This window comes from Suricata suricatta, chromosome 3 (genome assembly GCF_006229205.1).
Source record: "Suricata suricatta isolate VVHF042 chromosome 3, meerkat_22Aug2017_6uvM2_HiC, whole genome shotgun sequence".
NCBI lineage: Eukaryota > Metazoa > Chordata > Mammalia > Carnivora > Herpestidae > Suricata > Suricata suricatta.
The window spans coordinates 8,547,255-8,619,343 of record NC_043702.1 but is presented as its reverse complement, the minus strand read 5'-3'; the positions used below and the strand labels follow the sequence as shown (position 1 = coordinate 8,619,343).

Sequence of the window (72,089 nt, the reverse complement as noted above, 5' to 3'; positions counted from 1 at the left end):
GAGCCAGAAAGTCAAGTATATTAATCTTATTTTTAAAGACACATTCTGAGGGGATCTTTGATAATCAACCCTCTTAGAAATATTCTAGTTTTTAAATTATAGCGTGTAATAGTTGTTTATTTTAGACAGAGAGTACATTTGGTTTGGTTTTGTTTCTTTAAACCTTTGAAAGTCTTGATTGATTGCAAGTGGGGGAGGGGCAGAAAGAGAGGGAGACACAAAATCTGAAGCAGGCTCCAGGCTCTGAGCTGTCAGCACAGAGTCCAACTCAGGGCTGGAACCCACAAGAAGACAGTTCATGACTTGAGCCAAAGTCAGACGCTCAACCGACTGAGCCACCCAGGCGCTGCTCTCAAGATCTTTACTCACACCTGCAAAGACCCTTTTGCCATGTAAGGTCATGTATTCACAGCTTCTGGAGATTAGGATACAGGGCATCTTTGGCAGGACCATTATGCTGCCTACCATAGTGATATGTGTCATAATCTAAACTGCAAAATAAAAAACATTGCTGAATTCTCCCTTGCCCCAGATTTACATTTATTTTTTATTTTTTTAAGTAGCCTCTATATCCAACAGGGGGATGGAACTCATTACCCCAAGATCGAGAGTCGGTGTTCCACCAACTGAGCCAACTTGGGACTCCTAGATTTCCATCTTTAGAAGACAAAATTCACAAATTTACTCTTTAAAAAGTCATTCGTGGATGCGCCTGGGTAATTCACTTGGTTGAGCATCCAACTCTTGATTTCAGCTCAGGTCATGATCCCAGGGTCCAGCCGCTCATCTAGCTCCATGTTGAGCTTGGAGTTTGCTTAAGATTTTCTCTCTTCCTCTCCCCTGCCCGTTCCTCATTCAGGAGCCCCTGATTTCCTCTCTTTGGTTATCAGTTTCCTCAATTGTTGATAATGGAAATAATAAAAGCATTTTTTTTGCACATAGGATCCTTATGAGGAGTAATTGAATGAAGTGCTTAGAATTTGCCTAACACATACCAGATACCTATTACAGTTTTTAAAATTTGGAAAGTGAAAATTCCTTCTCTCTTCCTCCAAGCTCTGTTCCCCAGAGATAACTATTGTAAATAACTTCTTTTGCATTTGAATACTTTCTGCTTGGGATTGTGTGTGTGTTTGTTAACAGAAATAGAGTCATTCATTGTTTAATTTGTTTTTGCTCTTACTATATTGTGAACATTTTTCCATTAGCATACGTAAAGAAGTACCTTGCTCTTTTCCAAGACTGTATAGTATTTCACTGTAGAAATATACAATCTTCAATTGATGGGCATTTTCAAAAGCCTTTGGGCACATTCTGAGACATATTTATTTTTGCACACTTATGTGAGAATTCCTGGAATTACTAGAACCAAAGAAAAGTACATTGTAATTTTGATAGAGTATTTTGAGTATTTTTTAAAAAAAAATTTAATGTTTATTTTTGAGAGAGAAAGAGACAGATGGTGAATGGAGGAGGGGCAGAGAGAGAGAGGGAGACACAGAATTGGAAGCAGGTTCCAGGCTCCAAGCTGACAGCAGAGAGCCTGATGCAGGGCTCGAGCCCACGAACCCTGAGATCATGACCTGAGCTGAAGTTGGACGCTTAACCAACTGAGCCACCCAGGCGCCCCAGAGTTTTTTGGTTTTTTTTTTTTTTTTAATTATTGAATCTTGAGTTCAAGGCTAACTTGACCAAGGATGGTACTTCTGTTAGCTGGCTTGAGTCGTTCTGTCATGGCATACAGCACAGATGCCATCAATAATTTATTTGACCTTTATAATTATGCTAGTTCAGAAAGCATTTTAAATTGCGTGATTTGCATTATTTCAACTTTATTCACAAAATGAGACTTCATTAATATTTTGATGTCACCATATTTTAATTTTGAGTAATTCAAAGCCTGAGTAATTCAAATGCCAATTACTTCACTGTTCTCACAGAAAAAACCCTGTTCTCCAAAAAACTGCTGCATTAATTATATTTCATCCAGCAGGATATGGATTTCTTGCACCTTTGCTGTCGCTAATTAGATATTACTATTCTTTTTCATCTTTAGCAGTCAGATGGTGAAAATAGTGTCATATTTAATTAGCATTTTCCTGATAACTAGCGAGTTGAGCATCCTGTCATATTTAATTACCATTTATATCCTTTCTGTAATTTGCCTATCTGTAGTCTTTGTCCACTTGTCTAGGAAGTTAGAATTTTTTTTTTTTGCCCGAGACCTTAAAAAATCTTAAAAAACATCTATGGATTTTTCCCCCCTTAATTACATAAATAGGAAAAACCAGAAAATTAGCCATTGGAAATATTTTTAAAAATTGAGTTTAAGGCAAAAATCTGTCCATATAAACTCTGCTTAAAGTGCTGATTCACGGGTTGGGTTGAAATCCAAACTAAAAATAAGTTGTTTTCAAACCTATGTCCCTTTTAAAGTTGGTCGCTTTGATCTTCGAATGAGTTAGAAGTAGTGGTTAAGTATTTAGGCCAATCCACAAAAATCCCTGTGATAAAACCAAATGGCTTCAACAACCATATCTTCCGAACCAGGTGACAGAGGTTTCTGTTTCTGCGGTTGCTGGTGAAAACGTGGGTGAGATAGTGTAAATGCCAAAGAATGGAAATTCTCTTGGACATTTAGATGATTTATGAGGAAAACAGGACAGCACACTTGAAATGGGGACTCTAATGGGAAACTGATAATTCTAACAAAATACTAATAATCCTGAAATATCGGCCTGAGCTCTTGCTTCCAGGAATATTGGCATGCTGGGAATAAGAGAGTGGGAAACGATTGTCCTAACCTGATTCCCAGACCTGGGCCAGCCCCACACCGTGGATCCATGATCCATCTGCTCTGGGTTCCTTCTTCATTTAGCCTGTGTCTCAGACTTGGACTTGGGATTTTCTGAGGCCTACCCATCACCTCTTAGTCCACCCGCCTCCTTCTCTATGGCCTCTTCAGTCTGTTGCTCCTTGTCTTCAGCCTGGATTTCCAGTTTCTGCTCACCTGGGGTAGGGGGTCTGTGGGTGGAGATGGGGTAGGAGAGTGTTAGAGGCAAAGGCACTTTGAGGAAGTGTGGGAGCCTGGCTCTAGGCTATAGAGAGGGAAGGCAGATCTAAGTAAGACTGCTTGTATTTTGTTACTTTTTTATTAACTAATTTTTTTGAGATTACATACATATAGTAAAGCAAAAATTAAATCAGTTTAAAAAGATATTTAGAATAGGGGCTTCTGGGTGACTCAGTTGGTTGAGTGTCCAACTCTTGATTTCAGTTCAGGTCATGGACCTCACTGTTCATGCGTTCGAGCCCCGTGTTGCCTTCCACTCTGACTGTGCAAAACCTACTTGGGATTTCTCTCTCTCTCTCTCTCTCTCTCTCTCTCTCTCATCCAATAACATAAATAAACTTGGAAAAAAAGGATTTTAGAATAAAAAGTGAGTCTCCCTCTGACCTTATGTTCCCAGTTCCTGTGACAACCATCATTAACAGTTTCTTGACTATCCTTCCAGACATGGTCTATGCATATATACAAAACATGTTAACACAGAAAGAAGAATCTTATACATTGTGTTCTATACCTTGCCCTTTGAAAGCTTTAAAATTCAGAAGTATCTTAAACCTACAAAATGGAAGATAATATTATACCCAACACCACTAAAAAAAAAGTTAGTATTTGTCACATTTACTTCATTTTATCCAAATTATCAAATATATTGATGTATCTCGCTCATAACCTCCTCTTCTTCCAATGGCTGTAGTGTCTGTAGTGCTGTTCTGTTTTTATCCCTTGATAATAATAATTTGTGCTTTCTCCCTTTTTCTGGTGGCCCCCTTTTAGGGGTTTGTTTTATTATTGTTTTCAATGACCTTTTAGCTCTGTCAATTTTCTCTGTATTTATTTATTATTGATTTCTCTTCTTACCTTCTGAGAAGTGCTCATTAACTTTTTTGCTTATTTCTTCTTTTTGGTTGTTTATCTCTTTTTGTATTGATTGTAGGAATTTTATTATATGTATATTTTGAACATACCAAGTCTTCAGTTTGGTTAAATGTGCTACAGAGATTTCATCAAGGTTTTGGTTTATCTTATCACCTTGTTTATGTGTTTTTATCCATAATAGAAGTTTGCAGTTTTAATGTAGTTCAAATCGGTCAATCTTATTTTAGAAATGTTTTTGAAGAGTCTTTATTTATTTAAAAAAAGTTTATTTATTTTGAGAGAGAGTGAGAGAGCAGGGGAGGGGCAGAGAGATACCCAGAGAGAGAATTCCAAGCAGGTTCCACATGTCAGTGCAGAGCCCTACTCAGGGCTTGGTCTGACCAATCATGAGATCATGACCTGAGCTGAAATTAAGAGTCAGATGCTTAACTGACAGGGCCACCCAGGCCCCCTTGTCAATCTTTTAAAATATGGCTTATACTTTGGTGTTTTGTTTAAGATATCTTTCTCTTCTCTGATTTCATGAGGCTACACTCCTTTTTTTAACTGAAATATCTTACAACTTGTTTCTCATATTTTCATCTTATCTCAAGTTTATTTTTGGCTATGATGAAATGAAAAGTTGTAACTTTTTATCTGTACTTATAGGACAGGATCCTTAGTTTGTTTCACACCAATGCTACACTGCTTTAGTTATAATCTTTATAGTATGTTTCTTACCTGTTAAAATGAATTCATCTTCCTCCTCCTCCTTTTCTTTACAAAGAAAGAACTGTTCACCTGTTCTTGACTTTCTACTCTATATATGAGTTTTAAGACCAGCTGGCAAAGCTCTGCAAGGATCCCTGTTGAGATTTGAATTGGAATTGGATTGAATTTCTAGATTTTTGTGGAGAGAATTGTCATCCTTTGGTCTTCTCAAAATGAACATGGTATATCTCTCCATTGATTTAAGTCTTCTTTTATGTGTTTCAGTAGAGTTTTAATGTTTTCTTCATATAGGTCTTATTTGACTTTTAAACATCGTTTGCTCAAATTTTTTCAAGGTAGTTGATGATTTTTTTGTAGCTAAGAATAGAATCACACAGGGGCACCTGGGTGCCTCAATCAGTTAAGCTTATGACTCTTGTTTTTGGCTCAGGTCATGATCTTGCAGTTTTGTGGGTTTGGGCCCTGCATCTGGCTCTGCTCTGGTTGGCGGTGGCACAAAATCCGCTTGGGATTCTCTCTCTTTCTCTGCACCCCCTCTCCCTACTCATGCTGTCTCTGCCTGTCTCTCTCAAAATGAACAAATAAACTTAAAAAAAGAGAATAAAATCACTTTCATTCTAAGTTTTAGGTTTTAAGAATTAAAATTTGAAACGATTAAAATTCTGTTTTAAGATTATGTAAAACTTGGATGTGTTTCCAAAGTCAAAACTGTAAAACAGTGTACATTCAGGGGCTTGGTTTCATCCCTATCTGCTACGCCTTTTCCTTCCCTTGCACTTGGCTAACTACTTGTATTTGTTACAGACCCTTTCAGCGATTCTTTGTGCCAATATAAACAAATTCATATACATATGTGTTTGTATCCCCTTAATGATTATACAAATGGCAGCATGCTACTCCTACTGTCTCCACCAGTTTATCCAGATCACTTCATGCCTTTAGAGATCTTCCTCCCCCCTCCCCTTCCTCCTCTTCTCTCCTTCCTCTTCTTCTTTCTCTCCTTCCGGGTCCTCCTCCTCCTTTTCTTTCATAGCTGTGTAGTATTTCTTTGTGTTAATGCACCAGAATCCTGGTGATGAAATTTTAGGTTCTTTTGAATCTTGTGATAATACAAGGAGTGCCACAATGAATAACCTTGTGCTTGGGTTATTTCATAGTTAGTCAACATGTTTGTGAGATTGCTGAGTCAAAAGACAAATTATTAAGTCATCGCCTTGAATTAATTGTTGCTGGTATACAGAGAAGTGATGCTGACCATTTTTCAGTAGAATTTCTTTTTTTTTTTTAATGTTTATTTATTTTGAGAGAGAGCGGACACAGAAGGGGAGAGAAAGAGAGAGGGGGAGGGAGAATTCATGTAAGAGAGGGGCAGAGAGAGAGGGAGAAAGAGAACCCCAAGCAGGCTCCGTGCTGTCAGCACAGAGCACATTGTGAAGCTTGCTCTCATGAACTGTGAGATCATGACCTGAGCTGAAATAAAGAATTGGATGCTTAGCTGACTGAGCCGCCCAATTTCCAGGAGTTTTTATTCATAAATAAGGGTTAGAATTAATGAAACAATTTTTCTATATTTCTGAGAGGATAATTTTTCTTCCTATTTTTTTATATGGTGAATTATGTTAAATAGTCTTCCAAAGTTATTCCAACCTTGGATTATCCTGGGATTAACTATACTGGTCACAATTTATCTATTTATTTCATATGTTTGTACATTGAATTTCCTAACATTTTATTTAGAATTTTTGCCACATGTGCTCCTAAGTGATTTTCTAGATGCAAATTTTCTTCTTGCCTACCATCATTGCTAGTTTAAGCAGCCTCATAATGTGGGTTGAGGGTTTCCTTCTATTTCTATTCTTTGGGACAAATTACCTAAGATATGGGTTGTCTGTTCTCTAAGAGTTTATTAAGGTCTTGCCTGTAAAGCAGTGTAGATCTGAAGCTTTGCTTGACAGTTTTCCTGTTTAATCCAATCAGTGGATTTAATATATATATTGGTTATAGTCTCTCCGGTTTTCTTTTTCTTCTTGAGTCAGAACTGATGAATTATATATTTCTGAGGGATTACCCAGTAGGTCTTATTTTAAGTTAGTTAGTTTAACAATATTTCTAAGTCGCTGTTGTAGCCAATTCTTCATGGCTCTTGGGCTTTACCTCTTGGGCTCATGGTTCCATCCTCTGAGTCATCATCCTTGTCCACAAAAGGTTACCCATATTTGCAGGTTTTGTTTCCTCAGCCTGCTTCCTGCTGGTAGAAATTTGAGAGTCCAAAGTCTTTTTCCTTTTGCACTGTCTCTGACCCTTTCAGTTCAAACTGGCAGGAAGTGTTTCTACGGGTAAATTCTCTTAAACTTCATGTGTTGTCCATTGCTGTTACTGTGGTTTACTCCATTAAACAAAACCACACCTACATACTTTTTTTTTTTTAAAGAAAATCCTTTCTTTAACTTGGTTTTTGCTCTTGCCTCCTGAATGACAATACCCTTCAGCTTTTTGGAAGCTCTAAAATTTGACTGAATGGTTCTTAACAAAGCATTTTCCAGCCACGCCCTCAGCTTTATCTTCAGACCATAGTTTCCTGAGATTGTTCCAGATTTGATTTTTGCCTTGGAGCCATTCCTTAATTTGGGCATTGTTGGCCATCTGAAGAGGCAGGGAATATTCTAGACCAGCAAATCCTGGCAGCTTTATAAGAAATCTTCTTTAGCCTCTCTCTTTGTTCTCACATTTTACTTTAAGCAGCAAGAAGAAATCAGATAGTATGTTCAACACCTGGCTTGGAAACCTACACAGCTGAATCACATCCCCTTAAGTCTATCTCCTACCTTGCATATTTCAGTAGGCAATAATGTAACCCAACTTTCTGCCACTACATGAAAAGGATATCCTGTCCTCCAGTTTTTAATAATATTTTCTTCACTTTCCTTTAAACTCTTGCCTTTAAAGCTTCCTCAGAGTCCATCAAGTCTCTACGAATAGTTATTAATTAATTAATTAATTAATTGTACTATTTATTGAAAGCTCTTCATCCTTGCACTTAACACCCTCCTCAAACTCACTCAGGTTTTCTGTACACTTTCCAATTTCAAAGCTACTCCCACATCTTGGGTTTCCATTATGACACCACAACACTTGGAGGCACCCAACTTTTTTTTTTTACTTTATTTTTTTTGGAGACATTCAAATTTTTATTGTCTATTGTTGTGTAACAAATTACCCCAAAACTTAATTGGTCATATTTATTAACTCATACGGTTTCTGTGGGTCAGGAATTTGAGAGCAGCTTAGCTCTGTTGTTCGATTCAGGGTCTTGGATGGTGTTGCGCAGAGCCTCCGTCATCTGAAGGCTCGACTGGGGCTTGAGGCTCTAATTCCACGATGACTCACATACTTGGCTGACAAATAAGTGGTGGTTGTCGCTGCGAAGTTTCCATTTCCTTCCCCACGGAGCTCTCCAGAGCACTGCGGAGCATTGTTAGCAGTTGGCTTCTCCCAAGAGGCGGCAGCAAGGCAGAATTCCTCCTGTCTTTTTTGACCAAGATGTGGAATGTCATTCATGCACTATCCTATTGTTTACACGGCCCGCCTCCAATTCGGTGTGGGAGGGAGACACAGAGAAATGAACCTCGGGGAGGAGCTTCTGTGGCGCCATCTTGGAGGCTGATTGCCTCCCACATAGTCCAACATGAAGGCAGTGATTTTACTTTTCAAAATGGATTTTGTTTTAACTTTTTATTTTCTTAGTTCAGAAGAAATAAATGTTGGTTACATAAAAAAATGCAACCAGGCAAACATATTTTTCTAAATGCCCCAATATCCATACACTCTGAATCTGTCACATTACACCCCTAAGTGTATATATCCTTTAAAAATTTTACATTTTAAGGACTTTACTGGTAGAGAATTCCTAAGGTACATCTGAGTCTGCATTGAACATGTTTTCCTGGCATTGGAAATAGAAAAACACCTCCAGTTATATTAAGGGATGGTTTATTATACTAAGGGCTTTTCTTCTCCCTCCACAAAGTAAGCACTGCTTTTTCTTCTTATTCTGCTGGTGGGCCAGGAGTTCTCCAAAATACCTATTCTTTAGAGTTGACAAGGTTGTTTTTTCCTCAGGAAAGCCCTTGGCCTTTAGAAATGCTTTGAATTGGAAGCACTTGGAATTCAGAAGCAACTAAAACCCTTAATGCCCTAGAATGCTAGACTGACCAGTTTGGGAGAGGAATTTATATGCTTGGCTCTTCCAGTTGCGCAGTTAGAGTTTTACATAAATATGGCCCACACCGTCCATACATTCTGAAGTCAGAGACCCATCATCCAGTTGAATCAGTTCTGCCCAGTGTTCCTGAGAGCTCCATCCTGCTTGCTCCAGAAGGAATGTTCCAGACTAAGGAAGGAAGGTGGTCCCCAAATCTTGGGTATTTAGTTTCCTGTAGAGAGCTCTCTTTCTTCTAAGAACAGTTCTCTAGGAAGGCTAGCTGTAGTGGTGCTTTCAGAGTCAGAATGGAAAAAATGAGCCTCAAGAAACCAAAAAGGTCCCCAGTTTTGGGATCACTGGAATCCACATGCTTAATCCATCATAACTGCTTTCCTCTCTTGTGTAATGAGGCGGCATGCTTTCCTTCCTTCTTTTTTTCCTTCCTACCTAGATTTTTAAAAATTACACGGTAATACAGGTTTATTGTAAAAATATTAGAAAACACAGATCAACAAAAGGAAGAAAATGAAAGTCACCATCCAGATTAAACCATGTTAAAACTTGAATATGGGGGCGCCTGGGTGGCTCAGTCGCTTAAGCGTCCAACTTCAGCTCAGGTCATGATCTCACAGTTCTTGGGTTCGAGCCCTGCATCAGGCTCTGTGCTGACAGCTCAGAGCCTGGAGCCTGCTTCGAATTCTGTGTCTCCCTCTTTCTCTGACCCTCCCCTGCTCGTGCTTTGTTTCTCTCTGTCTCAATAATAAATAAACATAATTTTTTAAAAATTAAGAAAAACTTGAATATGTATCCTTCCAAACATGTTTTCCTATTTATTAGGTTTTTCAGGGTTAAAAAAAAGAAACAAGCTATTACTTTCTTGCACTGAACATGCTTAGGTAGACCATTATATTGGTTGCTTCTTTGTGAACTGTCTTCTAATTTGGAAATAACTGAAAAAGTACCCAAAATATTGGGCAAAAGTTAACACAATTTTCGTGAAATATCCACTGATTTTCTTCTTTCTATTCCGCCCCCCCCCCCATTATGTAAAGATGGGGATGAAAGAAGGTAAAGAGGAAAGAAGAAAGTTTGGTGGAGAAACAACATATAACAATAAGAAGAAAAATCCACTCAAATTAAGAGCTAGTAACATGTTCCGGGCCAGTCTGGGGAATGGGAGGGTGCAGAAAACCCAGGTGAACCAGCATCTTTGCCCAGGCGGGGATGAGGGCGAGGACGGCACTGAGACTCGTTAAGCTGGTTGTCTGGACCGGAAGCTGGTGCTGCTGTGATCAAGGGGACGCAGCTCATCACTGCGTTCAACAGTGAGTGTCCCTCACAGGTTCTGGTCTCAGGGCAGGTACAGCGCTTGAAACAAATGTGTGTCACGGGTCCCAAACGCAGCTCGGTGACAGTAGGAATGACTTGGTCTAATCCAACATTCCCCCCTGAGGGGAAGAATGCCCTAAAGCACATCTTACCAATACGGGTCATGGTTTTTACCTGACTGCCCATGATAACCTTGTTGGTTTGTTGGTTTCTTTGAATTACAGTTCAAATTGCCTTAATATTTGGTGCAAGAATATTAGACTATGTCTTCAGTTTATGTGAAGGTAAATTTGACTTCCTTGAACGGCTCCCAGACAATTTGCTCCTGAGTATCATTTCTTATCTGGATCTTGAAGATATTGCCAAGCTTTCCCAAACATCACACAGATTTGCAAAGGTAACAGATAATTATTTTGTGTCTATAAAGGTTTTTCCTTGTGCTTCCTCAAAATTTTAATTTTTTTCTTTCTTTCCTCTTTATCCTTCTTTTCTTTCCTTCCTTTCTTTTTTTCTTTTTAAACAGCAGTGATTTATTGTTTGCATTATTTTAGCAAGCATTTGTTGAATACTTAATCACAAGCACTGTTTTAGGCACAGAAGCAGCAGAGATGAAAAGATATTATTCCTGCCCTCAAGAAATTTACAGTCTAATAAGAAACAACCAAACAAATACAAATTATTACAATATAATGTGAGCAGTTCGACAAGGGATGTGTGTATGAGGTACGGAGACAGTGCAAAGTGGTTTCCTCCGCCCGGCGTCACAGAAGGTGTTAGTTTATCTGGGTTTTCACCAGGAAAAAAGGAGTTCACCAGGTGGTTGAAGACTAGAGGCATTTCAGGTCAAGGAGCATTCCAAGTTCAGGCAGAGGCATGGCCACGTGAAAGAATAAGGCAAGAAGTGCATCTCCATTTCTTCCTCTAGCAGTCCTTTGCAGAATTATCTATTCACACACAACGTGGATGGTATTGGAGAATTCTTCATCATAATGCCCTGTCCTGCTCTATGCCCTGAGATGACCAAACGGACTCTCTCTCACTACTCTGAATCCTCAGCAGAATGACGAGAGATTGGAAGACACCCTTGGTGCAAGGTCAGAGCCTTGATGCAAACATTATTGGTCCCTCTCCCTGGATCCTGGAAGGTACCTTGGTTTCTGCCCCTTTAGCTATTCCTAAACACACAAACCGTTCTTCCGTTAAATCCTTCTCTGGCTTAAAGTAAACAGAGTTGGAGTTTGTTTGTCATGGAAGAAACCTGACTTGGTATGTAGTTACAATATACCGAGGCAATGTCTGTTTATAAAAGAGCATGCAACCTTTCCCAAGATGATTGAAATCATAATCTTTTTTTTTGAGACAGTATTCACCCATTTTTATTTTGTTTTATTTTATTGTATTTTTTATTTTATTAACTAGGCTCTGCATCCAATGTGGGGCTTGAACCCAGGGCCCCGAGATCAAGAGAGAGTCGCATGCTCTACCAAGCGAGCCAGCCAGGCACCCCTACATCATAATCTTACTATCTAGAAAGTCAACATTTTTTCCCCACAATCATGCCATAATATCTCTTGATTTATATATATTAGTTTTAAATAGTGTATTTGTTATTATTTGATGTATCCCCCTTTGAGAATAAAAGCATATATTTTTACTTGGTTTCCCCCCTAAAAATGGAGAGCCAGAAGCAAGTACTACGAGTAATGCCTGTATATATTTTTTTTGCCGTTAAAGACATGTATTACAGTGAAGATTGGCTGCTAAGAAGCTGATTATTCATACTTTCGATGAAGAAGAATTTAAAATACATAAACTACACTAGTGGGGATCAATGGAAAGCTTCTGCTAGGGCCTGTGATTGTTCCTGAAACGAAATGGAAGAATTTGACAAAATGGCAGCAACTGCAGTGTCTCGGGGAATTTATTCCCTGTGCTGAGCAACTGTCTTCCCTCCAGGCTTTGCTCGCTTCCCCTCTGGATTACTCTCCCTCTCGTGTCCTGCTATTATTCAGCGCAGTCTTGGAAATACCTCCGTAATTCACCTGCTGCTCTAAAGTAAGCTTTTCTAGGTTGCCGATTTCAGCTCTCAGTGTCCTTGCGGAGCAGGATTATTAGAAGACAGAGCCGGGTCCACGGCTGCTGCTAGTTTTCTTTCCAAGCAATATTAACCGCTCATTTTTGTCTTCAATCTACATTTTATCTGTATACCATTTACTTACTTTTCAACTACATTTAGAAATGCTTTTTATTGACCAGTTTTATCCTATCATTTACTACCTTATTAATGAAAAGAAAAAAGCTACCATTTCAGATTCCTGCGGACAAATTTATTAGCAAATGATGTGTGACTGCGTCCAAGCCTTTCCTCTGATCTCGGGAGGGAGGTGTTCCTCTCCAGGGCGAGGCCAGCGCCACCTGCCCCCTGGTGCCAAGGTCCAACATGAGGAGTTTTAGTCTGCCGCTCACCTCCTTTCTCTTCTGTGCTGTCGTTGCTATTTTTAAAAACCGTTTTTGTTTATAAATAATTTTAGATCTGTAAAGGTTGCAAAGATAATACAGAGTTTGCATATTCCCTTCACCAGTTTTCCCTAATGCTAACATCTTACATGACCGGGGCCAATTATCAAAACTAAGCAATTAGTATTGATATAATACTATTATAGTATAGCCATAGACTTCATTTGCATTTCGTTGTCTTTCCACTAACATCCATTTGCTGTTCCAGGATCCAGTCTGAGATACTATGTTGCATTTAGTTCCTATTTTTAAATCTTTCGTTCAATGGTTTTTTCCTCTTGGTGCATTAATTTTCTCAAATCAGGCTTCATCCTTTCTGATGAGGCCTTCACCAAAAACTCTTGACTCTATTGGTAGCCAATCTCTTTCCTCTACTCCTTGGGAAAACAAAACAGAACAAAACGGTTTACAGAGCAGTTCCCTCTCAGCAAACTAGCGTCATCAATGGAAGTGAGGTTGCAGAATCCACAATGAGATGAGAACAGTAAGTAAATGAGGTCTGGAGAGTTGGTTATCATGCTAAATTTATTCCACTGATATGATCGTCCTTTATTAGAGGTTAAGCCTTCCTATCTTGGGGAGAGTTAAAATGCCCCTTCTTTTATTAACTAGTGGCCTTACTTTTTAAAACATTTTTTTTAATGTTTATTTGTTTTTGAGAATGAGAGTGCAAGTGGGGGAGGGGCAGAGAGAACTAGGGAGACACGGAATCCGAAGCAGGCTGCAGGCTCTGAGCTGTCAGCCCAGAGCCCGATGCAGGGCTTGAACCCACAAACTGTGAGATCATGACCTGAGCTGAAGCTGCTGCTTAACCGACTGAGCCACCCAGGCGCCCCAACTAGTGGCCTTAAAACGTGATCATTTTAACAAATTATCCTTAGTGGAAAAATAAAAAAGTTATCTACCTTATTTTGGTTCTTAATTTGTGTTTTGTTTGATTTCTAAACATTTCGCTGGTCACACAACAGCCTAACTATCCCAAATGCCGCTGGTGCCGTCAGCCTGCCTCATCTCCCGTTCCCTCCTCTATCCACGCCTCCTAAATATCCCTAAATATCCCCGGCCTCGTTCCCAGCAACCCTTCCTCGTCACATCTAAAGGACTGTTTCAGGCCATCTTCTTCCTGACCCATCTTTGCTTCCAGGATTCTCTGCTGGGTTTTCTTGTGGCCATCCCTTCACTGGCCTCTCTTGCACGCAGGGCCATGAAATGCACTCTAGTCATGTCTCTGTCTTGCTTAGTGACCCTTAGTGACTTCCTGTCATTTCCTGAATGAGATCCGCAGTCCTAGCTCTTGCATCAGACAAGGGTCCCTGGCCCCACCTCCTGCCTACGGCCCGGCCGGGTAAATGATTTGCAGCTCTCTTGCATGCTGCTTTCTTTTCCAGACAAGTCTTCCTTCTGACCCCCACTCTTAACCCCCATCTGCTCTTGCTTCTGCCTGCATGTGGACCCAACCACACAGCCTCTGTGGGTAAGCACCTGAAAGTCTGGTTATAGGATGATTCTGTTTTTCGGGGTAAACCCACCAAGAGGCATCCTCTGGGGGCTTGGCTAATATGAGGACACCCGATGCCATGGTATACTGGAAGGTCAGCCTGAGGGCCAGCCCTAGGATTGCTGTGAGCTCCTTCAAGGTCATGCTGCCCTAAGGGACCTGCCTGGGGGCCTGCTGGCTTGCCCCAGATGGCACCAGGCCTTGACAGGATCCCTTTTCTGCAGACTGCAACATATTAGATCCAAAGAACCTCCCCCTCAGCTAGATGAGAGACTGAAGCCCAGACAGGGCAGGGACAATGGTGACCAGTATATGAATATATTCATCTTGGTCATGACTCAGGGACAACTACAGGCTCCCTATGACCATGATTCTCACGTCTGCCAAGTAGGCCAGGCACCTAGGAAGCAGGTGAAAATAGAGGCGCTAGGCCCGCACCTGGGGGGTACGTAGGTCTGAAATGGACTCAGTATCTGTGCTCTCGATGTGTCCGCTTGTATTTACAACAACCGGATTCTGAATTCAGTCCAAGAATGTAACCAGATGATATTAAAGTGGTACAGACAGGGGCGCCCCAGTGGCTCAGGTGGTTGAGCCTCCAACATCAGCTCAGGTTATGATCTCAGTTTGTGAGTTTGAGCCCACAGGGGGGCTTGCTGCTGTCAGCACAGAGCCCATTTCAGATCCTCTGTCCGCTTCTCTTTCTACCCTTCCCCACCTCGACCTTCCCCCCCAAAAGAGAAATAGAACATTAAAAAATAATAAAATATACAGGTAAAACGTCTCAAGAGATTCTAAAAGGCTGGAAGTTTGGGTGGGGGTTTTGGGGGTGTTTTCCTATCTTCTCTGTGTACAGGTGTTGTGGGGTGTTTAAATCAGAAGAGGACAGAGACCTGCGTTCTGTTCTTCGATCCACCATTTCCCACTATGAGCCTTGGGCAGCACCTTTATCATTTGAGAGCCTTAATTTCCCCCTTTGTAAAAGGGGAGGTCTTAACCAGATAAGCCCTGGGATCCCTTTCCATTTTTAGATAGCATCGTATGTTAAGTTCATACACCACCGCCAGGGGGAGCTAAATCCACGATTAGCCGGGTCCTGGATCAAAGCCTCTGGAACCGCAGTCAGGGTGCAGACCTTGTGTTCTTCATCCTGGCATCTACCAAGCTAAGAGCCCAGGGTTTGGGAGTCTTAGATGAGGGTATTTTGTAGACCAATATGTAATAGAAAACAAATTATAAATATTTCCAGTGTAAAATATGAGTCATAAATGGAGTTACACTGGTGGAAATTTCAGCTCTCTTTTGAGAATTCTTTTCTTCCCTCCAAACCTCATAGTTTCCTTCCATAGTCTTCATTATATGAGACACACTGATATCCTGAAATGTATCGCGCTGGGAATGGGGTAGTCATCTGTCCTCGTGTTAGAGTTCAAATCCTTTAAAGGAGCATCAGAGGATTCGTTTTATTTTTTAATATTAAGACATTTTCTAAGAGTTCCCTTTGTTGTTTGTATTTAGAATATGTTGTCTGAGTAGGGAAATCAGACCTCGAAGGACTACTGAAGATGGGATAACAAATGACAAACAACAAAATGTTTGGGGGACTGTCAGTATCATTTGGGAATGTGTAATCGTTTTTGCTTCAATATTGCTGGAAGGATCTTAAGTGACTATGGCTCATTATACTATTCATTTCTATTTGCAATTCATTCTTTCTCCTTATTGGAGTACTTTTAGAGTACTATAAGAGTATAGGGGAGCATAAAAGTAAAAACTCCTGGCTCAAAACCAGGTGTGATGGTGTCCTGATGTGGAGGTAACGCTGACATGTTCTCCCCTCCCCAGAAGGAAGTTAAGAAGCATTAGCACGAAGCAGGACAGAGCCAGGGGTGGTGCTAGCGGGATGCCTGGCTGTCTGGGGCTGGGGGCAGGGTGGGGAGCGCGTGGCTGCGTATGCGCCCTGTGGACTGAAAGCGCTCTGGTGGCCGCTGGTAGGCGGGCAGAAATCAGGTGCACACATGATTCCCCTTCGGGCGGTTGTGGGGAGGGCCCCAGTCCTGGCTTTCAGGGTGGTTTGCAGCTCGCGCACGCGGGGCAGGTACAGATGGTGGTGGTGACAGGCAGAGCAGCGGTGCGTCCAGGGCAGGGGCGGACCCAGAGCCTACCTTGTGTGTGTGTGTGTGTGTGTGTGTGTGTGTGTGTGTGTATGTGTGTGTGTGTGTTGCACGGTAATTGCTCAGGCCTTCCCCCAGAGACAAGGGAGGCAGCTGGGCTTCCCCACCCACCATGTTCTCTGCAATGTTTGCTGCTTCAGTATGGTGCTAATCATTCCATCTCCAAGCCCACAGATTAGGGGCTGAGGGCTATTGCTCTCCTGACCTCCTGCTCGCCAGGGCTGGTGGCTCAGGGGACCAGCTGGGATGACAGTGCTATCCCCTCTGAGAGTACGTGTACTCTCAGAGTACGTTCTCTTTCAGTTTGGTCTGGATGATCTGGAGGAATAGAATATTCTAGAACTTGCTCTGAAAGGATGGTCAGAATAGCAACTGATACAAGTTTTTGTTTAAATTCCAATTTAAGTTTGGCCTTGGTAGTTTCATTCCAACATTAGCACAGGACATATTGTAATGATTTAATTGTGAACCTGTTTTCTGTAGTCTTCTCTCAGTGCTCCCCACGCCTGGCGAATAGAGATTCTGAATCAATGTCTGCATAGATGGATGGAGGGTAGTAGATACTTGGTTCTACAGATCCTTACATTTATCAAGTGACTAATTGGAAGAGAAAGAACATTTTTCTCTGGTCTTAACTTCTGTGAACAGGAATTAATTAATCACATTATTGTCCATAAATATGTGGTTCCTTGATATCTCTGTATTCATGGTTGACTCCTCATTTTTCCATTCTGTGAACCGATGATCTTTCTTAGTCTTCCCCAGACTCTCTCTCTTTTATTTTTTAGAAGTGAAACCTTTTACTTATTTTTTAAATTTTATTATTTTTTAATAGTTTATTGTCAAATTGGTTTCCATACAACACCCCGTGCTCTTCCCCACCAGTGCCCTCCTCCATCACCACCACCTCTTCCCCCCCTTCCCCTTTCCCTTCAACCCTCAGTTCATTTTCAGTATTCAATAGTCTCTCAAGTTTTGCATCTTTCTCTCTCCCCAACTCTCTTTCCCTCTTCCCCTCCCCCTGGTCCTCCATTAGGTTTCTCCTGTTCTCCTGTTAGACCTATGAGTGCAAACATATGGTATCTGTCCTTCTCTGCCTGACGTATTTCGTTTAGCATGACACCCTCGAGGTCCATCCACTTTCCTACAAATGGCCATATGTCATTCTTTCTCATTGCCATGTAGTACTCCATTGTGTATATATACCACATCTTCTTGACCCACTCATCAGGTGATGGACATTTAGGCTCTTTCCATGTTTTGCCTATTGTTGACAGTGCTGCTATGAACATTGTTCCCCAGACTCTCAACCATGACAATTGAACTGTCCACCCAGTGGTAGCTAAATGCTTACAGGGCCTCTTTGTAGTGTTTTTTTTTTTAAACATTTATTTTTTGAGAGAGAGAGAGAGAGAGAGAGCTCAAGTGTGGGAGGGGCAGAGAGAGGGAGAGAATCCCAAGCAAGCTCTGCACCATCAGTGCACTGTCAGTGCAGAGCCTGACACAGGGCTCTAACTCATGAACCATGAGATTATGGCCTGATCCAGAGTCAGACACTTAACTGAGCCACCCAGATGTCCCTCTTAGTGTCTTCTGAGAAATGAGTGAGGTAGAAATCCATTCTGTCTCCCTTTCCTGCTTGTTAATTATATATATTTCATGTGCTTTACATATATTATTCCTTTAAAACATTTTTAATGTTTATTTATTTTTGAGAGAGAAAGAGAAAGAGAGAGAAAGAGAGAAGGGGAGGTGCAGAGAGAGAGAGAGAGGGAGACACAGAATCTGAAGACAGGCTCCAGGCTCTGTGCTGACAGCTCAGCACTTGGGGCTTGAACTCACAAACCGTGAGATCATGCCCTTAGGTCAAGTCAGATACTTAATTGACTGAGCCACCCGGGTGCCACATACATGTTATTCCTAATCTGCACTAAAAGTTTAGTATCATTTCTACATAATCATAACTACCATTTACTGAGTGTGTACTATGTGCTAAGCACTGAATATGTAATCCAGTGTAATCTTCAAGCAGCCCTGCGAGATGATGAGCAGAGACTATCTTGTCCTGACTTTATAGAGAAGGAAACAAAGGTGCAGATAAAGCCCACAGCTGCTGAGCAGTGGAGCCAGGTACTGTGCCTGGAAAGTCTTACTCCAAAGCTGTTGTGCTTAAATCATTTCATTCTGCTTCTTAGATGACCAAACACAAGGCTGGAGGTGGAGACAGGCTCAGAGCAATGAAGTTTAGTTAATTATTCAGTGGCAGGGCCAGGATTCAAATCAACTACATTCGCTAGTTGTCTGCATCAGGACCTGAAGAACACAAAGAAGAAGAGTCTCTCTTTCATAACATTAGAGCGAAATACGGGAGTGTGTTTTTCCCCTCTGTAGGCAGCAACTAGAGTGAGCAGGTACCGTAATGACTGACCATCGTTTTGAAAGTGTTTTCTTCCTCTGGCCTCACGGAAGCATCCCTGGGCAGCAAGGCGTAAATAGGATTCCTCCCCATCTTAAGATATGTGTCTGATTTTTCGGTCCAATCTATTTCAAAGTCTTCATTATCCTTTATGCTGTGTTATCTCTATGATTACGGTCACTCAGCTTTCTTTTCGATGTAGCTTTATATATTTGTCTGTGAGCCCTTCCCCAATGTTCATGTTCACAGTCATGGGATTTAAACTAACGGAAGGGAAAATGTCAGAAGCGAGCTTGAGCCCACATCAGTTTATCATTTAACTGATGGGATTACATGAAGCGATTCTGTTTTGGGTGAGTTTCTCTATAAAAAGAGACCCATCATTATCTCGTGAAGGACTCAAAGCTCATAGTCATCCTTAAATTACAATTTGATAACCTTTATCAAATATACTAAAAAACTCAAAAGTTTTGCACAGTAACGATGTTAGCATAGACTAAGTTATAACACGCAACCCCCAAACCCCAGTGACCTAACACAATAAAAGCTGTTTTCACATCCATAATTGTTTCCTTTTTTTTAATTCTTTTTTTATGTCTTTATTTATATTGAGAGACACAGAGTGAACTGGGGAGGGGCAGAGAGAGAGGGAGACACAGAATCTGAAGCAGGCTCCAAGCTCTGAGCTGTCAGCACAGAGCCCGATGCGGGGCTTGAACCCACGGACTGTGAGATCATGACCTGAGCCGAAGTCAGAGACTTAACCAGCTGAGCCACCCAGGCGTCCCATCCACAATTCTTACCCATTGTGGGTCTAGGGGGTGCTCTGTGCAAAGTCCCTCAAGCACTCAGGCTTAGGGATAACCCCGCCGTCTTGCACTGCGCCAACTGAAACGTGAGGTCTCCTTAGACAATATGGAAGAGAAGACGTTCATGCGCTATGTTGTTGTTTTGTTTTTTTAAAAGATTTTACTTTTAAGTAATCTCTACACCCAACATGGGGCTCAAACTCATGACCCTGAGATCAAGAGTTGCATGCTCCACTGACTGAGCCAGGCAGGCGCCCCTCACATGCCGTTTTGAAATTTTGCAACCCGCTAACTGCCAGGGACAGGGAAATATGGGAGCACAGATGCAGTGTTGGCTGAGCACCAGCAGCTTTGCAACAAAGCAGCTATCCAGAATAGAGCAGTGCACACACGCAAATTTCCACATCCCAAGGCCGGATGATGAGAGTGTGGTGTCTTGAACACAGCTCCCTGCTTTAACATCTTCAATACGAGATGCAAGAGGCCTGCATCCTTTTGCTTATCATCTTTTCTGTGGTTCTTCGGACCATATTCTTTGAGCATGTGCCTGGCATCAAGAACCGAGTCACAGGGCATCTGGGTGGCTCAGTCCATTGAGCGTCCGTCTTTGGCTCAGGTCATGATCTTGTGGTTCGTGGGTTCAAACCCCGAGTCAGGCTCTGTGCTGACAGCCAGCTCAGAACCTGGAGCCTGCCTTCAGATTCTGTGTCTCCTTCTATCTCTGACCCTCCTTGCTCACGCTGTCTCTCTCTCTCTGTCTCTCAAAAATAAATAAAACATTTTTAAAAAAAAAAAGAGAGAACCAAGTCAGGACCAAAGACTACCTTATACTTATAAAATACCTTTTGTCTAAAAAACTGAATTTCTTACTCTATTTTACCCTTCAAGTGGTCTATTTTACACCCTCTTCTGTCTCCTAAAGTCTCCTTCTTTCTCACTCTTGGCTGATGTGGCTTCTTATTTCACGGAGAAATTAGAAGCTGTCACCAGGGATCCATTGTCCTTCCCCAGCTCTACCCATCTGCTCTGTGAGCTTCCTGTTACAGTCCGAAGTGCTTCCTCTTATTACCTCCACTCACACTTCCACTTGTGCATTTCAGCTCCTCCATTCTGTTACTTTGCTCATGCAGCTCTCCCTTTTTTGTCCCCTGTCACTAGTCTTACCCTCTCTACTGGATTACTTCCATCAGCACATAAATTAGAAAATGCCTTGACCTGATTGCCTATTCTGCTCTCCAAGCAAAATTCCCTCAAAAGAGCGTCTGAACTTGCTTTATCCACTCCCTGTCCTATTCGTTCTTGAACTCACTCGCCGGGCGTTCATCCCCACTGTGCCATTGAAACGGCTCATGTTGAGATTGCCATTGTGCTTGATCTTGCAAAAATACCAGTCAGTTTTAAATTCCGATCTTTTTGACAGCATTTGACATGCTGGATTGCTGTCTGGGTTTTCTTCCTTATTCTCAGTCTCCCCTGTGGAAAACTTTTCTATTTTTTGACTGTTTAATGTTGGAATGTCCTAGAACTCTTCCCTGGGCATTTTCTTTATCTACAGTCACACCTACATGATAGCGTCTAACCCCAGGGCTTTAAATAGTATTTACAAGGGCATCTGGGTGGCTCAGTTGGTTGAGCGGCCGACTTTGGCTCAGGTCATGATCTCATAGTTTGTGGGTTCGAGCCCTGCATTGGGCTCTGCACTGGCAGCTCAGAGCCTGGAGCTGCTTCCAATTCTGTGTGTCCGTCTCTCTCTGCCCCTCCTCGGCTCATGATCTGTCTCTCAAAAATAAATAAATTAAAAAAATTTTTTAAATAGTATTTACATATTGATAATTTTCTTTATTTTTAAATATTTTATTTATTTTGAGAGAGAGAGAGAGAACACATACACAAGCACAAGCAGGAGAGGGGCAGACAGAGAGGGAAAGAGAGAATCCCAAACAGGCTCCATGCTTTTAGTGCAGAGCCCATTGCAGGGCTTAAACCCACAAACTGCAAGGTCATGACCTGAGCTGAACTCAAGAGTGGTACGCTTAACCAACTGAGCCACCCAGGTGCCCTACATGTTGATAATTTTCAAATATATGTTTCCAGTCGAGGTCACCCCCTTGAATTTATGTCGAATTGCATGCTCCACCCTTCCACCTAGATGTCATATAGACATCTCAGATTTAACGTATCAAAACAGACCTCTTGATGCCCCTGCACACACACCTATTTAGCAATTCTACTTCTCCCAAAGTGTTATTTTCTCAGTCATTGGCAACACCATTCACCCAGCTGCTCAAGCAAAGAGCTCATCATTAGTTCTTCTCTTTCCTCTTACTTCTCACCTAACTCATTAGCAAGTCTTATGAGCTCTACCTTCAAAATATATGCACATTCAGCCATTTTTTACCTCCTCCTTTGCCATCACCCCATTACATCCCCTCCTCATGTCTTCCTGGATTTTCCAGTGAGAACACCACAACAGACTTGCTTTCCCCTGGAGGGGAAGACAATATACCTTCTTCATTTTGCCTCAGGATTATGTTAGTTCTCTAGCTGTGGGTCTTACTTATATCACAGAGTTATTGATCCTATCACTTTCCTATGTGCTGGTCAACCCTGATGACATCATGCTGATGAGCAGGAAGCAGCAGATACCTTCGATGCCTTGGTAAGGTGTGTGTATGTCAAGGAGTTGGTGACAACCTGCACAAAAATTGAGAGGCCCGCCATCTCAGGAGATGACCTGAGACCCAGTGGCTTGGATCCACTTCCTATTTATGGTAGGCAGCCACAGCTCTCTGTGGATCATCTTAGTTTTTAAGGTACATACACAATTTGAGTTTGCTTCTTCACGTAGCCTTAAAGCTGCCGGTGGCAAGAGGGGCCCAGCTGCTGGTCCAGACTGTGGTGTAGGCAGCGGTACTACTGGCTTCTCGTGATCCAGCAGATTCCGTGATGCTCAGAGTGTCTCCAGCCTACATGGCAGTGGCCCGTTGGGATCCTTGCTGAGACCCGTGTCGCGCCTCCGTAGGAAAATTACAGCTTGTATCCCAGGGTTTTAGAATATAGACAAGAATTCATTTGTAGAAAACTGTTCTGCTTTTGAAAAATAGCTCTTGGGGTAAAGGCTACTGTTTTGGGTAGAGGGTCAGTCTTGAAAAGAACAAGATTCAGAAATTCGTGATGATTCCTAGGAAAGAGGTATTTGGATGGATTTCTCCAAATGAGCCAAAAGGTATAGATATTTGTGTCCCATGTGACTGCTCATTAAAAAGCACCTAATGCAGAGGAGGTTTTCAGTTATTAGATGGGGAAGATGCTCTGCTCTGTGGCCAGCTTGTATCCCTGGCCACCCTACTGTTTGCTGGGTTCATAACCAAAATGCCCGGTGGCAAGGATGGGGCCTGTGTGGGCTCAGAAGGAGCCTCTCCTCTTGTCAAGAGGAATCTGGAGACTAATACTGAGCCCGCAACGAAGTGTTGCGCTCTAGGGCGTCCAGCCAGGAACTCGGTGGCAGGTGAGTAACACCGGATTCTTCATCACGGAGGAAGCAGCAATTGTCCTCCCGGGATCCTGGTCCCAGATCTAGACAGGGATCTGTCCTTGCTGCTGTGGTTCTTCCGCAGCATTGCCCGTAAATGACATGCCTTACTTCCCATTGTCGTAACCCTCACAAGATTGCTTCAGACTCTTGCATGGTAAAAAAATAATTTCTTAAAGAAATCGACATACATTCTTATATAAATAAGGTAATGAACACAACATTTCTTGCTCTTAGCATATGCTTCTCAGTGATAGATCTTTCAGGGGTCTGCAGGCTTCTCACCTTTCTGCCTCCTTGGGGGAGGCATCTTTGTGGGGGTGCCCGCAGAGGGGGCACGTCTGAGAGGGTCTTGAGCAGGAAGCAGGAGGCCAGGCCAGTGCGCTTGGCACCGCTGGTTCAGAGCAACTCTGGGCGCCTTGCCGACGGTCCACCGAGCCTAGCCCTTTCCGCCTCTGGGTTTTCACGTATAATGCCCACTGAATGGAAGTGATGAAAATGGAACTGAGGGTGTGGATTAGCTTCCCGGAGCACAGAACGGGCTCAGAAAGGATGGAGCTGGGGAGTGTCTGTCGCCGAGGCCCATGAGGAGCCCCGCTTAGAGCTGGAGTTCCTGCTGTGCAGTGCCAGGTATCCATGCACCTTTATTTATTTATTTATTTATTTATTTATTTATTACTGAGAGAGAGAGAGAGAGAGACAGCATGAGCAGGGGAGGGTCAGAGAGAGAGGGAGACACCGAATCTGAAGCAGGCTCCAGGCTCTGAGCTGTCAGCACAGAGCCTGATGTGGGGCTCGAACCCATGAACTGTGAGATCAGGACCTGAGCGGAAGTCGGATGCTTAGCCAACTGAGCCACCCAGATGCCCCTCCAAGCACCTTTAAATGCTCCTATTGTGTATACCAAAAAGCCATGGTGTACCCCAAAGTTGGTGATACTAAATAAATATAACGAAGCTTTACCTTCAGGAAGGATATGGAGCATGTTATGGAAGGGGTCAGGCAATCTGCATGATAAGTGTTTAGTAGCAAGAGACTGATTGAGGGTAAAAGTGCCATAAATAATGGTGCCAACTGAAAATGTCATATGAGGGGCACCTGGGTGGTTCAGTTGATTGGGTGTCTGACTTCAGCTCAGGTCATGATCTCGCAGTCCATGGGTTCAAGCCGTGTCAGGTTTTGTGCTGACAGCTCAGAGCCTGGAGCCTGCTTCTGATTCTATGTGTATGTGTCTCTCTGTGCCCCTCTCCTGTTTGCCCTCTGTCTTTCTGTCTCTTAAAAATAAATAAACATTAAAAAATTTTAAAAAAGAAAGAAAATGTCATACTAGGAAGTGCTGGCTAAATGCAAGCTGAAGTGTGGCAGCGTTGGGCATGGAGGGAGGACAAAATGGCCTCGTGCAGATCTTGGCCCGGAGGGCTATCTGTCCTTTAGCCTCATGGCTTCCAGTTAAAGCCCAGCTGCAGAAGACCATCTCAGAGAAGTATCTCGCCAGAGAACGGCTCACTGTGCCGTGTGCTGGATGGGCCCAGCGCGTACACAGAATTGTGTAGTTCTGCTGCGTGGTGTGATGTCACAATGTGCAAAGGACTCAGAGCAAAATGTGCGAAGGACTCGGATGGGACCCTGGCATGGGCAATGGGTGCTGGTTGGCTGTCTGAGCGCTCCTTGTTCATTATGAGGCCCTTTGCAAACGAGCAGCCTGCAGTAAACTCAGCTGTCAGCTGTACAAGCCCAGTGAGGAGATGGCTGAAGTGAGGGTTTAAAATGGAGGCAAGTCAGGGTGCCTGGGTGGCTCAGTTAGCTAAGCGTCCGACGTCAGCTCAGGTCACAGTCTCATGGCTCCTGAGTTTGAGCCCTGCCTTCTGTGCTGATAGCTCAGAGCCTGGAGCCTGCTTTGGATTCTGTCTCCCTCCCTCTCTGCCCCTCCCTGCTAACATACACTCTCTCTCAAAAATAAATAAACAAAAAATAAACATTAAAAAAAAATTTTAATGGAGGCAAGCTTAGCAGGAGTTAGCAGTGGTCCCACCCTCAACGCTGCTGCAGCGCTGGGTGGAAGGTGGGTTATCAGCCTCTGTTGCATGGTTAATTGGAAATTAACAATATAATGTTGTATACGTAAATTAACTATATAACTTGGTATGTGTACTATTTATCACTATCGTGTATTTTTCATCTTAAATGAGAGCAAGGCTTGGTTTCCTCCATGAATCAAATATTGCTTTGTCCTTTTAAGCATTTGTGCACTTGCCCTCCCTCCAAGAGGAAAGAAAGGAGGCAAGAACTGGTACGTCTTCATGCTCGTGTAACGTTTCCTGCAGTGTCTTCACAGGCAGCAGGAATCGGATAGTGATTTTGTGAGTAAATGACTTTTCCCCACCTGGTGTCCGAGGTAACCCGCCTCTGCCTTGCCCCCCGTAGCTGTGCATGTCTGACGAGCTGTGGGAGCAGATAGTGCGGTCTTGCTGCGACACCATCACCCCTGACATGAGGGCCGTGGCCGAGGACATGGGCTGGAGACAGATGTTCTTCACTAACAAGCTGCAGCTCCAGCGGCAGATCCGCAAGAGGAAGCAGAGAAAAGGAAGCCAGAGAAAGGGTCACCCTTAGGGACACATTTTCCCACCTGCAGGAGGGCCGAGAGATGGCTGCCTTGTTCTTCTGTGTCCCAATCTCTTCCGTTTCCTTCAATTGAGAACTAAGATTTTTATTGTTTTGAACTCACTGATTCAAGGACCCACCGGAAAAGCATACGGTGTTTGCACACGGATGCACCAAAACCCGACGAGGCAGTGCCTTGCTTGAACCACAGTCCCCTGCAGGGAGGGTCAGGTTCGTGGCCCCTGCAAGGGGCTGCAATGACAGGAAGCCCCTGACACCAGTAAGAAAAGAGGCTTCTGCGGTTCAGAAACAAACAATAAATGATTATTAGTAGGTTTTTACTACATATCTGATTTTTTCCCCCAGGCATTTGAAAGGAGTGCTGAGCTTTTGCATTTTTTCCCCCAATGGAGGTGGCTTCGTGCCCCACCCCCCCAAAGGGTTGAGGAGGGGCAAAGGCCACAGGAGGCAGTGGGCAGTCTGGTGAGCACCGCTGCCTTCCAGCTTTCTTTCCCTACATTTGAATGCAGGGCCCCATCCTGTGGGCCCCCGGATGGCAGGCTCCATGGCATGGAGTGTGGAGACAGCCTCTGATCTGGCCGAGTGGCACGGCCAGAGCCCAGCATTCTGCCCGCGGGCCCCTTTCCGGAGCCCGCCTTTCCAGGACTTCACATGGCCAAATAAAGCTACAACTTTTCTCAGATGGACGCTGCTTCCCCAAAGCAATGTGGACAGCTACCACTTTTATACTGGGGATTTCTAAGATTTTTAAGACTGAAGGAAAACCCAAGTATAGTGCATAGTCTGTTACCTTGGAAGAGGGGTAAGAACAGTACAGTTTGAGGGGAGGGGACTGTACCTCCCTGTGATGGGTGATTTAAAAATTGTTTCCTCCCTGCGCTGTCCTGAGGATGAAGCACTCCCAGATAATGACACTCGTAGTAGCAAATAATCTAATGATCCCTTTTAGGCGACAGAAAAAAGTAGCTGTCAACCTCCCATCACCATCTTAACCGAGATCATGGATGCCTCCCTCTGCTCCCGGCCCAAAGCGGTTTTCTCCTGTGATGCCCGAGACCTCTAGCACGGGCTGGTCTCTATGCCTGCGTCCTTCCGAACGGCTCATGGCCGTGGCTTAGGGACACCTTCTTTCTCTTTGTTACCAAAACCTGTGCTAATATCAAACCAGATTTTAACTCTCATCCCTTAAAACTCGCACCCACAAAACTCAGAGATTTTCCAGCGACATCTGTGAAGTCAAGCGCAGTCTGCTTCCTGGCAGATGAGGAGCCTGTTAAAGTTGCGACTGGATTTAGTCCAAACAAACAGCAAAGATTGAATGGGCGAGAGACCCAGACTTCATCCCCCACCAGGGAGAGAGCTGTCAGGGTGACGCAGGTGACTGGCCGGCAGGCAGGCTCCTGCAGCCTAGTTTGTCCCCGAAGTCCGGGACTTCGCTCGGGGCCGGCTGTTTAGTGTGAGAACACAGACTAATGCCACATGTGTATGCAACGACTGTGTGTGTGCACAGCTTAGTTTGCAACATAACTACATAAGTATAAAATTACAACTCATCTGACACCGATGCAAACATGTCACAGCTTAAGCACTCCATATGTAGTGTTTAATCAGCTAACTGAGATTCTTAAAGCTTATGGGCATGCCCAACATTCTAGATTCAATATGAATCAGAACACAAATATAGCTATTTGAAAACTACTACCTACATAAAATATTATAACGTACAAATAGGTGCTGAAAGTAAATAGTAATGAAGAGTGAGTTATTCAAATGTTGACTATTGTCAGGTAGTATTTTAAATAACATAGGTTATTAGATTATTCCAGTGATTATTTGCCCTAATAATCTGGGTGCCTTATTACCTGATTATAATTTTTTTTAGTCGATCTATAAACAGTATCACCAACCCAGTATCCTGCAGGGGCCCAGTGTCCTCAGCGGTTGGCACGTTTTGTCCCTCTTCACCAGCCTCATTCTCCATGTTTGATCCCACGTGAAGATCCCCCTGGATGGGAACAGGCAGGTCTGGAGCTGATCCCTGCCTCACCTGCCAGCTCTCATGTGGATGAATTCAGCTCTGCTTGTGACACACCGCTTCAGAGTGAAACGCCTCAGCGTTGTGTAACCTTGCCCTTGCTCGTTTTTTCAGTCAGAAGTGTTCCTGCTCTGTTATCATGTACCTTTGTCACAGGACAAGCAAAAAGCTGATACTTTCTGGATGATTTATATGTTTTGTATAAACATATAAGACAACTATTTAACAACAGCAAATGTGAAAATTTATTTAAAAAATATATATATTTTACCTAATGTCAAGTTCTGTTACTGATTTTTTTCCTGAACAAGTTAGCTTAGTATGTGCATTCAGCCTCACTTATGTGGAGTCTAAAATATTGATTTTGGATGATTGATCTAAATAGTGGTTCTGAGTAGGCTCAAGGATTTAGACAGAGATTATGAACTGAGCCAAGGGTAGGACGTGGGTGGTGAGGGGGAAGTTGGGACAACTTAACTAGTAGCCACTCATCGTTGTTTTGCCAGCTGCTTCTGCCCAAGATGGTCACCAGCCCTCATTAGTTACCCCAAACTGACTCTCAAGATGCCGAAGACTAACATACAACAACCTTACTCAAAAACAGAAAACCTTTGTGCGACATAGTGTTTTGCTCCGAGCTCTAGGATGATACCATTTATCTGCCGTTTGTGTTAAGCTAATATACTGCGGGAGAATGTCCAAGCTTTTCAGCTCTGAACAGCTGGTTAAATAAGAATGAATGTCTTCGATTGGATATTAAAAACCGTACGTAGACACGCTACCACCACATGAAAGAAAAAACGTGCCCCTGCAGTTCAAATATAACCTTATGCATCAGGTCACTTTAGAAAGTAAAACTGATATCTTAGCCTTACCTCTTCATCGTTTTGAAATGAGATCATCCATGCAGTGGATAGCAGTCATTTTCCCTTGCAGCATGGCACCCTCAGGGCCAGGAGCTACTGAGGACTCTGTGTTTCTTGTGTGTCATGTTTCCAGATCTCTGTTCCTTCCACATAGGTCTCCATTTGGAAGAGTAATTTTCAGTTGTGGAATTTGTTCCACATTTCCAAGAAGTCTTACACCCATTGATCATTGGTCACAGAATGAGTTAGAATAACCTTAGAAATAATAATAGTAACAGCAGCTTCCATTTGTTGAGTGCCTACTGTGTGCTAAGAAATAGGTAGTAACCAACTTAATTCTTACAGCAATGCTTGAAGGTAAGTGATTATTATTTCTACAAACTATGGCAAAGACCCAATTTGATCAGCACCTGTTTCTATAGAATAAAGTTTTATCGGGTCATAGTTTATGTCTCATCTGTGGCCACTTTCACATCATAGTAACAGTAATAGAGAGTCACAAAACAGACTGTATGGCCTGCAAAGATGAAATGATTCTCAAAGAGGACAAATTAATTTCCCCAAGGTTTCGTAACTAAGAAGTGGTAAAGCAGAGATTTAAATCTGTACTTAAAGTCTATGTTCTTAACCCCAAAAGCCACACACCACTTCTCTTTTCGGATCCAACACCACACTTGACCAATGGAATTTGAAAAGGTGACAGGATTTGCCCAAGGTCATTTGAAATAATTAGGGAGAGGGCCTTGAGCATAATATAAGAGAGCATTCTACATTCTAATTTAATTGTCCAGAGAATATTCCAAGCTTTGGATGAACTAAATTTTTTTAAATTTTGATTTTAATTCCAGTGTAGTTAATATAGTGTGTTATGTTTGTTTCAGCTGTACAATATGGTGATTCACCAACTCCATATATTGCTCATGAAGATAAGTGTGCTATTAGTCCCCTCCCCTATCCCACCCGTCCTCCCCACCCGCCTCCACTCTGTTAACCATCTGACTGTTCTCTATAGTTAAGAGTGTGGGAGCACCTGGATGGCTCAGTCAGTTGAACGTCTGACTTGATTTTGGCGCAGGTCATGATCTCACATTAATGGGATTGAGCCCTACATTGGGCTCTGCGCTGGCAGCATGGAGCTCTCTTGGGATTCTCTCTCTCCCTCTTCTCTCTGCTCCTTTTCTGCTCACACTCTTTTTCTCTCTCTCAAATAAATAAACTTAAAAAAAAAAAAAGAGTGTTTTTTGGTTCGTCTCTTTCTTTTCTTCTGTTTTGTTTGCTGTGTATTTTTCTTGAATTCCACATGAGTGAAAGCATATGGTATTTGTCTTTGTCCAACTGGCTTATTTCACTTAGCATTATACTCTCTAGATCTATCCATGTTGTTACAAATGGTGAGGTTTCATTCTTTTCTATAGCTGTATAATATTTCTTGGTGTGTGTGTGTGTGTGTGTGTGTGTGTACACATACCACATCTTCTTTATCCATTCATCTATCAATGGACACATGGGCTGCTTTCATAATTTGGCTATTGTAAACAATGCTGCGATAACCATGGGGTGCATGTACCCCTTCAAAGTAGTGTTTTGTATTCTTTGGATAAATAGTAAAGACATCACTGGATCATAGGGTAGTTTTTTCACTTTTTGAGGAATCTCCATACTGTTTCCCACAGTGGCTGCACCAGTTTGCATTCACACCCACAGTGCATGAGCGTTCTCTTTTCTCCACATCTTTGCCAACACTAGTTGTTTCTTCTGTTTTTGATTTTACCCATTCTGACATGTCAGGTGATCTCTCATTGTGGTTTTGATTCGCATTTCCCTGGTAATGAGTGATATTGAGCATCTTTTCATGTGTCTGTTGGCCATCTGTATGTTTTCTTTGGAGAAACATCTGTTCATGTATTCTGCCCATTTTCTCATTGAATTTTTTTTGGGGGGGGTTTGGTGTTGAGTTGTAAAAGTTCTTTATATATTTTAAATAGTAACCCTTTATTGGATATGTCATTGGCAAATATCTTCTCCCACTCAGTAGGATGTAGTTTACTTTTGTTGGTTGTTTCCTTTGCTGTGCAGAAGCTTTTGACTTTAATGCAGTCCCTAAAATTTATTTTTTGCTTCTATTTCCCTTGCTTCAGAGACTATATTTAGAAAAATGTTGCTACATCTGATGCCAGAGAAAGTTCTGCCTGTGCTCTTTTCCAGGATTTTCATGTTTCACATTTAGGTCTTTAATCCATTTTTAGTTTATAGTTGTGTGTGATGTAAGTAAGTGGTCCAGTTTCATTCTTGTACATGTAGCTGTTCAGTTTTCCCAATATCATTTATAGAAGAGACCATCTTTTCCCCATTGCATATTCTTGCCTCCTTCATCAAAGATTAATTGACCATATAATTGTGGGTTTATTTCTGAGTTCTCTATTCTGTTGATCTATGTGTCTATTTTTGTGCCAGTACCATACTGTTTTGATTACTACAGCTTTGTAATATAACTTGGAGCCTGGAATTGTGATATCTCCAGTTTTGTTCTTTCCTTTTTCAAGGTTACTTTGGCTCTTTGGGGCTGTCTGTGGTTCCATACAAATTTTAGGATTATTTGTTCTCATTCTGTGAAAAATGCTGTTGGTATTTTGATAAGGATTGCATCAAATCTGTAGATTGCTTTGGGTAGTATAGACATTTTCACAATACTTGTTCTTCCTCCGAATCGATGAGCATGGAATACCTTTCCATTTGTTTGTGTCATCTTCAATTTCATCATGATTTAGTTTTCAGAGTAGAGATCTTTCATCACGTTGGTTAAGTTTTTTCCTAGGTATTTTATTATTTTTAGTGTAATTATAATTAAGATTGTTATCTTAATTTCTATTTCTGCTGCCTCAGTTTTAATGTATAGAAATGCAATGGATTTCTGTACATTGATTTTGTATCCTGCAGCTTTACTGAATTCATTTATTAGTTCTAGTAGTTTTTTGGTGGAATCTTGAGGGTTTTTCTACCTATGGTATCATGTCATTTGCAAATAATGAAAGTTTTACTTCTTCCTTACCAAATGGGATGTCTTTTATTTCTTTCTGTTGTCTAATTGCTGTGGCTAGGACTTCCAGTGCTGTGTTGAATAAAAGTGGTGAGGGTGGACATCCTTGTCTTATTACTGATTTAGGGGGAAAGCTCTTAGTTTTTCCCCATTGAGTGTGATGTTAGCTGTGTGTTTTTCATGTAAGACCTTTATTATGTTGAGGTTATGTCCCCTTTAAACCTACTTTGTTGAGGGTTTTTATCGTGAATTACTGTTATACTTTGTTAAATGCTTTTTCTGCATCTATTGAAATGATCATATGGTTTCTATCCTTTGTCTTGTTGATGTGATGTTTCACACCAATTGATCAGTGAATGTCAAACTACTCTTGCATCCTGGGAATGAATCCCACCTAATTGTGGTGAATGGTTTTTTTTTCAAACATATTGTTTGATTCAGTTTGCCAATATTTTATTAAGGATTTTCCCGTCTATGTTCTTTTTTGTTTTTAAGTTTTGTTTATTTGTTTTTGAGAGAGAGCAAGCAGAGGAGGGGTAGAAAGAGGGAGAGAGAGAGAATCCCAAGCAGTCTCCATGCATAGCCTGACGTGGGGCTCAATCCCCTGAACCATGAGATCATGACCTGAGCCAAAACCAAGAGCGGGACACTTAACCAATGAGCCACCCAAACACCCCTCCATCTCCCTTCTTGATGAATTACATTATTGCCCATTTTTTCTATAAATAAGTATCTTAAGCTCATTTAATAATGAGTAAATTCTTTTTCAAAATCCTCACACCATCTTCAGGAAAATCAAGTAAAGGATTGAGTGGAGTGTTGGATACGGATCACTGGGACCTTCCAGACTCAGTCTCCTCTTCTTCCCGCCACTTCCTCCACTTGGGAACCAGTCCCTCCCAAGGACTCTTACCTTTTTCAACTTCACCTGACCGAAGCAGGGGCTACCCAGTGCCCATTTGAGACCCTCAACCCAACCATCCCTGCTTGTCCTTATTGGAGGTCCATACAGATCATCTGGGCACCTTCAATGCTTTTCCAGTGATGTCTGCCCTCCGCGGGACTCCGTTCTTTCCTAGGTGACAAAGGCAGTTGCTTCTCAGCCTTTGTGATTCAACACCAGCATCCTCATCCCTCCCTGTTTGTGGACATTTTGACTTTGGAGGCCTTGGGTCCACATAAGCCACCCTCCAACATGGCCACCATGGACAGTTATTCTGAAGCATTCACATCTGAGATTTCGGGGGTCTCCCTTCCTGCTGCTCGTTCCAAGCATTTGTGACCCTGCTCTCTGCTCTAACCTGGACCTCCTCAGACCCATCTCTTCTGGCTCATCTAGTAGCCCTTCACTGGCTGTGCTTGGTTGCCTGCCGTCTCTGGACTCTGTGATCAGTGACACCCTCAGTGACACCTGACTGCTCTTCCCCTGTCACCTTCCGTGTCTGCTGGGCTGGCAGACGACTTCCTCTTCCCTGCGGAGGCTGCAGAGCATTGCTGGAGAGCATCCGCAGGTGCGCTGCCCGCTCTGCGGAGACCGACAGGCTCATCTGGCTTCCCGCCGTGGCTTTACCGGCCCATTTACTGTCTCATCTATTTCCTGGACTCCTCAAAGTAGATCTTCAAGCCTTGCCTCCCACTTTGCAGAAATTAAGTTAGTGTAAACCTCACAGCTTCTTTTCTTTCCTCCTTTAAATCTCCCTGTCCTTGGTCCTGCCTCTTCTTCCTTCCACCTTCAGAGGTGGGTGTCACCTGATTTCCAGTGCTCACTCCTTCCTTTTGGCAGGGCCCCTCGTGCTTCCCCCCTCTTTGTTCTCCTGCACCTCCAGGCTCTCCTCTTTCCAAATTCCCACCTCTTTCCTTTCCTTACATGCACCTGTCTTTCCTTGAAAGGAGCTTCACTTCATCCTACTGTTCTTCTTAGTGCCATCCTATTTCTCTCCTTGGCGGCCACCAACCTCCCTCCACTGTTCATTTGCCACCCCGCCCCCCTGCTCCCACTCTGCCCTCTGCTTTTCCTGCATTTCCTTACCCTCCTTGGCAGTCTTTGGAAGCCACTCCCTTAGCTGCTCCCCTGACTCTCCTTGTTAATTCATTTCCAAACACTGTTTATTTATTAGTTACTCCACGCCAGGCACTGGACTCAGCCCTGGGGATGCTTGACTAAACAGAACACAGCCCTACCCACCAGCAAGTTCACAATCAGTAAACATTCGGCTTTTTTCTCCTTAGTATCCAGGATTCTTCACTAGCCAGCTTTGCTTCCTAACCCTCTGCTCCTTTCCTTCCACCTTGGAAGGATTCTTCTATTCCCACCCCTAAAGGTCCCACACACGTGCCTCTACTTGCCTCCAGGTTAGTTCTCCAGGCTGTTCCAAGCCGGTGTGGTGTGATGCCCCACTTGAGAGCGAGCCTGCTGGTGCTCAAGCTCCCCACCGCCAAACACAGCTCATCAAGAGGGCTTTCCCCAGGCGCTTCTCAGACTTCTGCTTTGTGCCCAGTTGGAGACACTGTGCCAAGGGCTCGGGAGTGGTTTGTAGAAGACGGACTAGGGCCCCTGTCCTTATGGCTCTTGGTGATGGCAGTGGAGGAGGGGAAGAGGGGAGGAGGGTGATAGTTTGAAACCCCTTCCTTGGAGATTCTGATATGCTCCCCTGGATGGGTGTGTGCGTGCGCGGGGGGAGGTTTTTCTCTGTTCCATCCTGTTCTTTCTGGACACGTGCTTCCCTAGGACACCCAAGACACACTGTCTGACTGTCAACCTCACTTCCCACTTCGCAGAGGTTGGGCTTAACAGTGTGAACTTGACAGCTTCTTTTCATAGCATGTCTGTCAAGGTCATGTACAACCCTCACGTGGTTTCTTAGCCTGGGGTCACAGCCCTCATCCTGATTACTTCAGATGCCTGTTGAACCTGAACTCCTCCTGGGCTTTCCCGGGGCTGTGGTTTTGCTCACATTGCCCCCTGCCCCCTTCCACAGTCACAGTGCCAGCCCCCTAACTTAATCAGACCTGGCCTTCAAGGCCGCTTCAACTTCCAGTGGCCCTGTCCTTTGGATTCCTCTAAGTGCAGTTCTCAAAGTGCAGTGCTGGGACCCTCAGGGCGTCCCTGCTACCCTTTTGGCAGTCTGTGAGATCAACTATATTTTCATAATGATCTTGAAACCTTGTTTGTCTTTTCCACTCATTCTTTCACAAATGAATGGTGGAATTTTTGAGAGGCTACATAACCTGTCATGATGTCAGTGCTCTGATGGCTAGTGGAATGTATGCTTGTTGATTTTTGTGTTTTCTAGAATCTTCTTATGCAGTAGATTTAGGATATAAATCAGTTCAGTTCAGAGGCTGCCTCAGTTTGTTCTCAGGACTTCTACTGTGCTCTTGCTAGCTATCTTTGTGGTATCTACTGTAATTGAGGTAACCTCATTATCATCGAATAAATCATTTTGATATCCTGAAGTTCTCCTATGTGGAAACACAGCAAGAGGTAGGTAGGCTTTGTTGTGTCATTTTACAATGTAATTTAAAAAATATTCTTGCAAATGGTTTATAAATTTTAAACTTTTATAAAACTCATGATTTTAGAATTTAATAGTATTTTATTCTAAGATTTTAAAATTTATTTGTACTTTTATTCAAGGATGGATCATTAGCTTTAAAAAAGGGAGATTAGAAAGCTTGCTTTCTTAGCTCACAGCTGCACCATCCAAACCTAAAGATGCTGAAAAAGATGAAACTGAAATCTACTAAAAAAAAGTGAAAATATTTCTCAAGATTTCTCTTTTTCCTTGGCTTTATGATGTTAAAATTTTACCTTTTCGGTGCCTCTTACAGTTGCAGCACCATTTTGAGAATAATAATGTACAGTTTAAAGAAAAGCGATCTGAATATTTTAAATGTAGATGTGATGAGTTCATTAAAAGCCAAAAATTGATCATTACAGCCTTTCAGACGCAAAACGCAAAAGCCATTGAAGTGCCGCAGGGAAGTGACTGTGCGGAGCCGCCTGGAGACCGCCCTGCACAGCTGACGCTGCTGAATTCCTTCTGGATGGAGAGTCAGCAAAAGGAATCACAGCAGTGCCACTTTCTAATGATACGGTAGCTTGTCAAATTAAGGACTTAGCTGCAAACATGAAGGCTGAGTTAGTATCTTCTCTGCAGAATTGTACTTTTGTCTTCCACGTGGACCAATGAATAGAAGTGGTTTGGACTCACCATTCTGCTTGTATTCATCCAGTAGCAGCACCAACTAGTCCAAGATCTTTTCCTTTCTTTTTCTTTTCTCCTTTCCTTTTTCCCCCTCTTTTCTTTTCTTTTCTTTTCTCTTCTGTTATTTTATTATATTTTATTTTATTATATATAGAGAGTAAAGAGCAGGGAAAAGGGGCACAGGTACACAGAAAGAAAGAACCCCAAGCAGAATGCACACTCAGCATGGAGCCCAACACGGGGCTTGATCCCATAACCCTGGGATTAGGACTTGACCCAAAATCAACCTCAACCAACTGGGCCACCCAGGAGCCCCCAAGATGTTCTTTTAAGTGAAATATTTTTTTATGTTTGTTTATTTTTGAGAGAAAGCGAGACAGAATGCAAGTGGGGGAGGGGCAGAGAGAGAGGGAGACAGGCTCCGGGCTCTGAGCTGTTAGCACAGAGCCCGACGTGGGGCTTGAACCCACAAGCCGTGAGATCATGCCCTGAGCCGAAGTCAGACGCTCAACTGACTGAATGACTGAACTACCCAGAGGCCCCATCTTTTATGTGAATTCTTGTGAACAAACTCAGATAGTGTTAAAACATTCAAAATATTGAACAGCATTATTCACTTTCATGGCTGATCCTGGAGCAACTGTGTTGACGTTTGCACGGAATGTCCAAAAGCAACGGTGGGTCAGCGGCTGGTATCTCAGCGGAAGTCAGAGGAGTGACTCTGGAAAGTACCGGAAGTCATTGTATTTTCCACTGCCATGTGCTTGCGGTCAAACAATGGGCAGATTCACTTAAGGCTAGCTTGGATGAAATAGTAAAAATTATTACCTTTTGGTTATTAAGTCTTTACCCTGAGTCCACATCTTTTTAATATGCCGGGTGGCAAAATGGGAAGGTATGCACAAAGAACTGCTGTGGAATCAAAGTCCAACGGTTGTCGTGGGGCAAGACACGTCTATAACTGAGCTGTGAGCTGCACTTACTGCCTTTGCCATGAAAAACACTGTTTGTATTTGGCAGACACATTATTGAAAGCGAGGCTGTCACCTCAAGGAAAATAAGTGCAGTATTTGTTGCCAATGATAATATTTAAGTTTTTGAAAGGAAATTAGAATTCTGGATAATTTATATCAACCTCCATGAGCTTGTCCACTTGCCAATTGAGATAGAATTTACATACCATAAAATTTATCCTTTTAAAGTGTATAATTCAGTGGTTTTTATGCAACAAAATTATGCAACAATTATCTAGTTCCAGAACATTTTCATCACGCCGAGAAGACACCCTATTAGCAGTGCCCAGTGGCACTCACTCCACACACCCCCTTCTTCCCAGCCTCTGGCAACCATTAATACGCTTTCTGTCTTTATAGACTTTGCCTATTCTGGATATTTCATTTCAATGGAATTACACAGTGATTGTGTGATTTTTAAACATATTGTATGAAATATAAGAACAATTGGAAGATCTATAAGACTCGAGTGGATCAATATTTTCCAAATGACTAAAGCATTATGTTACAAAATCATAATTAGGCAAAAAAAAAGTCCATCCAAAAATGCAAGCAGACCAATGGCTTCTTTTTAAAAAATTTTTAAAATACTTTTTATTTATTTTTGAGAGAGAGAGAGAGACAGCATGGGCAGGGGAGGATCAGAGAGAGAGGGAGACACAAAATCTGAAGCAGGCTGTCAGCACAGAGCCCGACGCAGGGCTCGAACCCACAAACCGTGAGATCATGACCTGAGCCAAAGCCGGACGCTTAACTGACTGAGCCACCCAGGTGCCCCCAGATCAATGGTTTCTAATGTAAAGATTGTACAAAAAGTTCGTTGATACTGTGTCAGATTTCACATTGCAATTAATCTGTAAGAAATACCACTTGTTAAGTCTTGGCATGGTATCAAAAAATCTACAATTATCTGAAGAGACTATTAAGACACTCCTCCACTGACCTTTCTTCCTGAATGTCAATGAAAGCCACATATCACAACAGATCGAATGCAGAAGCAAATATGAGAATCCGGCTGTGTTCTGTGAAGCCAGATCTTGATGAAATTTACAAAAATGTAAAACGATGCCACTATTATTTTTTATTTTAGAGAGAATGTGAGTGGAGGAGGGACAGAGAGAGGGGGACAGAGAATCCAAAGCTGGCTCTGTGCTGACATCAGCAAGCCTGATGCAGGGCTCCATCCCATGAATTGTGAGATCATGACTTAGGCTGAAGTCAGATGCTCAACCAACTAAGCCACACAGATGCCCCTACAATGCCACTATTCCTACTAAAATATTTAGAGGGAAAATATGGTTACTTTTCATAAAAATGTGTAATTTATATTAACATAGTAGGCTTCTTATTGTTATTCCAAAATGAAGTAATATAGGCATATTTTCAAAAATGTCTCCCTTTTGATTTCTAACATGGTAAAAATCAGTAAGATATACCAACCCCCCCCATGGATCTTTGGGCGTTGATTTGTTTTTAGGAATGCCAGGGGGATCTGAGACCCTAGAGTTTGAGGAACAGTAAGTCCAGCACCTGTAGTCTGTATCTTTCACTTGACCAAGTAGATATCCCTAATTTTATTGAGCCTCTCTGTATCTTTTACATTCTCAGTTACAGTTTCATTGAAACGGGTCATGAATCCAATTTCCCTCAGCTTTGTGATAACACTGGGACATTCAGGGCCTTGCAACAGCAGCTTCCCCTACACACAGGCTACTGGAGGGCAGGAGCTTTACATCAGCCTGCCTTGTCCGTATAGAAGCCTAGTTTACATTTCCTGATTGGAAAAGAACCAGGGAAACAGAAAGACTTAGTAGCAGAATTAAAATATTACACAGTATGAGTGCTCCAAAGATAGTAATTGACCAGAATGTTGTATAATTTTTTAAAAAATGCTTTTAATTTATTTTTGAGAGACAGTGCGAGTAGGGGTGGGTCAGAGAGAGCAGGAGACCTAGAATCTGAAAGAGGCTCCAGGCTCTGAGCTAGCTGTCAGCACAGAGCCTGACACGGGGCTCAAACCCATGAATTGTGAAATCATGACCTGAGCTGAAGCTGGATGCTCAACCGACTGAGCCATCCAGGCACCCCCAGAATGTTGTATAAAAGGAAATAATCAATGTGAGAGACAGGACAAGTATGTGAAATTGACTAGAACGTTTTGATCTTAATACTGTGAGAGCAAGTCTCCAATGTCAGCATGCTTAAGGATCAACGGGTAAGCGTTTCTAAAAGGCAGGTTTGGGGCGCCTGGGTGGTTCAGTCGGTTAAGCATCTGACTTCGGCTCAGGTCATGATCCCACGGTTGGAGAGTTCTCTTCGCTGACAGCATGGAGCCTACTTGGGATTCTTTTTCTCCCTCTCTCTTCATCCCTCCGCAAAATAAATAAATAAACATTAAAATAAATAAATATATTATAAAGAATACATAAAAGGCAGGTTTATTGGCCTCCTCCTACAAGATTCCAATTCATTAGATTTTAAGGAAACCCAGGAGTCTGCATCTGAAATAATTTTGAGGGGCGCCTGGGTGGCTCAGTTGGTTGAGCATCTCTTTATTTGGGCTCAGGTCATGATCCCGGATTGAGTCTTTCTCTCTCTCTCCCTCTGCACCTCTCCCCACTCTCTCTCTCTTGTGCTCTCTAAAATAAGAAATAAAAATAATTTTGAATACAGATTTTAAATTGAGAAAACATTATATGCATAAGGAAAAAAGTCATACCCACACCAGTTCCCAAACTTCCCTCCCCAGAGCTGACCACTAGTCGTGTTTTCTTACATGCCCTTCCAGAGATGTTCTCTATATACATCTACAAGCCATATGAATAACCTTTATTTGGTATGAACAAAAACATAGTTGGAAGCACATTAAACACATTTATCGTGCCTTTTTCTGTTAGCAGTATATATTGGATAAGGTATTCTAATTTTATAGATGGGTTTTTAAAAAATTTTTTTTAATGTTTTATTTATTTTTGAGAGAGAGAGAGAGAGAGAGAGAGAGAGACAGTGTGAGCAGGGGAGGGTCAGAGAGAGAGGGAGACACAGAATCTGAAGACAGGCTCCCAGCTCTGAGCTCGCTGTCAGCACAGAGCCTGACACGGGGCTTGAACCCACAAACCATGAGATCATGACCTGAGCCGAAGTGGGACGCTTAACTGACTGAGTCACCCAGGCGCCCCTAGATGGGTCTTTTTTTTTTTTTTAAATAGTTTCCTAAATACCACACTTTATTTTACAGTTTCCTACTGATGGACACTCAAATTGTTTCCAGTCTTTTATATAACAAACAACAAATCAAAAATCTTTGTTCATTTGTAGGAAAACAATTTAGAAATGCAATTGCTGGATTGAAAGGTATGTACATTTCAGATTTAATAGCTGGGCTTGGCGTTTCGTACGCCCACCCTACATGATTCTCTCCAGGTGGCTCTAGGACCACATCTAGAAAAAATTGCTCCAGGGGAAAGAACCAAACAGATAATCATCAGTTTTAGGACATTCCCCGCTAAAGCCACGACAACAGAGAGTTTACACAAAAACACAATGACCATCTTTAAAGAGGACAAAATTTATTTCATCATCTGTAAATAAAAGTCTATTGGATATGTTGGGGGAACACTATAAAACATGGCGTAAATATACAATTAACCATTTATAATATTGTCAAAGAACTGAGAATAATAACATAGTTTGAACAGGAAGTATTAATATGTTTGCTGTTTCCCTTTCGTTCTGTTGTCAACACGAACATCGCCAGCAGGTTTTACTGTTTTTGTAAAATGGGAACTTCTGCTTTGGTAGAAATCACCATTCCACAAACGCAGCAAGTCAACAAACAGCTGTATAAACTGCACCTTAGCAGGTCTAACTTGGGTATAATGAGAGCTGGGTAACTGGATAAAGAGTTCACGTTTCTGAGCACAGCCAGCAGTGCGAGCATCAAAACGCATGAGCTATAGCACCATTCAAAATACGTAACACCGCCTCTTGTTAATTTGGCGTTGTCTGAAAATGGAAGTATTGGAAGGTTTTGTAGTCAGTTTTAAAACACACATTTCCCCCCCTCAATCTAATTATCTGATTTTATAGTAAATATATATATAGAGAGAGCATTGCCTCAGGATTTAAAAGTTCTTTTATCAAAATAGACAGCTGGATTCTTAAACAGCAGCCAAAGCTGTAATGATAACAAATAGGTCGTTGTGTTGAACCGAATGGAGTGTGACATGCAATTTATTATCTATGACAATTTACAGGCGATTCTTGAGTCATTAGAGGTAATATTGAGTGTGTATACTAGCCACACTCTCCTTTCCATTAGCTGCCTTTTATTATTATTGTTATTTTGGTGGTCTCTTTGATCACACAACTCCTCCCACTAGACATTAGAGCAGGAAATAATGGAGACAAAAACAAAAAGGAAACTTGTCCCTGTGACCCCTTGTCAACAGCTCTGAAGTGTTTCATGGAGGAAAAACCTGAAACTATTGGCTAAAATGAAGCTTGAGGTAACATTCTGTGATTCCGATTGCTAGCACTTTCCCTGCCTCTAATTACCAAGGATAACAGAATGGTCCGTGCTCACTTTAGAAACATTTGAACTAAGACATTGGGCACTGGCATTAAAGGACTGTTGCGTGTGGGGAGCGAATTGTGAGTGGACGTTTAAATGGTTCTAAAATACGTATAAGCAAGTAAGGCAGCCAGAAATTTCAAAATCTGGGAAGAACATTCTGCATCTGAAACCTGTTTTGGCTTAGAAAAATAAGCATCTCAGATAAAGGAAAAGCATTATTTGATGTCATGGACCACAGTTATTTTGTGTATAAAATCAGTCAAGAGAATAATTTTTGTTTTTTATTTTAATTTTAATTTTTAATGTTTTTTATTTATTTTTGAGAGACAGTGCGAGGAGGGGAGCATCAGAGAGAGAGGGAGACACAGAATCTGACCCAGGCTCCAGGCTCTGAGCTGTCAGCACAGAGTCCGACACGGGGTTCGAACCCACGAACCGTGAGATCATGACCTGAGCTGAAGCCAGATGCTTCACCAACGGAGCCACCCAGGTGCCACGAGAACGATTTTTAAAACCATGTGGATCTCAGGCAAATGAACTGTGTCCATAACTAGAGACTTTGGAGAAGGCCCACTGGTTAGTGCTAATCCCTTGTCAGGTGCACAGACATCTAAGACTAAGGGAATGCCATTTATCGCCCTCACAATTTCATAGTCTCATATTTTGGATTAGTAACACACTTTACGAATGATTAACTACCAACTTTATATATCAGCCAGCAATTACTTCTTTGTTTTGTTTATTGGGTGGAAGAAATTCAGAAAAAATTTTTATAAACCCCAGATCATGCTTAAAAACGAAGAGGCCAATGACATGAATAAAAGTGCTTGAATCATAACCCTTGATTCAATGTTTGTGTGACAAATACGACTTCTCACTAAGGAAATCATGATTATTTATCTACGTTTTGTCTTAAGGTTCAGTTTACAACTAGATAATCTTGAATTAGGATCGATGGCAGATACTTTGCCTAGAGGAAGATTTATAAACTCTACTCCCCAGCTGCAGCATTCTTTCATAAAAGTATAAAGTGTGTTTCTTTAATTGTACTAAATGTGTTACCTTTGAAGTTAGAGCCTGCCTTTGCTGTCCACTAGTAGATCAACAGCCCCCGTAACAAGTCCGAAACCTAGTTATAGTCTTGTGCTTGAAATCCATTCCTCTGTAAGCTTTCCAAAAGCATTTCGTTAATTTTCACCTTACAAAAAGTAGTTGAGTTGAAAAGATTTCCCCCGTTTGTTTTTAAAACTATATCTAAAACCTCAGTCCCAGGGGATGATGGGAGAGAATAGTTGTAAGGGCATTTCTACCGACTCTTTAACAGGCTGTCTTTGAGGGATTGTGTCTCTAAAACATACTCAGGCTTCAATACCTCCCAGCAACGCTTCTTCCCAAACGGAAAAGCAGTGCGGCTTTCGAAACAAGTCCTGACCATGGCATTTACAAATGACAGTGCCAATTACCACACAAAGGGCTTCTTCACAATGTCACAGGATCCTCACCGCAACCACGTGAGGTAGGCATCAGTTCCACAAAGAAATCTTATGGGAAACATAACATGACACTAAACATGTGTGCCATCCATGTATTTTTTTCTGGATTGTTCGATAATTTGAATACACGGTTGAATGAGTAAAAAGAGTGTTCCTACCAGGTAGAGTAAGCCACATATATAGAAGGAAAAATCATATTTTTCTGTGATGTCATAGATCCAACCTGCAAAACAGAAAACAATATATTCAGTGTCACATAGCTGATAAAAGTCAAGAACACAATTACTGCTACGGTAAATATTTCTAGAAGAATTTACTTATAGGTCATGTAATGCCTCAAACGTTTCATTTAGCCATTTTGTAAAAGTTTTTTTTTTAATGTTTATTCATTTTTGAGAGACAGAGAGAGTGAATGAGTGGGTGAGAGGCAGAGAGAGAGGGAGACACAGAATCTGAAGCACGTTCCAGGCTCTGAGCTGTCGGCACAGAGCCCGATGTGGGGCTCAAAACCACACGAAATCATGATCCAAGCAGAAATCGGACACTTTGCCGACGGAGCCACCCAGGTGCCCTTCATGCAGCCATTTTTAAGCCCAGGCTACATAAGCCAGAGCTCTTGATGCCTGGGGATGGCAGGCATTTTTCCTCTAAGCTGCTAGAGCACCTTACAAAGTACTCAAGGCATGGGAATCGTGGCTGGCTGACCCTTGGGAGCACGTGACTCGAAGCAGGCCGGCCCAAAGTGACAAGTGACAAGCAGTCGACAAGTGAACCCAATGGTTTTCTTTTTTTCACAAACATAACCACAAATCTTTTCTCAAACCTTCAGAAACCCTTCGGAAGAAGTTTCTAGTGGATCTCAAAAGAGGCTGAGAAAAAGACATTTGAACTTTCATTCACTGTGGACTATTTGAGAGTAAACATCTACTCTAGAAAGAATACAATTTCCCATGTTTTATAAAATTCACATTTACAGCTATAAAACTTAATAATTATATATATAAAGAACTTGACATTGCCAAGGAGATAGCCTTCAATGCTGACTAAATTATGAGTTTTTAAAAAATCATATTTTAATATAATCTAAAGCGTTCATATACTCATCTTACTAGGCACTCTGTAAAATCCTATTATATTTCATGGATTCTAAGATACCATGAATTGCATCATTATTTTATATGAAAATAAGAAAGAAATATCCTTGTCCGTTGAAGGATGACTCAGTGTCCTAGGCCTTTGTAAAATGTATTCCAATTTCAGACATGTTAAAATGTGAAGAAAAAAAACCCCTCAGAAACTATGAAATACAACTACACTCCAGGGATCAAACCTAAGAATCACTCACACGTCATGGTCCCCACGTAGCCAAGCCATGCAAGCTAAGAGGATTAACCCGATCACAAAAATTTCATTTATGGTAAAAATGTAAACCTTGAACATTCCCTTTTTTCAGACGCACAAGTACATCAATTAGCAAAGACATAAGGAAAATAGAAACGATTTAATGATGAAAGGTAGAATTTCGTGACCACTTTTCAAAAATACCTTTTCAAAACGAACTGGCAAGTGAATGCATAAATGCAACTCAACTTTCTCCACCCACCAATAGCTACACAGAAACAACTGCTAAACCTGTCATGCGTCTAGCAGTACTTCTGACTTCCTGGCTCCTGTCTCGATCTCTTCATTTACTGTTTCTCCTGCATAATTAATGCGGCTGGGTGAGTCAAGGTAGTCATGAGGAAAAGCAAACACTTGAAGGCATGAAACACTGATGTATTTTAAGCACTCAAGCGGTGGGCTTGGGATACGCTTTAGAAGTTAACCAACTTGTTTGAGTTTGCCATTTGATAGAAACATACAAAAGATGAAAATACAGGGCTCTTCAGATGTAGCTTCGTCAAATGCTGTCAGTTTTTCTTAATCTCTGATTTGAGACAAGAGGAACAAGGGACGATTGAACATATAACCCGGAGACAGATGCAGCTTCAGGATGGAATCAGAAGGGACGCTGACGCAGACAAGCGAACTAGACCGCACCCAGCGCAGCTCCGTGTAACCCTTACCACCTGGGTGTCACTGAGAACTGTGACGTGCAGATAACGGTGCTCTGTCTCTACAGACAGATTCTGCAACAGGACTCTCTATAAGCTACAGTTAGAGACAATCAGTAAATACAAACAAGGTTCTCATACTCCACTCTCCCCTACGAATGGTGACCCTGTCACATCTATTGTTAACTCTGTGCTTTCCATATGGTCAAGTGACACAGTAGAAAGAATAACCAACACTTTACCGCTGGAATGAGCTGACCTACCCCAGCTGCTGCAAATGGATCTCAGAAATAGGACCACATCTTAACTGATTGGAACTTTTATTTGTGTGTATTTCCTTTACTTTTTTGTTTGAACTGGTTGAAATAAGTTCCCAGGGCTCTGGGATGTGGCCCCTATGTATCTCTCTCCCTGCAGCTCCAAGCTTAACCATGAGTACAAGGCACACTTGATTTTTTGTAGTTTCTTATTTTATTTATTTATTTATTTATTTATTTAGAGGGGGAGAGAGAGAGAGCATGCTCACGCATGCAAGCGGCAGAGGGGCAGAGAGAGAGAGGGAGAGTAAGAATCTCAAGCAGGCTCCACACTGTCAGCACAGAGCCCAATGCAGGGCTTGAACTCATGAACTATAAGATCACGGCCTGAGCTGAAATCAAGAGTCGGACACTGAGGCACCCAGGAGCCCCAACCTTTAGGATTTATTTTTAAATGACTCTGGCTCCCGCTGTTTCTCTTTGGTGCCTTCTTTTAACATTTCTGCCACTTTGAATTTAATCCATTCCTGCATCAGATACAAAGCAGGTCAGGAGAGAAAGGACTTTACCACGTGCTTTGATCCTGGGCACATAGGGACATAACTCTTCAGAGAAATGATATTTCTGACCAGCTGCCCACCTCATTCCTCCCTCAGCACGTCTCCCTACGGGTCTGATCTCGATTCCTTGGTTTGGAGGCTGGCGTCCTTGGCAACCCTGATTCAACCATCAATTCAAATCAACCGCATCCAAGTAAAACCTGGTTCCCTATGAAATTGCATTCCCTTTTCACTGGAGTCTTTCAAACGAGGAATGATAGATGTTTTTCTTATTTATTAAATAGGTGTTCCCAGCTTTTGATGAAAAACATTTCAAATTGTTATACTTTAGGCAAATAGAGGAAGTGTGTATACACAGATTCTTAGTCAAATCCGGTGGTCAAGTTTTGCTATATTTTACCTTGGAAACATCTAGAAAAGTATCTACTATTATTACATCTTTTGAATGCCCAACAATGTTAGAAATGAATTAGATCCAAAAGTTCATGTTGCTAAATGACAGGGCTGAAATGTCTGTTCAATATCTTATTGTATATTCTTCTCCTAAATGGAACTGCGTAATTGTCGAACATGCTAGTAAATGGTCCCAGATTTTTTAATGTGAGTAGAAACCACTTTGGAAAATGGAAAACACATTCATTTCTGAATCCATTAAAAGAGAAAAAGGTAATGTGAACAATAATTTTCCCTGTAGCAAACCCAGCTGAGTAATCATTTCTAGCCCACCTAGAATTTCTAGCTAGACTTTATAATGTGGTGATCTGGTCACTCCTATTGCCGGTCACTTCTGAACTACGATACACGGAAGACTGGGCTTGCGTCCCATTGCGATGCCGGCTCCTTGGCCTGGAAAGTCAGTGTGTTGAACGCAGTGCAGCTAGCCAGTGACAATGTTCAGCACTCCTTAGTGCGTGAGTTTGGTGCAAGATGGAGAAACAAACAAAAAGAAGGCAATCCCCTTTGGTGGGTGCCTGGAGACGCACAGCAGAACATTGATTTTACAGTCCCCAGGACAGCCTTCGGCACCCCTTCAGAGATGGCTCGTAACCATTAACACACCGGTTTCTACCATCCATGGTGGATCACGTTCATCTCTAGCGGCTACTTCTAGGAAGGAACCTTGAAGCAGGCAGAGAGAACCCCTGGTGACTTGAGGGTCGGGTATAACTCCCTGCTTCTGGTTCTAATTCCTTTCTCTTCCACTCAAGAAAGTGCCCTAGAGTGCAAATCAGTGAGAAGGACGTGACCATGGGAATGGGATAAAGAAACCGTGCCGGCCAACTTTGGTGCTTTAGGTAACACTGATCGTGACTTGCTTGTGCCGCGCCTCACAGCTGTGATGCTGCTGTTGGAATCTGGTGGGTCGGTAGAAAAATAACCCCAGCCTGACCATTAGGAGCAGAAGGTGCACCTGGATCATGAAAAGAACCGTCAACGGCGGATTCCATTTCCAAATACAATATATCTGATCAACTTTCAACTCGAGATTGATGGGCCACTGATAATGTCTCCATCCCTTTCATGGATACTTCAGCTTAACATCTCTGGAAGGTATCATTGGCTGTCTGGTCCAACCCCCAAACTCAATGATTTTCTCCTTTCCTGCCTCTAGTACAGAGGCTAGGAGGCAAAATACAGTTCCCTTGAAGCTTGGACTTGCTGTGTGACACAGTTCTGGCCAATCAGATGGGAATGGAAGTCTGCTGAAACGGAGCCTTCCCATCTTCCTCCTTATTATAAAGGAAGATGGAGGGGCTGGAGTCACAGCAGCCATTGTGCGGCCATGAGGCAATTAGCTTCAGGAAAAGGCCAGGGGGATCTTGGAGACCCTGTCCCAGTAGCATCCAGTATTTCTGAACTACAGATTTCTGATTATGCAGCACAACCAAATCTCTGTTTAAGGTACCATTGGTGGAGTGTTCTTTTATAGCCAAATGCATCCTTGAGAGAGAATTCTGCATGAGATCACTGAGCAAGTTTTGGCTTTTCAGTTCCCCATTTGGTTTGCTGCACTGCTAGTTAATCACTGTCACCTAGAAACGCTGCATCTGCGTGTCTGTGGACGGGCAGAGAATGGGAGCAGCCCCACATGTAGCCGGTCTGAGTCTTGGGTCTTAAACCTTTATCAGCCAGCTGCCAGTGTTATCAGCTGTAAAGGCAAAAATCCATGATTTCTTGATTTTCAAACCCTGTGGAGGACTTAAAAATGAATGTGTTGCTACAAGCCTTCTGCCGGTGGGGTCTTAGGATAGGAGATGACTGTATGATGATCCCTAGAGAGACTGGGAAGGAAGCGGAGGGGAGGGCTTGGTCCTGCAGGCACGGGGTTCTCTGTTAAAGGAATTCCTACAGAGGATATGAGAATAAAGGGCCAGAAGGGGCCAGACAAGCAGCGGGTAGGTCTACCTGAACAGTGAGGCTCTACCGAGTCAGTTTAAAACACTGCACGAAATCTCTGGTGGCTCTGACAACAGCCAAGGGCCCAGACCTGGCAGACCCGACAGCCACCTGTAGATGGCGACTCTGCGTTAATGTTTGGGCTTCCGCCTCCAATCTTCAGAGAGAGGGTTGACCTGGTAACCTTCGCCCAGTACCCGGCCTCTTGGGAGTTGAGTCTACCTGCCGACATGTTTTCCCACAAACAGCAGGTGCAGAGAGAGCTCCGGCTGCCGTAGGACTCCCGAGTGCCCGTGATTTCTGGAACGCCCACTGCCAGAAGCAGGTTCTCCACTGAACTCAGGTGAACCCGCGTGAGAGAGCTTGCCCGGTTGCAGTCACCTGGTGGCCTCTGGTGGGCAGAATGCCCCCGACGCTCCCCAGCTGCCCACGTCCTGTCCCTGGAACCTGTTGCCTGTGAATGTTGCCTCACGTGGCAAGAGAGACCTGGCAGATGTGATTGAGTTAAGAGCCCTGAGATGGGGATTTTCGTGGGTGGTCCAGCAGACCTGATGTACCGCAAGTGAAAGGAGGAAGCAGGAGAGTCTGAGAAAGGTGACAATACGCTGTGTGGCTGGCTTAGAAGATGCAGGAGGGGCTGAGAACTGCAGGCAGTCTCCAGCAGCTGTAAAGGGCAAAAAAAAAAAAAAAAAAAAAAAAAAAGAAGGATTCCTCCCTACGGCTTCCAGGAAGAAGGCAATTCTGCTGCCACCTTGCTTTTAGCTCATTGGGATCCAATTCAGCCTCCTGACCCTACAACTATAAGGTAGTAAGTCTGTATTGTTTTAAGCCCGTAAGTCAGTGGCAGTGGCAAGAAACTGCCACAGGGCTAGATCCAGATCCTAGGTGTGTGGTGTTGGACCTACACATAGTGTCTTAAAAATCTGGAAGTGTTTTGGTAACGACACTCATCGTAATGAGCACTTCACAATGTACATATTTGTTGAGCGGCTATGATACACACCTGAAACTAATGTAATGTTGTCAACTACACTTCAGTTGAAATAAAGCAGGGGTGTCTGGGGTGCTCAGTCAGTTAAGCAATCAACTCCTGATTTCAACTTAGGTTATGATCTCATAGTTGTGAGATGGAGCCTGGTATTGGGGTCCACACTGGGCATGGAGCCTCTTTGGGATTCTCTTTCTCTCTCTCTCTCAAAAAAAGTTATTAAGAAAAATCTGGAAATGTTACCTAAGAGCTCAAGTCCCAGTTCTTCTTTGGTCACACCACCACCACCACTAACGATGGAGGATCTGGCAAGAATTTTCCAAATTTCTTGGTGACAGCAACGAGCTGGAGGCGGGTCAAGGCTGCCTCTTCCAGAAGGGGCGGTGTTTCTGGGCTATTCTATTTCCCACTTTACTAGCCTGGCCGCTAATCTTGCAGATACAGATCTAAAGTTCATCTCATTCTACTTGAAGAATGGGCATCACCTTGCTGACATTCACAAATGAGAAGCTGGGGGGCCTGATCGGGAAGAAAAAGGCGCATATACACAAATGGGAACTTCTTTCTTAGACTTCACAGCGCAAACGAGAACACAGCCTAGCTCTCTACACGTACTCGAAGCTTGGAACCCCGTATGCTTTACCTGCAAACGGTGGTCCGAGCAGCGCGGAGATGCCATTGGCACAGATGATGATGCCGTAGGCGTTGGCCAGGTGCTGGATCCCCACCAAGTCTTCAGTCACTACGGGCATTAGGGAGAAATTACCGCTAGAAAACCCTATCAGTGCGCAGATGACCGCCAGGCCGGCGTACGTGTGCATCGACGGCAGGATAAAAATGCTGAGGACGAGGGTGAAGTTGGCCATCAGGAAGACATTCCAAACGCTGATGCAAGGCAAGTCGGCCACAGCGCCCAGGACCACTTTTGCAAGTATGTGCACTATTGCTATAATTGAGGTCAGAGGGAAAATGTCGTTTTGCTTGGATAAATTATACAAATTGACTATTTCTGGGAGGTGGATGAAAGGGATAACAAAGCTGCTGTAGGCAAACAAAGCCCAGAAAATAAAGGCGACAAACATTCGATTAGTAAAGAGTGAGGCTGCTCCAAAATAGCCCGAGTACCAGTCTCGGAAGCCCTTCTTGACTCTCCTGGTCAGCTGGCTCGCCGTCTTCAGAACCCGAAAGGCGCCCAGGTTCCGTCTGCGCCCCGCCTTCTCTTGGCACGCCTCGCTGGGGGGGTCACCGAGGGTCTCCTCATTCCCGGGCCCGCCACACTCCTCTTCTGCTCCGCCCAGCTGCCCACTGGACTTCGATCCAGGGGAGTGAGCCAGGACTACCTGTGCGTCTTTCCCTCCCGGGTCGCCGCGCTCCGTCCCAGGAGAGAGGGGCCTCATGAGCGCCCCGCAAACACACAAGTTTAAGGACACGGCGCCTTGGATGAACATCGCATTCCGCCAGCCGTACTCCCTGCACAAGTACTTCAGCAAAACCGTCATGAAGAAGGTGCCAAACCCCGTCCCGGTGGTGCTGAGGCCCTGGGCAAGGGCGCGTCTCTTCTGAAAGTACCTTCCCACCATGACCACGGCCGGCAGGTAGGCCATCCCGCTTCCAAAGCCTGTGCGGGTCGGACGGGGGGAAGAGCACACAGCACAACATAAATGGTCATCTCGAGAATTGGCAGCATTTCATTACATTAGTCTCTATGCTATTTAAAAAAAATTTTTTAATGTTTATTTATTTTTGAGACAGACAGAGAGACAGAGCGCCAGCAAGGGAGGGGCAGAGAGAGAGGGAGACAGAATCGGAAGCAGGCTCCAGGCTCTGAGCTGTCAGCACAGAGCCCGATGTGGGGCTGGAACCCACAAACTTCAAGATCATGACCTGAACTGAAGTCGGACACATAACCAACTGAGCCACCCAGGCGCCCATCTATGCTATGTTTTTACACAAAGAAATAATAATGTTTATAACAGAGAAGCTCAGTGGGTAAGCCCAGAGCGGGTCATCCATGGAAGTGTCTAGTCCCTCATTTCCCTAGAAGGCTTTGCAGCACAGCTTACTCCAATAATGAAATGGGCCGGCATGCTCACATCGGAATATCAGAACGAATGCATGCATGAAAGGATGGATGAATTAACGAATAAAAGGATGCTGAGGGCCCTGCTGTCAGCGCTAATTGCACTAAGACCTGGGAAAGTATTTATGTACAAGCGGATGAAGAGCAATTGCAGGCAATTTGCAGAAGCCTCAGAAACGGGTCCTCCTGTTCCCAAATTAATAGGAAGAATAAAAGGAATGTCCCCATAAACACACCCAGAGACTGGACGTCAAAACCACGTAATACTTACTTGTATCTCTGACTTTTACTGCTATTTCTTAGTAAACAGGAACAGTTTGGGTTTCCATTGACCAAATTAAAATGCTGGTGGGGGAGCCTGTGGCTGTTGGGGGCAGGGAGAGAGGAGTACTAGCCGTGCTTTCTGCTCGATCTTTCTGAGAACCGAAAACTGCTCTAAACAATGAATCGATTTTAAAAAATGAAACAAAATGAAACAATGCTGGCCAGGAAGTTGTGGTTTGCATTCTTAACTTCTAGGTATAGACAGAGGGGAACCATAAGACCCACTTCAGTGACCGTGGGGCGCCATAATGCTTAAGGCCTCCTGACATGAAGATGGCGAAAATGGTGGCATGGTGTATGAAAGAGACTTTGGCTGATGTCGCTCCCCAGCGCTGAAGCCTCCTTAGTTCATCACCATTTAATAGTTTCAGAATTACCTGAACTTAAAAGAAGACCAGAGCAGATATATATGCAAATGCAATACTAATTACCATTAACTGAGTGCCAATGATGGGCCAGTTGCTTTACAGGCTTTATTTGATTTGGTTTTCACAATAACCCCAAATTAGCTGTGGTTATGCACCCCCCACCTGGCCTTTTTCTTTTGAGAAAGAAAGAATGTGAGCAGGGGAGGAGCAGAGAGAGAGAGGGAGAGTCCCAAGCAGGCTTCACACTGTCAGTGCGGAGCCCAATGTGGGGCTCAAACTCACGAAACTAGGGGGTGATGACCTGAGCCGAAATCATGAGTTGGATGCTTAACCGAATGAGCCACCCAGATGCCCCTATGCCCTTTTTTTTTTTTGAACCTCATGAAGAGTTAAGTTACTTTCCCAAGACTCTGCTGCAGGTAACTGGGGAATCTGGGGTGGAGCCCAGACCCAACTGCAGAGCCTGGTCCTTTTCCACTGCCTGAACTGCCTCTCGCCCTACACTGCTCACCTCCATCCCCCCACCAGCTGCGAGCAGGGAGGATTTTGCTTCAGCTGAGTTTCGTTATATATATGTTTATTATATATAGAGAGACCACGAACCAGGCAGAGGGAGAGAGTCTTAAGCAGACTCCATGCTCAGGCAGAGCCTGAGCGGGGCTCAATCCCACAACCCTGGGATCATGACCTGAGCCCAAATCAAGAGTCAGATGCGGGGTTCCTGGGTGGCTCAGTCAGTTAAGTGTCTGGCTTCCGGCTTCAGCTTAGGTCAGGATCTCACAGTTTGTGAGTTCGAGCCCCGCATCGGGCTGTGTGCTGACAGCTAACTCAGAGCCTGGAGCCTGCTTCTGATTCTGTGTCACTCTCTCTCTCTGACCCTCCCCTGCTCGTGCTGTCTCTCTCTGTCTCTCCAAAATTAAAAAAAAAAAAAAAAAAAGTCAGATGCTCAACTGACTGAGCCACCCAGGCGCCCCAGCTTTAGCCTGAGTTTCTCAAACAAGCCTTAAGAAGCAATGTGCCCCTTTATTTACCCGAGAGCAGTAATATTTACAGCAAGTGTCAGAAGTCATGATCCTCAACAGTCTTCAGGTGGATAACTTGTTTTAAAAACAATCAAGCTGGGACACCAGGGTGGCCTAGTTGGCACTTGAGTTTGGCTCAGGTCCTGATCTCACGGTTCGTGGGATAGAGCCCCATGTCTGGCTCTGTGCTGCTGCTATGGAGCGTGCTTGGGACTTTCTCTCTCCCTCTCTCTCTGCCCCTCCCCTGCTCATGCTCTCTCTTCCTCTCTCTTTCTCAAAAATAAATAAATAAACTTAAAAAAAACGAACAATTAAGCTAGCTTCCAAGTGATTCCCGGCAGAAATGGGAGCAGGTTCCCAATCCCCCTCGCAAGCCTCATTGAGGGTAATAATAACTTGCATTATGTGAGAAACGAGCAGGAAAAAGACGGCTATCCTTAATTTTGAACTAAACTCTAGATTAATCTTTATTATGTTTAAGTCCACAAAAAACCCAGCATCTGTCATATCCTAATGTTCAAAGGGGCAGAGAAAAATATTTAATAGTCCTAAAACATACTTCCTCCTCCCTCTGATTGTAAAGCAAATCCTGCATATATCATTTCGTGTGCAAATATTTTAGTATAAATCTCTAAACAGAAGAATTCTTTAACCAACCGAATCTGAAAAAACTTAAGAATTTCTTTTTTAAAACAATTTTTGTTAACGTTTGTTTATATTCGAGAAGAGACTGAATGTGAGTGGGGGAGGGGCAGAGAGAGGGAGACACAGAATCCGAAGCAGCTCCAGGCTCTGAGCTGTCAGCACAGCACCCAATGAGGGGCTCGAACCCATGAACTGTGAGATCATGACCTGAGCCGAAGTCGGATGCTTAACCAACTGAGCCACAAGATGCCCCAAAAATGAAGACTTTCTTGATGTCATGACATGTCTAGAAAGTGTTAGAATTTCTAATTGTCTCACAAATGACTATATTTTCTTTAAAAACTTGTTTAATCAGGACCCAAATAAGGCCCACTCAGTGCTATTTGTTGGTATGAATTTTAAACCTCTAGAAATTTCTGGGTTTTTTTTCTTGAAATTTATTTGTTGAGAAAACTGGGTCATTTGTCCCGTGAAATTTGTCATAGTCTGCATTTTGCTGAGAGCACAAACGAAGTTTAATTTTTTTTTAATTGGATTTGTTACTGACAATAACCAGCATCCTAAATCTAATGTGGTTATGGATTTCTAAACGACAGTAGAATCAAATGATTAATAGGAAGAGAACCAAAGTGCCTAAGCATAAGCACTAATTCTGACTCAAAACGTCTAATAGACAATCTCATGTATGAGAGGAAAAAAATCCAGGCCCAACGTTACAAGTATCTATTTCCCTGTTACCTTGTCCATTGCCTTACCAGCTTCCTCCCTTTTCCTGGCTTTACTGTCAGTAATGGGCAGAATTATTCCATGAGCTTACAGGACAGGCCTTAGGGATATGCAGCTCAAGCCCAGGGACCAAGCAAGGCCTTGCTAATGTTCGGCCCGGGGCAGGGCCCTGGAATAATTCTCCGCCACACTCAGGTCCAGAGGAGGGGCTGCAGCCCTACCAACAGGGTGGAGGAGACAGGCCCAGAAGGGGTGAGAGAATCCTGTGGTCCTGGGTCAGTGTGGACGGCGGAACAGGCATCCTAACCTGAAGACATGTGTCCAGACTCCGCTGGCTCAGTAGAGTTGCTCAGACAGACATTATTTTTCTGCTTAATAGCAAGATATTCCTAGGCGGTTTTAATTGTTTAGGTGTTCAAAAACAGAAAGAGATACAAACAAATGTTTCACATACTTTTCGGAATGGAGAAGAATATCAATAAAGTACTTTTCAAATGTAAATTGAAAAGACAGCCCGGAGTTCTGCATATATAAGCTAACTGATTTAGCAGGATTTTCCAGTTAAATATAGTTAGATGTATATCTGTGGGGGAGGGGGATACATTTCTTTTCAGAGACTTTCTTCGGGTTTTTCCTGTATGAAAAGTGGAGCCAGAGAGTTCTCAAGATAGTTTCCTTTCACTAGTCTCTGACTTCCCCCCTACTTCTTCATATTATTTTATTTTTTAATGTTTTTTTTATTTAATTTTGAGAGACATGCCACTTCATAAGGATATTGATTATTATTTATTTTTTTTAATTTTGGAGAGACAGAGAGACAGTGTGAGCAGGGGAGGGTCAGAGAGAGAGAGGGAGATACAGAATCTGAAGCAGGCGCCAGGCTCTGAGCTAGCTGTCAGCACAGAGCCTGACACCGGGCTTGAACTCACTGAAGGTGAGATCGTGACCTGAGCCCAAGCTGGACACTTACCCGACTGAGCCACCCAGGCGCCCCTCCCCGCTACTTCTTTAGCTCAAGAAATATTTGTTGTAAGTAAGTGAAAGAATAAATAAATGAATGAATGTGGAAACAATATTATTGGAAGGTCAAAAACAATTAACTGCCAGAAATAAAGTTCATTTAAACAAATGATCTAATCATAGAACTCTCTGAATGATGAGAATGAACCTCAAATCCCAGTTTTTAGGTCAAGTCAGGGGCGCCTGGGTGGCTCAGTCGGATAAGTGTCCGACTTCGGCTCAGGTCACAATTTCGCAGTTCGTGGGTTCAAGCCCCGCGTTGGGCTCTGTGCTGACAGCTCAGAGCCTGGAGCCTGCTTCCGATTCTGTGTCTCCCTCTCTCTCTGCCTCTCCCCTGCTCATGCTCTGTCTCTCAAAAATGAATAAATGTTTAAAAAAATTAAAAAAAAAGGATTAAGTCATAGTCTGTATAATCAAACACCACCACGTCAAGTTACAGGGGGGCCCACATGTCTGCCCAGAGACCCCAGCCATGGCTCCTTGGTCTGAGCATGAGTTTTCTTTCCTTACCTATAGTATCAAAATCCCAGTGCTGGCTCTATTCATTGGACCCTTTGGGGGAACGTTGCTAAACTACTTAGGGGAAACATCTTAAATTTTCTTTCAGAACTGTTACCAAGTCCTTCAGATCAGTGGTTTTCAATCTAGGATTCAAAGGATGCAGAAATGCTTTATGTGGATGGATGGAACGTACAGAGAAGCAGCCTGCCAACTATTCGGAGGGTAGGTTTTGGTGTTCAGGCACTTAAGCTTACGCCATAATAAAAACGTTGCATTCTATAAAACAATCACACAGTAGCTAACACTAGCTGAGGACAAGGACTCTATTGTGCGGCAAGCACGGCGCTAAGTGCTTTATACACATTATCTCCACCATTTCAATAACGCTGTAAACCGAGCACTCTCACCATCCCCTGTAGCAGATAAGTAAACTGAGGCATAAGCAGGTTAAGTAATTTGCCCAAAGTCATACAGATAAGAAGTGGGGGGAGGGGGAAAGCAAGACTTCCAAATTCTAACGTGTGACTCTTCTTCCAACACTGTGGTCAACATGTCATTTATTAGGATGGAAGCTCTCTACTCAAAAAGGAAAGTCAGGCTGGGTCTGGCTCGCTGCAATACGACCGTACAAGTAAGGAACCACTTCTTACCTGTGTGAATTCTGCCACCTGTTGACACAGGAAATTACGGCCGGGGATGTATTTTGCAGAACGGATATGCGAACCACCTTTCCTGGTAGCCAATTCTTACCTATTCACGGGGCAGTGACCCTCCCTGCCCTGGCTTAGCTTCTCGGAGTCTCTACATATACGTGGGTGGACTTGGTTGCTATTTCATTCATTTGAATGGGGCTGAAGGAGAAAACAATTATTCAACGATTCACGCTCCATGCTGCAGTTATTAAATGAGGGTATGTTATTAATTCACTCAATAGTTGGTCTGTTCACCTCTGTGAATTGTTTTGAATTGTATTATTACCTTCCTTTTCCTATTCCTCATAAGAAAGACTAGCACTTAGAATGAATCATGGGAAATTTAGTGGGATTCTAATGGGAAGGCCACGTACACACGTTAGGGTGTTTTCCCACTCTTAAGGCATATTTAATATCTCATATTAAAAAGCGTTTCCTGGAGTACACGGTGGGGTGAGGTGGAGGAGACAAAGACAAAATATTTTAATGGCTCTCTTTTCTCCACAATTAGTCATTGCCAAAATGCCGAACAAATTTAAAATCAAGTTAAAAAAAAAAAACCTCACTATGCTTACCAGCTGTCACTCCAAAGGTAATAAAGAGGTAGTGCACGTTCGCCGCATAGGCACTCAGCACCCAGCCGAGCGAGTTCAGCAGCCCTCCGATGATTGCCGTCTGGCGACACCCACAAGTGTTAATGAACAAGCCGATGAAGGGTCCTGTCGTGGAACATTGAAAAGGGCATTGACTGACGGTGTTTTATGCTCATGCTTTCTTAGCAAATCCTCACATGAAGACAAAGCATACACCACGACTAGGGCTACTAAATACAAAGAACCAAGACCCCCATTGGTCTGTAGGCAAAAAGCTTTTGGCCTGCACAGGTGGGTTTCGGTAACTGCATTGGACCATGAAACCCAGGTTCTAGGTTTTCAAGGATGGCAGACCTGAAATAAATAGATGAATAACTTAGTTCACTCTCTGGTCTGCAACAGAGGTAGGTCCTAACCTAGGGGTCTATGGGCTTATTCAGCCTGTGGATGCAGTTTTAAAATCCAGAACGTGTTTTAGGGATGCAGGGGTGGCTCAGTCCATTAAGCCTCCAGCTCTTGATTTTGGCTCAGGTCATGACCTCACAGTTTGTAAGTTCGAGTCCCAAGTCAGACTCTGCTGACACTCTGCTTGGGATCCTGTCTCCCTCTTTCTGCCCCTCCCCTGCTTGCTCTCTCTCAAAATAGAAAAATAAAATAAATTTTAAAACTCCAGAACATAGTTTAAAAGGTGTTTTGAATCTGTTGCCAACATTCAGAAATTAAGAGCGTTCCCAACGAATTCTATGGCAACACAGACTCCAGTAGCTTCCCACACAGCCAGCACGGCTGGAGCTGGGCTGGAGCTCCAGGGGACACACTCTGGCTTTGCCGCTGTCACCACCCTTCCTGGCAGTCCTGTGGCCTCCTGCCCTCATTTACATTCCATTATCTGAGGTTTTGACTCCAGACCTAAGGAGGGTACGGAAAAGGGCTCCCCGGCCTCCAGTGCTGCCAGCAAAAAGCTGAGAGCCTGTTTTCATGAGGCCCCAAATGCAAATAAAGCACAATGAATAGAACTTCTCATTGCTTAATCTGTACTTCAGCCCCTGGCGACTCTCAGTCCCAGACCGGCCCCAACACGCTATGCATTTATGACACCGTGTGGAAGATTCAGGAAGACGCTGCTCCTAGCAATACGGTATCGAGTGACACGCAATCTGACTGCTTACTTGCCTATAATGCTCTGTGTTTTCTTTCTGATTTTGTGGTACCTGCTGATGTCACAGAAGCTTATTGCTTGCCTTGTGATCGGTGATTCCTTGTCCAAAAAGCAATCCATATTTTAGCTCTGTTGGATAAGACTGTGCGCGATGTTCAGTAAGATGGCCCATTTTAAACATCATCTTATTTCCGATCATTATGACTTTTACAGTAATGAAAACCTATATTCTGGTGGAAATATCTCAGGGTAAAAATTGGTTGAACTGGGAGTGCCGGGGTGGCTCAGTCGGTTAAGCCTCTGACTTCAGTCAGGGCATGATCTCACAGCTTGTGAGTTCAAGCCCCGCGTCGGGCTCTGTGCTGACACCTGGGAGCCTGGAACCTGCTTCGGAGTCCGGGTCTCCCTCTCTCTCTCTGCCCCTCTCCCGCTCATGTTCTGTTTCTCTCTCTCTTTCTGTCTCTCAAAAATAAAGAAACATTGAAAAAAATGTTTTAAAATTTATTATACTCTAAGGAGCTTCTCCTTTTAGTCCCAATCGAAATAAAACTTTCCTTGAACTTCTAACTATATTCATGTACATATTTGGATGCCCAGTTTGCTAATGAATTTTTTTTGTTTAATGATTTTGAGAGGGCCTAATCCTAAAAATGATGACGGTAATGATTTAGTAATTTAAATAACCCTGGCACATTACAGAAAATAATGCAGTAAATAAGTCTCTTAGAACAGACTTAATGTAGTACATATGTGTTATATAAATATACTATTATATATTATAAAATTACCACATGATATGAATAACATATAAACTAAACATACTGACATAAACATCTGAGGGAATTATTGGAGGCAATAATTCTGAAATTCAGAAACCATAAGCTGAAGATGTGTCTTTGATTTCTTCAAGAATATTTTTATTTTTCTAAATCCACATTCATGTCAGCACTCAAATCTTGGATGAGTGGATAAGAAAGAGAAAAAAAGGCATGATTCATTGGTCTGTGGTTAATAGGCCTTTTAAGCTATTAAAAGCATGTTCAGCAGGCACCTGGGTGGCTCAATTGGTTAAGTGACTTCAGCTCAGGGCATGATCTTGTGGTTCGTGGGTTCAAGCCCCACAGTGGGCTCTGTGCTGACAGCTCACAGCCTGGAGTCTGCTTCGGATTCTGTGTCTCTCTCTCTCTCTCTCTGCCCTCCTGCACTTATGCTCTCTCTCTTTCTCTCTCAAAACTAAATAAACATTTAAAAGAAAAAAATATATAAAGTATGTTCAGGAGTTCAGGAGCATGATCATATTTTCCACGTAACAGAAGTTCCCAGAAGCAAGTTTGTCTGTGATACTGCTCGTTTATGGAAGACAGCATTGAGAAGGCATTTGGGGGAAAAGAGGGCATGGAATTCCCAAGTAAGAGCAGACCCTCTGTCTGAAGGAATGTTCTATATCAAAAAGATAGGATTAATTGCTTTGCTGATAAGCACATTAAGTTGATAACATGGTCTGGCTCTTCAGTTCATCTCTCGTGTGCTGGAGTTTAGTCATTTATCACTCGCAGCTGGGCAAAGTCAGCCCGGCAATGCCGTGACTCCCGCGTGGTCACAAAACACAGACAAGTCAAGAAAAAAAAAACCAGGAAGTCAGACACAAGTTTTCTGATTTCATTCCCTTTTCTTCTTTTTTTAATCTTTATTTATTTGAGAGAGAGAGAGAGAGACAGAGTGTGAGTGGGGGAGAGGGAGATACAGAATCCAAAGCAGACTCCAGGCTCTGACCTGTCAGCACAGAGCTGGACATGGGGCTCAAATTCACAGACCATGAGCTCATGACCTGAGTTGAAGTCGTGGGCTTAACCGCCTGAGCCACCCAGGCACCCCATGATTCCGTTCCATTTTCTAATCATTGCTGATGGTCAGCTGGAATCTCCAAGATCAAATGACCATTTCACCAGAATGAAAAGAACTCCTTACACAGTCTTTTGTGGAGAAATTCAATGTTCTGGGAATTTCAGACTATCAGACTTTCTCCTCTTCAAAAGGAATCTGATTTTGGCCCATTGCCCACATAATAAAGCCGCAGGGAACACCCTGAGGGAGTCATAATTTCTCGCCCGTCTCTGCATCTCATAGGCTGGAAAAAGCTCAGGTGAGGAGAGAACCAATCTGAGGTGACCTTGGCATACAATCATGGATGAGAGTAGGTAGTTCACTGAACTCTGGCCTCTTGGGGTAACCCCTCCCTGCAATAAGCTGTGCAGAGCTTCTAAATCAATGACTGCCTTGGCTGAGCACTGGCGGCACTTAAGAGTTTTCAAAAGCCCTGACGCTTGGGTCCCGTCCCAGGAGGTTATGATTTAATGGTCTAGGTGCAGCGTGAGCGGCAGGGATTCTAAAACTCCCACGTCGCTCTGCTGTGCGTTCAGGACCGACAACTACTGCTCTAAATCTACTCAGGAAGTAAGTAAGGTTTTGCAGTCAGTGGATTCCCCTAACAACGTGGCCCCACTGAGAATTATCCCAAGGACGATGTCCCTAAGGCTGCTGTTGATAATGACTGAGGTGATTACATGTTGCTAAAAGTTGGGAATTTCAGCAGGAAACTGGCAAAGTCCATGCTGGCAAAGAATGAAATTACTGAATTTCCCATGTGCAAGGTACGGCCCAAGGGAGAGATGGCTTTCAACTCTGTAATGTAATTCATGGATTGTTTTAAAGTTTATTTATTTATTTTGAGAGAGAGAGAGAGTGAGAGAGAGCAGGGGAAGGGCAGAGTGAGAGAGAGAGAGAGAGAGAATCCCAAGCAGGCTCTGTGCTGACATGGGGCTGGAACTCACAAACCACGAGATCATGACCTGAGCCGAAGCTGGAGGCTCAACCGACTGAGCCACCGAGGCGCCCCTCTTATGTAATTTTACAACAAGATTAGTATTAATTCCCTTTGATAAACACGCTTACTCCACTCCCGTCTTGAGAAATAACACTTTGTCCTTGTTTTCCGTCATTAGCACTACCACGATTATTAATGTTGTTTGTATTATCCGTTAACATTGATTGAATGCCAGCCAAGATCAACCAATCTCCGAGTCGGATTCAAGCAATTAATTACCAAAGTGGAGATCCCTGAAAAGGCAGGGTTCCATCAAACACACAGATGCCTATGTTACCCAAACTCCCACAGAACCAGAACAAGATTTGAGGCCATTTATATTTCCAGTATAAAATATACTGTGAATACTTAAAATTAAAGAGAAATCTGAGGGGTGCCTGGGTGGCTCAGTCAGTTAAGCATCCAACTTCGGCTCAGGTCACAGTTTCTGAGTTCAAGCCCCATGTCACGCTCTGTGCTGACAGCTCAGAGCCTGGAGCCTGCTTCAGATTCTGTGGCTCCCTCTCTCTCTGCCCCTCCCTGACTTGTGCTCTGTCTCTCTCTGTCTCTCAGAAATAAATGAACAATAAAAAATAAATGTAAATTTGATATAAAAGTATAGCTTTGACTTTCAAGAGATAATGCAAGGGAAAGCACCTGATATAAGAGATGCCTATTAAATACCGGTGGACAGTAAAAATTGTTTGGTTCCCAGAAGGAAACACACAAGCCATAATAACATGTTACATTTATGGTAATGGTCTAGCTCCACGTCTCCAACTGCACAAGGACTGCTTTCACAGATTGGTGTGTGGTCAGGTTTAACTAGAAAATTAAACAGTATTGTTGTTCCTTCCTGTTAGCTGGATCAGAAACTTTTCTAAAAGCAGTTTAATAGATTTTTCAACAGCATAGGATCAATATCTCAAATTAAATCATTGGAACTCTGAAATAAGATTGTTACTTGACTTTTATGGTGTTTTCTCTAAATTTTTTTTGACAAATATTTCTAAGTATTAAAGCATTAAAGTAGTTAAGTATTATTACATCGGTAATGATGTATAATGAATTATAGCAGTCAAGAAAACAGTATGGGGCAGGGCGCCTGCGTGGCTCAGTCAGTTAAGCGTCGACTTCAGCTCAGGTCGTGATATCACGGTTTGTGAGTTCGAGTCCCATGTCGGGCTCTGTGCTGACAACTAGCTCAGAGCCTGGGGCCTGTCTTCAGATTCTGTGTCTCCCTCTCTCTCTGACCCTCCAATGCTCACACTCTCTCACTCTCTCTCTCAAAAATAAATAAAACATTAAAAAGAATTTAAGAAAACAGTATGGGGCAAAAGATAGTTTTTGAGACACTCCAACTTTTTATAATATTCAAATAGTAATATCAAACAAAAGGACAAATGCTGTGTGATTCCACTTATGTGAGACACTTTCTATCACAGAGACAGAAAGCAGAGAGGTGGTGGGAACGGGGAGTTACTGTGGCCCACCTGCAGAGTTTCAGTTTCGGATGATGAAGAGGTTCTAGGGATGGACGGTGGTGATGAATGTACTCAATGGCAATGAACTGTATACCTAAAAGTGGTTAAACAACATTTTTTCAAGTTTATTTACTTATTTTGATGCGGGGGTGGTGAGAGGAAGCAAGAGAATCCAAAGCAGGCTCCTCTCTATCAGTGCAGAGCCCGATGCAGGGCTCCATCTCATGAACTGAGAGATCATGACCTGAGCTGAGATCAAGAGTCAGACACTTAGCCAACTGAGCCACCCAGGCGCCCCTACCTAGACGTGGTTAAAGTGGTAAATTTGATGCTCTATATATTTTGCCACCATAAAAAAAATAGTGCCATCATTAACACCTAGTGTCTCATGTTTCAACAGTATAAAAACATACAGTGGAAAATCGTCACTTTATGATGATTCAGTGTCACAGGAGTTGACACGTGAACATACCCACAATCAAGGTGATGCCCATGCTGAGTGAGCTGACCCACGCAGTCAGGCCGCGGCTCTGGTGGAATTCTTCAAGCCATTCCACGTTGAGGACTCCCAGGGCCATCTGGGAGCCCATGACGAGGATGTGCACAAAGAAGGAGGCAAGAACCACCATCCAAGCCCAGCCACTGTCAATGTTTGGCTGGGGCTTAAGCGTCTTCTTATCTTTGGGGTCATCTTCAAAATCATACCCAATATCTTCATGACTTGTATACATTTTCCAAGATTTTCTGAAATACACACAACAAAAAATTTCCTTGTGCATCAAGCCAAAAGTATCTCTATCTTCGTTGGACAACCTCTACTTCTCCTTTTGTAATCGGTGTGGCTTTGTCATCATCAACCTTCAGATTCAATTTGTCATTGTGCAGATTTGGGAACGCTCCTTACTATTTTACTGCCAAGCACTTCTGTGGAACCTGTTTCATCTTTACAGTCATCCTATATATAAGTCTTATTGTCCGTATTTTAAAGAAATGGAAATAGACTCAGAGAAGTGAAATGTCTTTCCCAAATTCTCATGGCCAGTAAGTGTGGCTCCACAGGAACCTAGGAATCAAACCCAGCCATTCCTGACCCTAAAGCATATGCCTTGTGTCTGCTATTGAGATGGATACTGACAGGTGACAACAAAGATGTCACAGAAGGAAGATATCTGGCCTCAAACAGCCTCTCAGGGTAGTGTTGCCTTGGTAGGGCCCTTAGCAGAGCATCTGGTTCACATTTTCTGCGTCCATTTGTTCAGTACCACCAGAGTGGATTAGCCTCCGAAGACCAATTCATGTGAACTCAACCCAGGAAAAGATTGGTAAACTAGAGGGCTAATTTATTATTTTTACAATGGGATATATAGCTTTCTAGCAATGCTGATACCCAGGTCTGATACACAGGACACATGCTTTTACCCATTCCACCTACCCCTGTTCCAGCATTTCCCTGGTAACTAGAATGCTGATTGAAAAACAGGAAATCAATGGAATATTACATGGCAATGAGAAAGAATGAAATATGGCCATTTGTAGGAAAGTGGATGGACCTCGAGGGTGTCATACTGAGCAAAATGAGTCAGGCAGAGAAAAACAGATACCATATGTTTGCACTCATAGGTCTAACAGGAGAACAGGAGAAACCTAATGGAGGACCAAGGGGAGGGGAAGAGGGAAACAGAGTTGGGGAGAGAGAGGGACGCAAAACTTGAGAGACTATTGAATACTGAAAAGGAACTGAGGGTTGAAGGGGAGCGGGAGGGAGGAAAAGGTGGTGGTGATGGAGGAGGGCACTGGTGGGGAAAAGCACTGGCTGTTGTATGGAAACTAAATTGACAATAAACTACTTAAAAAAAACCATAAAGATTAAAAAAAAGAAAAAAGAAAAACAGGAAATCAGACTAAAAGAATTTGAATACTACAGGGAGGGACAGGTTACCAGTGAGCTTACCGGGGAGCCAGAGGCTAGATGATGCCCGTGTGCCAAATAAGAAGCTTAGTCTCTCCTGGATACAACAAACACGTAAGGGCTGAGTTTGTACAGGAAAGAGACATGATGACCTGTGCTCTGCATAGACTCATCTCAAGATGTTCAGGAACGAGGCTTGGGCCTGGATGGAGCTGGAGGGGGCAGTGGTGCCGGGTCCAGCGAGGACTCTGGTTTCATTTTTGTTTTTTTGGATGATCATTAACGGCATGTGTAAGAACTGAGGGTAGAGAGTAAAAGGAGGACAGACAGAGACAGTAATCATGGAGGCGGTGGGGCAGGAGGGCTGGTCTTGGTCAGGAGGAGCAGCCCATCCCCTGAGACTGGAAGAAGCAGAGGGTGGGTGCAGATGACATGCCAAGTAGCGGGATGAGAAGTAACACCTGATGGTCTAATTCTTGGGGCAAGTAGAAAGTCAGGTCACCGGCCGACAATGAAGAGGATGGTGGTTAAGAGGGGGCATGAACGTTCAGGAAAATGGAAGAGACTGGCTGTCTACAACAAGTGGCCATGACCGAAGATGGAGCTGAGCCCTGCAGGGCACCGGCACAGAGTCATGGGCGTGCAGCACCAGGGACAGAGCGTCGGAAGTACCACTCCAGAAGCTGGCAATTAGAGCATCATCGGGCATCATCAGGGGAGAACTTTAAAACAACAACCCACTAAAAGTTGGTCTGTTTTTTATGATCACTGTGTGCTGGCAAATCCAGACAACATCACTGATAAAATACTCCTCCCTCCCAACATCTTTTGCTGGTCAAAGTATCAAACAATTACGTGTGAATTTCCTATCTGTAAGCTTCAAATCAGTACGGCGCTGTTACTTATCCTTTCGTAAACACTGTATTGTTCACGGGCGTTATTTCAGAGGATCCCTGGTTACACAGTTGGCCCTGATACCCAGGTGGCCCCAGCTACGCACGTCTGCTTTGAGAGTAAGTTCCTAGGAGTTCAGACTAGCTGGATCTCTCTGTGGCTCAGTGAAGGTCTGTAGCCACTGCGATGCTGTGTGTCACCACAGGACGTTCGAGATGAACTGACAGCACAGTTATCATAGAGATAAAGAACTGGAACTTGAGTTCTTTACTTCTGTCACTCTATATGCCTAGTTGGGAGATTTTATGTTGTTTCAAATGTAAAATAGCAAGTGCGTGAGTGCAAGATGAAAACCTTTGGGTTGGAAAGTGAAATTTGCAGTCAATACCTGAAATGTCTTACTCAATTTAAATAATGTCTTTAAAATAGACATTGATTCTGATAACCAGCAGAGAAATAGAACTAGTAATCAAAAATCTCCCAAAAAACATGAGTCCAGGGCCAGATGGCTTTCCAGGGGAATTCTACCAAAGAAGAATTAACACCTATTCTTTTCAGGCTGTTCAAAAAAATAGAAATGGAAGGAAAACTTCCCAAACTCATTCTATGAAGCCAGCACCACATTGATTCCAAAACCAGACAAATACCCCACTAACAAGGAGAACTACAGACCAATTTCCCTAATGAACAGGGATGCAAAAATCTTCAACAAGATACTAGCCAACTAGATCCAATAATACATTAAAAAATATTATTCACCATGACCAAGTGGGACTTATACCTGGGATGCAGCGCTGGTTCAATATCTGCAAAGCAATCAGTGTGATTCATCACATCAATAAAAGAAAGGATAAGAACCACATGATCTCCTCAACAGATGCAGAGAAAGCATTTGACCAGAAAAAGCATCCTTTCTTGATAAAAACCCTCAAGCAAGTCGGGATAGAAGGATCATACCTCAAGATCATAAAAGCCACATATGAAAGACCCATCACTAATATCATGCTTAATGGGAAAAAACTGAGAGTGTTCCCCCTAAGATCAGGAACATGACAGGGATGTCCACTCTCTCCACTGTTGTTTAACATGATGTTGGAAGTCTTAGTTTCAGCAATCAGACAACGCAAGGAATAAAAGGCATCCAAATAAGCCAGTAGGAAGTCAAACTTTCACTCTTTGCAGATGACATGATACTCTATATGGAAAGCCCAAAAAAGTCCCCCCCCCACCAAACTGCTAGCACTGATCCATGAATTCTGCAAAGTCACAGGGTATAAAATAAATGCACAGAAGTCAGTTGCATTCCTATGCATCAATAATAAAGCAACAGAAAGAGAAATCAAGGAATCTATCACATTTATAATTGCACCAAAACCCATAAAATACCTAAGAATAAACCTAACCAAAGAGGTGAAAAATCTATACACTGAAAACTATAGACAGCTCATGAAAGAAATTGAAGAAGACCATGCTCTTAAACTGGAAGAACAAACTTTGTTAAAATGTCAATACTACCCAAAGCAATCTATATATTGAATGCAATACTCATCAAAATAACACCAATATTCTTCACAGAGTTAGAACAGATAATTCTAAAATTTGCATGGCACCAGAAAAGATGCCAAATAGCCAAAGCTTTCTTGAAAAAGAAAACCAAAGCTTGAGGCATCACAATCCCGGGTTTCAAGATGTATTACAAAGCTGTAATAATCAAAACAGTATGGTACTGGCACAGGAGCAGGCACTCAGATCAATGGAACAGAATAGAGAACCCAGAAATGGACCCACAAACGTGGCCAACTAATCTTTGACAAAGCAGGAAAGAATATTGAATGGAATAAAGGCAGGCTCTTCAGCAAATGGTGCTGGAAAACTGGACAGCGACATGTAGATAAATGAACCTGGTCCGCTTTCTTACACCACACACAAAAATAAACTCTAAATGGATGAAAGACCTAAATGTAAGACAGGAAACCATCAAAATCCTAAAGGAGAAAGCAGGCAAAAACCTCTGTGATTTGGGCTGCAGCAACTTCTTACTCAACAACTTTCTGGAGGAAAGGGACACAAAAGCAAAAATGAACTATCAGGACCTCATCAAGATAAAAATCTTCTGTACAGCAAAGGAAACAATCAGCAAAACTAAGAGGCAACCAATGGAATGGGAGACGGTATTTGCAAATGACATCAGATAAAGGGTTAGTATCCAAAATCTATAAAGAACTTAGCAAACCCAACGCCCAAAACCCAAATAATCCAGTGAAGAAATGGGCAAAAGACATGAATAGACATGTCTCTAAAGAAGACATCCAGATGGCTAGCACACACATGAAAAAAGCCTCAACGTCACTCAGCATCAGGGAAACAAATTAAAACCACACTGAGACACCACCTCACACCTGTCAGAATGGCTAACATCAACAACTCAGGCAATGACAGATGTCACAAGATGTGGAGAAAGAGAATCTCTTTTGCACTGCTGGTGAAAATGCAAACTGGCGCAGCCACTCTGGAAAACAGTATGAAGGTTCCTCAAAATAAAAAAAATAGAACTACCCTATGACCCAGTAATTGCACTACTATTTATCCAAGAGATACAGGTGTGCTGTTTCAAAGGGGCACATGCATCCCAATGTTTATAGTAGCTCTATCAACAATATCCAAAGTATGGAAAGAGCCCAAATGTCCATCAACAGATGAATGGATAAAGAAGGTGTGGTATATATACAATGGAGTATTACTCAGCAATCAAAAAGAATGATCTTGCCATTTGCAACTTCGTGGGTGGAACTGGAGGGTATTATGCTAAGCGAAATTAGTCAGTCAGAGAAAGACAAATATCATATGACTTCACTCATATGAGGACTTTAAGATACAAAACAGATGAACATAAGTGAAAGGAAGCAAAAATAATACTATAAAAACAGGGAGGGGGACAAAATAAAAGAGACTCTTAAATATAGAGAACAAACAGAGGGTTACTGGAGGGGCTGTGGGAGGGGGATGGGCTGAATAGGTAATGGGCATTAAGGAATGGACTCCTGAAATCATTGTTGCACTAACTAATGCTAACTCACTAGGATATACATTTAAAAATAAAATTAATTAACTAATTAAAAAAATAGACCGATTCATTTTCAACTAATTATTTTATTTTTATCTTTTTATTTTTTTAACATTTATTTACTTAGGTAATCTCTACACCCAACATGGGGCTTGAACTCATGACCCAAGATAAAAAGAGTCAATTTTTGCTCTACTGACTGAGCCGGCCAGGTGCCCATCAATTAATTATTTTAAAACGGAAGAAAAAATAAGAAAATAATGATGATTAGAAACCTCACCACATGGATATTACTAATTGTTTTGTTGCAATAGAGGAAGGAAGTATAAATAATAATCCAAAGTACACAAGGAATCCCTCCAATCGTGGGGCTTTTCTCAGCAGTGTTCTGGTGTGGATGGGCGGGGGGAGAGACAGAGAAGCAGGTGTGGTGGGCCACACAGTGCCCACAGCCTCCTTCTCCACAGAGCTGAGAACTTTTTTTACCTTTTTTAAAGCTATGTGGTCCATGACATTTAAAACACTTACTCTCTGACCCTTTATAGGAAAAGCTGGCTGACCCCTGGACTTGGTTCTGGCTAAGAATTTTGGGGGAAGAAGCTGGTGCTGGAAAACCAAGGATGTCAGTAGAAGAACAGCTTCATGGATCTGTCCTGGGCTCACCTTGATGTTCCCTTTCCTTCAGACCTCGTTCTCACTATTATTTTTATCTTTTAAGTGATTCTAGGTCTTAAACACCTATCCAATTCTCAACCACAGCACATCCTGCCGCATTACTCCTCTCTGCCTGGGTCTTTTTTTTCCTCCCCATTTTGCAGACTGCTGGGAGGGAGAAAATGCTATCTTGCCTTTCTCCACCCTGTCAAGGCATCTTTAGGATCAAGCCCACACTCCCCTTTACCAACACCAGCTTCTGCATTCACTATCTGCCACCCGTCCCTGCTCGCCCTTCCGGGCTTTGACCTGTGCGCTCCAGCCCCGCGAAAGCACCTCCCTGACCTCTTTTGGGAACACACTTTTCTCCTCTTCTGCTCCTCCAAGATCCAAATTATAAGTGCAACCTTGACATGGTGAGAGAAAAATGGTGTGGGAGATGATTCTTTGGCTGATGGTCTTAATTTTCCTCCTTTTAGTGGATCTCATTGGGGAAAGAAAAATCACAAAAAACAACACGTTAAATTTATGGTCATAAAATAAAAGTTCTTCTCTCTACCTTTTAAACATCATCTGGATGAGCTGGTAGATTCGTGGCTGATTGTAAACATGAAGGAAGATGAGGTAGGTGGCGCTTCCCCCGGGGAGTCTAGTCTGCCATCTGCCACCGGCCTGCTCCCCCCCGCAGGGAGAGGGGGGTACGAGACGGGCAGTTGCTCCCAGAGCTCCCAGCCCAGAAAAGTGTCACCCGGCAGAAGGCCCAGCAGATAAACCTACAAAGGTCTCAGAAAGGGTGCTGGGTGGCTGTCTTCCCTCTGTCCCTGCTAGCTGTATGCAGACTCTCAAAGAACCAGAAAGAGAAGAATCGGGTAGCCTGACAAGGGGCACCACGCCCGGCCTGGATGAGTTCTAATACCATCGTTTGAAATCTGTGCGATAATGCTCAGCCCTGTTTAGTAAGACAAAACAACCCGGCATTTTCCCGAAGGCCCATTACACCTACGGAAAAGTCCGAAATAAGGATAAGTAAGCAGCTTTAGAGTCTAACTGAATTATTTATTTTATGGGTTAAGAGATGCAGTTGCCATTGAACTGCTCCCAACGCTTCCAGTTTATTTGTTCATAAATGACATTGAGTCGCATTTAATTGCCAAGTTTTATTCAAGAGGCGTAAGGGTGCATGTGGCATTACAGTATCAAATGGAGAGCACTGGTGGGGGTGGGAGTGGCTAAAACAGAAGTTCTATTCGGTCCTCAGGAGGTCCCTAAAGATATACCAGGCAAATAGACTCCTCTGCATTTCATGCCTAAATCTCTGCTGGTAATTCCTGTTTTGACTAATCACAGTTAACTTACGGTCCAACCAGGTTAACTAAAAGCACACCAAAGACAACAGAAGAATACATTTCTATTTCCCTCCACCCCCAAGTTTGCTTTAAGCATTTATATAATTCTAAGATACAAAATAACCATTTGAGTATTATAATCCTACTCTACACCTAGTGAGAGAGAGAGAGAGAGAGAGAGAGAGAGAGAGAGAGAGAGAGAGAGAGAGAGAGATCTGGAGAAGGTTCTGGATCACCCTGTCCCCCAGACTTCACATCTATCTACACCTCATGGCCTTCAAGCTCGCCCACCTTCTCCGCATCCTGACACACGCATAAAACAACAGGCATGGGGCACTCGGGGGTAAATGGAGGCATACAGCGTAGGGCTTCCTCTAAGGATCAGTAAGATGCAACCCATTCTAGGCTGGCCTGTTGGAAGGTCAGCATATAGCATGAGGGCCCTGAACCGAAGGAGGTGAAGGAAGGCAACGGGAAGATTACGGGTCCAATAGTCAACTTTCCATTCGCCCCAAACGTGAGCTCATAAATGGTGGAGACGTCATCATAAATGTAGGGAAGGCTATGAAATGGAGGCCAGCTACATATGTATGTGCTTACAGATTGAGGTGAAAATAATTTAGAGCCAGCTGGATTAAAACCAAATTAAGTTTTCCACAGCTCCGTTACGGGGCTTACGGGTTTTTTTTTTTTTTTTCCTGTTTTTTATTCATTTTTGAGAGACAGAGAGACAGTGTGAGCGAGGGAAGGTCAGAGAGAGAGAGGGAGACACAGAATCTGAAGCAGCTCCAGGCTCTGAGCTAGCTGTCAGCACAGAGCCTGACGCGGGGCTCGAATTCACAAACCGCGAGATCATGACCTGAGCCCAAGCCTGAAGCTTAACCAACTGACCTACCCAGGCGCTCCGGGAGTTACATTTTATAAGCAAGTCCTTCGCTTTTAATTTGGCTTCTGCGATGATGTTAGCGTGTGGTGAGTTCTCTATAAGCCACAAGCAAAAGGGAAAGCGCCCAGTTAAAACGGAAATTACAACCTTCCTGAAAGGTGGACAGAGAATGGTGGTAACCGGTTCTTCATTAGATGCTGGGCAGCCGTGTGCCCACCTCTAATTGGGCTCTAGGGATGCTTTGCCCTCTAGACCTGGTGTGCATCGGAATCCTTGGGCCTGTAGGGGGCGCATTTGAGCCCAACAGGCTTAAGAGGTTTGGAGCCGCGACTGTTGGGGAAGGGGAGCGGGTGCAGAGAGGATCGCTCTAGAGAAACGGAATCTTCCCGTGGATTCGGGCTGTGCTGGGGAGAACTTAACTAAATGCCTTCTATGGGCCAGGGGCTGTGCTGGGTGGTTTCTCCACACCAATCCTTTCCAGTTGGCATCAATGTCCCCATTTCACAGATGAGGAAACTGAGGCTATTTGTTGACTGGGGGGAAATGAAGCTTGGAGATCAAATTAGCAGGTAGCGGAGCCAGGACTGCGGGATTCTAAGCCTTGTTTTATCCATCTT

General features: G+C 43.1%; 2 protein-coding genes across 2 annotated transcripts in view; one reads left to right on the top strand and one right to left on the bottom strand.

Moving 5' to 3' along the window:
* Positions 1-26,078, top strand: part of FBXO36 (F-box protein 36) — an 85,137-nt gene extending 59,059 nt beyond the window's left edge. Inside the window, exons 3-4 of the mRNA XM_029933655.1 lie at positions 10,412-10,584; positions 25,558-26,078. Coding sequence (XP_029789515.1) covers positions 10,412-10,584; positions 25,558-25,746 — 362 coding nt within the window. The 3' untranslated portion in view covers positions 25,747-26,078. The remainder of the gene's footprint in view (positions 1-10,411; positions 10,585-25,557) is intronic.
* A 16,137-nt stretch (positions 26,079-42,215) lies between these two features.
* Positions 42,216-70,758, bottom strand: SLC16A14 (solute carrier family 16 member 14). The gene is made up of 5 exons (XM_029933654.1): positions 69,586-70,758; positions 63,192-63,463; positions 57,196-57,339; positions 49,886-50,860; positions 42,216-43,209 (listed from the first exon to the last, which is right to left on the bottom strand). The coding sequence occupies exons 2-5, from the start codon at positions 63,448-63,450 to the stop codon at positions 43,058-43,060; spliced, it is 1,530 nt and encodes a 509-aa protein (XP_029789514.1). The 5' UTR covers positions 63,451-63,463; positions 69,586-70,758; the 3' UTR covers positions 42,216-43,057.
* Positions 70,759-72,089: the final 1,331 nt, after the last annotated feature.

Coding starts and splice junctions, on each gene's coding strand:
- SLC16A14 (XM_029933654.1), bottom strand. CDS start 63,450: ATGTATACAAGTCATGAAGATATTGGGTATGATTTTGAAGATGACCCC. Junction 50,861..57,195: donor TACCTTTGGAGTGACAGCTG/GTAAGCATAGTG, acceptor CGACCCGCACAG/GCTTTGGAAGCGGGATGGCC. Junction 43,210..49,885: donor GCTCGGACCACCGTTTGCAG/GTAAAGCATACG, acceptor TCTGTTTTGCAG/GTTGGATCTATGACATCACA.